The sequence below is a fragment of the Chlamydotis macqueenii genome, chromosome 4 (genome assembly GCF_036417535.1).
Source record: "Chlamydotis macqueenii isolate bChlMac1 chromosome 4, bChlMac1.mat, whole genome shotgun sequence".
NCBI lineage: Eukaryota > Metazoa > Chordata > Aves > Otidiformes > Otididae > Chlamydotis > Chlamydotis macqueenii.
Window position 1 is genome coordinate 65,487,845 of NC_141559.1, and position 72,089 is coordinate 65,559,933.

A 72,089-nucleotide genomic window follows, 5' to 3' on the forward strand; every position below is an offset into this window, starting at 1 on the left:
GTGACAGCATCAAAATTTACTGACAGCTAAATGGACCCAAACCAGTTTTTTTTTTTTTTTTTTTCACTTGTTGAGGAGCTGCTTAGCAACTGTAAAGATATTTCCTGGCCAGAACCTAATTCATCTTCTAAAGTAAATTAAAAAAAAATGCACTTAAAAGCTAAAAATATAAGGTAAGGTAAAACTTGTGCTCAAACATAAAAAGAAAACCTCTATTTTCAATGATCTCTAAAGTTCCAACAAGGTCTAACCAAACTCTTTTCCAGAATCAGGAAAGTAAATGGATTATTTTGCCAATAGGAATAAAGTAGTAACATACAGAGCTCTTATAGCAATATAATAATTATTTGTACAGTTATGTACAGCCTACAGCTAACAAATAATGAATAATAAATTTTAATTTATCTGGAATCTCTTCTACAGAAAATTATCCTAAGACTGTATGCAGCTGTAGTAATTTTGTTTAAAAGTATTTGTGTAGCCAGGCTTACATCATTAATTAGCATGTGAGCTTCCACCTTCAGCTAGCAGCAGAAATGCCAGCGCGATCAGTAGCAGGTGCCTGTGTGTGATATATGTGATGCCATGACAGAATTTGGCAAGCAATACTTAGGAAACTGCATAATGGATTAATATACTTTAGCCTAGGTCTTCGGATACTGTAAACTGACCTTCCCTGCACAGAGTGTGTAGGGTGAGACCCGGCAGAGATTGACAACTGGCAGGGCTGTCAGTGGGGAGATGCCTCAAGTCAGTACATCCATCATGCAGCTGGCCAGAGCACGTGTGTGGGAGACCCCGAGACCGGCTCAGTGTGCCCTCCGAGGGTGGCAGAGGGGCACCTCGACTTCCCATCCAAGGGTTTATAGTTCAGATTTCACTGGGTTAGGGAAGGTCCCCTACTCCCTCCTCCTCAGCTTTTAAAGACAACTTATGCCCTGTCTACATACCTCTTTGGCATTGTTGGAGAAACGTTGGCACATCTGAGGTGGAGTCTGCCCAAGTCCATTTTACTCTGTAGTCCTAGGATTATTGCATGAAAATGTACCTCCTTTTTGGACAGCAGAAGCTGACAGAAAACACATCTCTCTTTATTCACAGTAACAGCTAGTGTGACCTGCACATATTTCACTGTCAGCAAGAATCAACCTCACAGGCCACTTCCTAACACATTCCCTCTGTACAATCTCAGGGAAAAATCTCTAATTACAATATATTAATTTACTGAGATGCAATGTTTCAAGCAGTTAAATGAATGTTTTTGTGTTTTGTTGCAGCACCTGGACATTTATATTTAGTGATCTCTTACAGGTGATATTTCAGTTATTTGTTATTTAATGCCAAACTTAATGGTAGTGTCCCATTTTTGCTCTCCTGAGTGCATACAAGCTTTTCTCCACTAGTCTGTGAGGTCTGAGCAGGAAAACATGCTTGGATCTTTGCAGACAAGAGTGCCATCTTCTAACACAAAGTATAAGGTTTGATGCTACTTCCAGTCTTTCATTTCCCATTTCCTGTCCCTGTGCACAGTGAAGATGATAACCCACAGCAATATAAAAAAACTGGTTACGTAAGAAACAGAAGTTTCTCTGTCTCACATGTCATGTTCATTGTAGTGCAGGAAGTTCAAGATGGCCAACCTAAACTATTCTAAAGATGTAAGACAACTCCCAAGCATTATGAAATAGATTAAAAATGTGTGCAACCAGAAATACATACATTCCCATTTCAGACTATATAAAAAATATTTACATACGCATTTAATTTTCAATACACATTTAGTTATTGTAAATAATTTTTGGCTTATACTTGTAAATACATATATATATACACACACGTATACATACATATAAGATCCCTCATATTTGTCTTTCAGTTTTTCAATCTTTAGGCCACAGTTACTACCACTACACTATCTAAGACTTGTAGACCTAAAAATATACAGAAGTGAACCACCCAATAAACACTTCACCATTTGTTAATGCTCTGTGGTTCAATAGCTACAGAATTATGGAGGGAAGAGTCTTCTACCTGGAAGTAGCTGGATGTCCATAGATTTTCAAGCTTTGTAGAGTTTAAGGTGTTTTTTTTCCCCTATGTACAAAAAAAAATCAGACAGAAAAAGTTAGAAACCAAAACCCAAAACTCAAAAAATACCTACTTTGTTACTGTTATTTGTCCAGCTCTGTCTGGTACTATATTAGTATGAAAAAATATTCCTTTCCTGGAGAGAAAACCCATTAATATTTGTGAAATGCTTAGATATTGTGATGAGAAGGATTCTGTTAGTACTTAGACAGATGTATCTGCAACATCTGGCAGTAGTTTTCACAGCCCAGTCAGAGGTCTGGCCTTGATGACTCCGTTTAATTATCTCTTGGCTAAGTAATGTATGTCTTTCCCCTTATCTCTCATAATCCTACCGAGATCCCGTCTGGGAAAAATATTGCGGAAGTGAAAACTAAGCCCAGGGAGTTGATGAGATGAGGTAAATCTCAAGCTGCCATATTCATGAATACTCGAAGTTTTAGCACATTTTTACAAGCTTTGGCAGAAGGACATCATTAATGTTTCAGAAGTTCTCCTGATCTCTCTTTATTGCTCCTTGGCCAGTGTCCCTGTAGTTTTCCAGTGTAGCATTTTTTTTTTATACCTGGAAGGAATACAATACCTCATGCTGGTAGGACATTCTTTTTCTTCTTTAATGAGTTGCAAAATAAAGCAGAATGTAACTGTGTAGGTAGCCTTTAACTTGGACATCAAAGCAGTACAACAGTCAATCCTAGTAGTCATTCAGCTCTCTCGAGCATTAACTTTATCATATTTCTAAGTGTTCTGCTTTACTAATAAAGCATTTGTTACTACTAACTATAGGTAGAATATTATACCTTAGCTAAGTCTATCAAAGAGTAACATTTAGGTTCTGACACATGAGAGTCCTGAAGAAAGTTAATTACCATGACTCATTTCTTCCTGATTTCTACTGATTTGGTATTTCTCTTTACAATGTTATTTTTTACAATAGAGCAAATATCTCTCAAGAAACTCTCACCCAGTCTAACTAGTGCATTTGATTCCACTGAGAAGCATCCAAACTATAGAAAGATATTCCACAAAATACCACTGTATTAGATAGAACATATTTTTAAACCAAAAGGGAAATAAATTCTAGCACTTAAGGCACATACTTGATCTAAGCGATGTTCTATATAAAGAGTTTTCTAGCATGGGCATATTTTTCCTCAGTTATCTTCCCTATGATTTCCTGCAGCAGTTTTCTTTGAGCACCTGCTATTCATTTCTAGCCGTACAAAGTTTTGAAGGTAAAATGTTTTGCTGAATTTTTGTTAGAAAACATGAACATTGAAATTGATCATTACTTTTGGTAAATGGCAAATGGCACCTTGCATTTTCATGGAGAATGATCTGATACAATGTGACTGGCTTGACCTTTGTTCCAAGGATACTGGCTTGATTACTTTTTTAAATACAATACTGGTAGTCCAAAAATAATGATCCTTCATGAAAAATATTGTTTGTGGGCAGCATTTAAGCACAGAAATTTGAAAAGTTAGATAAAAACCTTTTCTAAAATATGTTGTATTTTAAGGAAGTAGCCTAAAATTGCATTGCTGGAAAAAGGACAATGTGATTTTGGCTAAATGAAGCAAGATGGAATTATTGCTGATCAGAGCACCATTTATTCCCGAAACACAGTGGATTTTGCTAAAGGAAAATAAAGTCAGGTCTATTCTTCTATGAAGACTTGACCATTTCTTTGCTACTGAGGACTAAATGTCTTAAATACTAAGTTGCAAAACATTAATCTTACAATTATTGAGATCTTGATCTGACTGAATCTGAATTCTGTAGATGTTTGAGACCAGTCATGCTACCCTTGCCATTTAGAGTTCTCTCCTTGTTTTCCATGGGTCATTAGCAGAAGATTTATCCACAAGTGAACCTTAGTGAGAGTTCAGTAAGGAGTGGAGGGCTATGTTCTTTTCTGGTATGAAGTAAAACTGAGTCATTTTACATCCTTTTACACCTGCCAGCACTTCTAAAATGTGCAGTGTCATCAGAAGCTGGTGAATGTGTAATTCAAGAGATAAAAACAGGATTCTATTAAGACAGAAAAGACCTCATTTTAACTCGATATGGCCTGCCGCCTATAGTCTCATGCTGTACATATTGCACTTGAAGAGCCATCTGTGTCAAAGGGCTTCCCTAGGAAAAATCAAGCCCTTAAAGCCTAATGCCTACAGAATGAAAAACTTCTTAATGATCTGCTAGATCAGTGACTAAAGAAATGACATAATGGCTTTTTTAATATATGGATTCAGTGAAGGCACAGGAGATCACATACCATAGTAAATCAAATCAAGAATATTTAAATACTGTTTAGTTCATAGATCAGTGATCTGGTAAACTGTAATGGAGCTTTCTGAGCCATTATGATTTAATGGAAAAAATGCAAGTTAAGAACCACAGTGAAGCTGCAATGGTCTACTGTGTCAAACCCTGTCTGGAGCACTTTTAATTAACTATTCGTCTGCTCATTAGTCAGGATTAATGCAGAAGGATCTATTAAGATCTACAGTCTCAAAGAATGTCATGCCAGGAGTCTGTAAAGCCTGAAGATATATTACTCAGTCATAGTACCACATTATAGACTGAGAGAAAAAATGGCATCCTTAAAAAATAAAGCCGGCTCTGAGTAATGCTTGTGCAAGTAAATATCTTAAATCTTTTTTAAACTGCTATTTTTCCCAGTTCTGTAATTAATCAGAAGACCATAATCTAATTTTTTTTTTCCCCAAGTCTCCTAACACAATCCTGTTTATCAGTTTCTGTAACATCATTTAAGAAATCCCAGTTATGCCATCCTGAAATAGTGCTTTATCATATTTTGTCCTCATAACCCTGAAAAGAAGAGTTCTAAAGTCAAATTATTCAAGGAGCTGAGTTTTTTGATACAAACACTGGGAGCTTGGTCTGTTCAAAGGGGAACCTTATTGCTGTCTTCAGCCACTTGTAATGGGAGGTGTAGAGAAGGTGGAGCCAGACTTGTCTTGTAGGTGCACTGTGGCACAAGAGGCAATAGACACAAGCTTCAGCAAGGTAAATTGCAATTAAACATTGTGCCTTGAAGTTTTCAGATTTCATATTAATGTAAAAAAATGTCTAAAATATTTAACAGACAAATCATAAATATTTGGAAGTATTTGCAAGAGGATATTTCTCTTCCATCTAAAAGGTCCTTGCTGAGCAACTGAGCTTTCATGTCTTAAATATTTTTTCTTTAACTACTGCATATGAATGTATAAGTACTTTTATGAATGTTTCTCCTCCCCATGCCACTCCAGAGGCCTTGAAACTATGGTACTTTATTTTATGGTCTCAGATATTCCAGAAAATGTAATACATAACAATATTCTTAAGAGGAGGCCTGTGCATGTGTTCTATCTGGTGTTCTTTCAAGAAAAAGCTTGTGTGACATGGAAAAAAATGATTAGAGTGCTCTCTGCAATAATCTGTGATGTACCTGAAACACAGGCTGTCTGAGAAGCCCTGTGTTTGTACTTTGAGACAAACTTTGAGAAGATTTGCATGTTAAGGTAAGTCAACAAGTTCTGGGTGTACATTAGTGTGGCAAAAAGGCATGGCTGATATTTTATTGCTTTTGCCAAAGGCAGAAAAATGTGTTAATATGTTACAAGAGGGGGGAGACAGAGAAGAACCATATTCAAATTGAAATTTCACTGTCTGTAGTGTGGATTTGGTCAATTCATGATCATCTGCATTTGGAGAACTTGATTCAAAACTTCAATCATCTTTTGATCTCAGCAGATTTTGGATCAACTCATTCTTAACTGAGCAGTAATCGTGAGGCATGTAAGCTTATTTATGCACTCTTTTTGAAGATAGAATAAAAAATTAGAAACAGTAAGGAGAGAAAGTGATGTCATTTCAGTATGTCACCTGTCCAGATTTACCAACAGTTACTGATATAACTGCAGACTTTGAATACACTACTCAATATTCTGTTGAATCAAGTGGAAGAGTACCTGTTGCAGTAAAGGTATGTCATTATGTATTTGCAAATGTTCTAACTATATTTGGAAATGATATCTAGGTAAATAGCATTGTAAAGCATATGATGAATTAAAGTCTTGATAAGTTATCTCGTACCTTTGAACACAATAAAACTTGTTCTACTTTTCTCACACCGTTGAATGGCCTTACTTGCCATACTAGAAAGTGCTTCTGTTTTCTTTTTTCCCCAGAAGGACACATATCAGCTTTCTCTTTCAGATCTGACTTTATAATCCTTCTTAAATTGAATATGTTCTTGTATTTAAATAAAACTCCCCAAATCTGATATCTGATACTAGTTCAAAGTTAGGCAATCAGCTAAGAATAACTGAAAATAATTACTCAAAGAGCAAGAAAAAAATCAATAACATGACAAATCAGATTGAAATTTCTGCAGAAAAGAGCAACTGATCAAACCTTGCAATCAATATTTTGATTTTTTTTTTTCCTCAAACAGCAGAGATTTTAAAAAGCTCATACCATGGTGATACACCTGCGATCTCAGCCTCACCTGCAGACCTCTAAGAACATATTCCTTCACAATTCTATAGAGTCAATGAAATACAGAGTTTTTCAAGAGAACAGCTAACGAATCCTGGTGCAGGAACTACGCCTAAAGTTTGATACTTGTGTTGTCTGGTGAGGTGCATGACAAAAAGGAGGTCTTCACTTCTTCACTTCTTCACTTCACTTCTACCTTGTTCAGAGAGGGTGCAATCCCAAATCTGGCAAGGTTCCCTGTGAACGAGGTACTTCTTTTTCCTACGGAGATTAGTAAGGTGGGTAGTAGATAGCTGTACTCAGCGTTTCAGAGGAAGCACACATGCTTTTTCAACGTGATTAAATACAGTGGTCAAGACTTCACAGGTCAAAGATCTTTTTATTAGCTAAACCATTAGCATTTGATAATTCATATTAACTGAAGTATAGTATAATTCTTGCACAGATCAGGTGAACTCTACTTTTAATATATTTTAGCAAAATATGACAAGCTCTAGCAATTAAAACATGGCAAGATGATTGTGATCTCATCGTTAAGCTTTAACTCTTGTTTTCTCAGACATGCTGCCCAATCTTTGGTAAGTTTGCTGATTGCAGAGAGGCCTCCTTGTCCACCTTTAAACAAGGATGCTAGTAGAGAATTTCTCCCATTTGGTATCTACTTTGTTTTGTTTTAAATAATACATACATAGGAACTGTCCTTTGACACGTGTTTGTGTGGCGGTGAGTGTGATGGTGTATCTGGGACTTTCTGAAATGTTAATAAGATATAACTTCAGGAGCCTGGGTCACAGTTTAAGATCAAATGACAGTGTGGAAACTACATGCACTCAGATACCAAAACACTTCAATGACAGATACAAGGCAATCAATGACTTAGGTGGCCTCTCTGCTCCCTGTGTGAATCATGGAATCATAGAATAGCCCAGGTTGGAACGGATCTCAAAAGATCATCTGGTCCACCCTTTTGTGGGAAAGGAAGCCAAGATGACCTTCTCTAGCACTCTGTCCAAACGCATCTTGAAAATCTGCAGTGATGGGGACTCTGCCACATCCCAGAGGAGGTTGTTCCAGTGAATGATTGTTCTACTGTAAAAAAATTCTTTCTTATGTTGAGATGAAAAGTCACCTGGTGCAATTTGTACCTGTTACCCTTTGTCTTCTCCCTGTGGCTCTTTGTGAAAAGAGAGCCTCTGTACTCTTTGTAGTACTTCAATACTGTGATGAAGTCCCTCCTGAGCCTTCTCTTCTCCAGGAAGAAAAGACCTAACTCCTTCAGACTTCCCTCACAGGGCAGGTTCTCCAGCCCTTTGATCATCGTCATGGCCCTGATGCGGTCTGAGAGGAAAGCCATAGGGACAGTTTGACAGCTGGGGCCATGTGGTGGGTGCTCTCAGGACCAAACTGGAGGATTCCCAGGCTCTCTGCCTACTGTCAGTCATTGGAGCAGGTGGAGAACACCCTGTTCTTGGTTGGCTTTGTTAAAATTCCCGCCGCACCTGACAGCTGGCTGCCGCTGTCGCTTTTGCTCACCACCTACCGCTCTCGAGGGAGCTGTCACCACTTTCACAGGGTTTGGCAGCTTGTTTACACTTAAGGAACTCCTCTGTGCTTGTAACTAAGCTGTGGCCTTATCCTGTAGGTCTAGCTGAAGCTCATATGCCAACACCATTGTCAACTGGGCCTAATTTATGGTAACTGCTAGGCACTGCTCCAAGAGTGCCTCCATAATCTCATGGCACAGTTTATGTACAACCAGCTTCAGAACTTGAACTTCTTACCTATTGCCTACCAGAATGGGGGTAAATTTTGGCCACCTCAGAGAGGAATGCCAACACAAAGGCCTGAGGAAACAGCCAAGGGGAAGCCAGGGACTTTTGTGGTTAGAGGCAAAGTGGACTCCCTAACATCAGAGCCAACGATAGAAGGAGAGAAAATTTTGTTTTTTCTAATGCAAAACTGTAAAGTACTTACACAGCTGTGAGCTTAGTGAAGAGGAAGAGATAGTCCAAAAGACAGGCAGAATATTTCATATAAAATGGTCTCACTACTAAGGAAGTGAGAGGCGAGAGAAATTTTTTTGAAAGGAGAGGAAAAAGCTAGACGTTTATTCTGTTCATCAAAGGGAAAGAAGAAGCAAATGAATCAGAAATCAAAGATTGAATATCATTGGTCTTGCTGACAAAGCAATCAGCAATCCCCTCACAGCAAGAACAGGGGTTTGTTGAACAAAGCGAAGGAATTTAAAAGTCTTGATCAAAATAGGGTCTTTCCATTTATAAAATTAGACATAATTTTAGAACAGCATTTTGATTTAGGAGCTGTAAAGAATTTCTGCATTAAAAATATATAAATCCCACTTTTGTGATGTACAATTAATAATGACTTTGTCCAAACCCTCTCCAGCCTCCTTTGTAATTCTCTTAAGAAAGCATTAAATGAGGGCATTTTCACTTTAGTTGAAAATCAATGACACTTCAATGAAGCATGCATTTCCAAAATATTATGCAACTGAGAGGCATGCAGTTCGGCAGCTAAGTCAAGGGGCCAGGACTTCCTAAGTAATACTGCTGATTTAGTAGTGGAAATCTTGACAAAAATCACAATCAACAGCCTCAAAATTTATAGGTGCCATTACTAGTCCCCTGGAAGTCTCAGGGTAAACCCCTGGGGCTCCTCACTTCAAACTGAAGAAGGCAATGCTCAATCAATGCAAAATAAAGCAGAATGATATTTAAGGTTTATTTTTCTAGGATATTTTGTGAAAACATGAGCTCTTTTTCTCCAGCTTTCTTTTGTATGGATGGGACGAAAGACAGCAAGAGGGCAATGCAGAGAATAAGCAAAAATGCAGAGCTTTATATGTGACCATACCTCTGGTTGACCATAGAAGCACAGCCTGGCACTTCCATCTAGCACAAACATCCTGCTCCTGTTTCTGTTCAGTCTATAGAGATTGTAATCTCTCTGTATCTTCAGTGTCTATTTGTACCACCATTAGAGGTGGCTGAAACTGCTTTCAGGTAGGGTATTAGAAATAATGAATAGGGGTGTACCTGTACTGAAAAAAAAAGAGATCCAAAAGGGAAAAAAAGGGTAATATAAATATCAGAGTTAGCAATTGCTGGATCCATGACTTCCATCATAGTCCTATGACTTCCATCATAGGCAGGAAAGAAACAGAAACAGTAAAAACAGAAACCAGAAACTTGTGTTCCATGACAGCACAAAGTGGATATTCAAATAAGTTGTCACCAGTCTTTTCCTCTTCCAGCTCTTCCTTGTTGTCTACCAGCTCTGTCCTATGGAAGCACATGGACTAATTTATTTCTTCTACTACTCTTCAAATTTTGGCTGTAGTTATGAAAAAAAAGAGAAGTTTTCAGCTGAGACTGCTGCCATGAAGTGGCAAATTATCTAGTGGCTAAAGCCAAGTTTCTGTTAAATATATCATGTTATCTTAGGTACCAGTTATATAATCCCTTATCAGCAAAACTTCTTGTATCTGAGTGTGTGTGTGCACGTGTGTGTGTTTAACAATAAGAAATTCACATTAAAAGGGCCAAAAAGGATCTTCTAATGAGAAAGGATGTGCCTGCTTTTGGAGAAATTAACTGCTCCACTGAATTGCAAAGATAAAGCAGAAGAAATTATCCAATAATTTGTCTGTTGTAATTAGAGATGGGTCTGAGCTGCTAAATTCTTAGCCAGATCCAAATTATGGGGGCATCTGGAACTGGGGTTATAGTTTTGGCTCTTAAACTTTCAGTCAGGTTAATGTGAAGAGCAGATAAAAGCTAAGGGACAGCATATAAACAACTGCCAGGGACTTTAAAGGCAGTTACTCAAATCCTATGGCAGAAGATTAGGAGTCAATTACTGTACCTTAGTGCATCCTATTCAAGATATTTTCCCTTTGGCCATAACACTGAAAACTGTCCTATGACACTGAGACAACAGTAATTATTTACTTCCCTCCTGTGGTGGGAGAGCTGAGACCCACAGGTTTTTAAAACTAAATTTTAACACAGACACCTGAAAAGCTTACATTTTTCAAAAAAAATGAAGCTTTCACTCCCAAACATCGTATTTTAAAACTTTTCTTTACCTATCACAAATGGTTGGTGATGCTCAGAGGAAGGGAGAGAAGAGGTAGTGTAACCCTGGGCAGTACTCAAAGCTTGTCGTGAATCCTCCTAATCAGTTGGCAACACCTTTAGCAGTCAAAGAACAGGACTGAACTACTGAAGAGTGAAGTATGGCATGTAAGTGTATGGAGACCTTGCGTGATGCAGCCTCTATCATGTATTTCAGGTGTAGAAGGTATAACTGTGTGCCTGCCACCACTGACCCTGCAGACCAGGAGACATATGGGAACATACCACACCTCTCCTCCTGACTCACGTGCTCCATTTCAGAGGAAAGCAGGGCTTGCTGAAACTTGCATTCAGGTCTCTTATCAATGTGCTGTGACGATGTAGCCAAAGTAAACCGCAGTGCAGGCACAGTTTTTTATGACTGAGCCTGAATTTCTGCCTAACAGACCATAAAAATTTATCAGTAGGTTCTGCTCAGTCACACCCGCAACAAGGGCTGACCACGTACAGTGGCGCAAGTAATCCTCTCCTGGTGTTTGTCATTATTACCAAGGCAATAACTGGAAGGCACAAGGAAATAGAAGACACTGCATGCAGATAACCTGCTAGGCAAGAAAAACGCAGCAGCAGTGCTGCAGATGACTGAGGCAAGTATACGTCTATCTGAGAAGGAGCCTGGGAAGCAGAAATCCTCACCAGTGTACACGCAGTGATTTGACAGAGGGTCTCAGTGGAATGGAAGTATTCGGGTGAGAGGTTCCCCCTCACTCTAGCAGTAAACAGAAGGGATATTGAGAAAGATGCTTTGCAAGTGGAAAGTTATCAACAGGTGAGAAATACCAGTCCAGCAGTGCCAGCAAATTGGTACTGGCCTTCCAGGAAAGCTGCTGCCACCATCAAAGCATCTGGCCTGAGCCAGTCCCACACAAACAACAGAAGGTATAATTGTGTTGCTGATTCTGGTTACCACAAGTTCAAAAAGAGTGAATAAAGCACACTATAAACATGAACATATTCCTGCTAATTAAGTAAAAACTAAAACAAAAACCAAAACAATTATCAAGCAAATGAAGGAAGCTAAAATCAGCCCAAACTCTATAAAATCTGCAGAAAAAAGCAGCTAAAAACATGACTAAAGCAGACCTCAAAGCACAGCAGCCATCTGTGCCAGCCATGATCTAGTAATAATGCAAGTCCTAATAGCAACATGAATAATAAAAGTAAAAGTCTCATGAGTTGCTACAGTTTTTTTTTCCAGCAACAATAATAGATTTTTCTCTGTGGTCTCTGCTCTTTATGCACAAATCATTATAAGAGTGCTTTACATTTGCAAGGAGGATCCTTCTTTTTAGATGTAACTTGGGGGCATATTTGCATTCAGTGGGTTAAATCCAGCTCTGGGACCACAGTGCTGTGCTGCAAAGATTTCCAGGAAGAATTCCACCCCCCCTGCAGCCGTGGAGCCCAAACTCACTGTTGTACCTTCTCTGTCAGGGGTTCAGATCATAGCTGTTTCTAAGAAGATGTTAAGCTAAGAGATGCCGTGGGTGTACATGGCTTCTTCGCTCCATCAAAGGAAGAAAGTCTCTCCTTCCTTTTCTTTGCATTCCTGAATGCTTCAGAGATCCTCTCACTCTTCTTTGGTGAACTAAAAAGTTCAAGAAACAAGCAATTGCAATGGAAGCAGCAGGACAGCTATTGCTTGATGGGGGAGTTTCAGTGGCTCCTGGCCTTATTGATAGTAGTTGGAGCAAGAGCAGTAAAATGGAAAGGCTGTCTCAGCTGGAGTCTTCTGAGAAGTCTGGGTTTTCAGAAGAACGATAAAAATTGGGTGAGGATTCAGGAAGAATGCTACAGAAAATGCTTCAGAGTGAAAAACACTGCCCACTTAGAGAGAATTACAGTACTCATTTTATTCATCTTAGCAAAGAAGAAGCCAAAGGACAAGTTGATTAGCAATGCCCGGGGCAGATACATGATACAGGAAGACCTTTTAAATGTAGAGATAAAGGTATATAAAAAAAACGATTCTCAGGAAGTAGAAGCTGGCAGTAGTCAAGACATCTCTGTTTTGTCTCTGTGTTATCAGCCTCGTAGAAGTTTGTAGAAGTGGAAATCGGAGATCTCATAGAAGGGCTTTGATAATGGTAAAGGCTGACCAAGTCCAGTGGAGCCTAAATAGCACTTTAAAATGCCCCAACCATGATAATAATATGATCAGAGCTTTGTGAAACTTGCATTACATTTATTCCAGGTCTTAATGAAGGAAGTGCTGCAAGAGATTGACTACTTATTTAGAAAGGACTTTTCCACGATTTTCCTTTCCATCCTGTGTAAGTGATCTGTCATAGCACCAGTTTTCTCACTTCTCTGTGAGGAGGCAAGGGATGACAGAAAATGCCTATTTCCAGGAAAGGAGAAACATGAACATTCAGCAAGGACATATAGTGGAAGAGGGAAAATAAAATTTATAATAAAGATCACAACTATTCAGGAGAAAAGGATTTTGAAAGTTGGTTGGGTTTTTTTTTTTTGAAACAATGTCCTATGCTTTCTTTGTTTCTGCAGACAGAAATTCCATTAAACAAATCTCACATTTGACATCTATAATATGTTTAACTTGTGTGCCTTTTGAGAATGCAGATGTCTGGGCCTGCTTGGTGCAGAAGTGAGCTGCTCTTCCGCGTGCAGTTTCTACCTAGACCCCCCACTTTGGGAGAAGTACTTTTAATTTGAGGCAGCAGCTTCCCAACAGAGATTGCCCAAGAATGAATTCCTTGTGCCCTCGTTACGCTTGTTCCCAGCTGGAGAGTCTTTCAGTAGATACACTGTGCCTTCACAATTCTTTGCTAGGTGAATTTTCTGCCACCATGTTAAATGTTGTGCAATGTCCCCTGTGTAACATTGACTGAAATGTAGAAACGATCAAGTAATCTGAAAGGGTATGGCGAGGTTTTAATTTCCTGAAATAGACCTGCTGTTCAGGCAGTATTGCTTTCTCTATAATAGGAAGTTCAGGAATATCAATTTCTAAATTTGTCTATTCAAATTAGCCTATTACCATTAATGCCAACACCATTGAAAAACCATGAGTCAGCCCCCCCCAAACCATGAGAATTTAATAGTGTAGAAACATTGTCCCTTTTTCTTTGTCATCTGATTTTTAAGCCACTTGGAGACAGGTTTTCAAGATCTTCTTCACAAAGGTAAGATTAGAAATTTATTATTTTTTACCCTCTCCAAGAGAAGAAAGGTTTTCTTGTCATCGTATGGGTTCAGGAGTTGAGCCAATGTAAAACTACAGGAGCTGACAACACCATCTGATGTTTTTTTCAGCTGCTTCTGTCACTAAGACTTGCTGCACACCATCATGACCAAGTTAATTGGTTAGACCTGTCCAAGTGCCGGTGCACAGACGCTTAAGTGCACTGTCATCAGCTCATATAAAAATAGAGCTGGAAAGAGCTTCCTCTGGTCCACCTCTTTGGTTATGGGTGAGATCTGCTAAATCTGTGCCATTCTTGCTCAGCCTGTTCTTAAAGATCACTGACAGTGGAAGCTCAATCATCTTCTTGCTGCCTTATATTTAGAAAATCATTCCTAAATTGTAACTTGAGTCTTTGGTGTTGTAATTTAAAATAATTATCTTCTTAGCCTGTGAGATATCATGGAGAATTTATTGTTCCATTCCACTGTGCAACAGCCTTGTCCTGACATTTTTTCTTAAATTTAGTAACTCAGTCTTTCAATCTTTTCTGTTAGATTGTGTTTTCTAGGGCTCTGCTCATTCTGGTTGTTTGCTCTGACAGTCTCCTCAGGTGGTTCACTTCTTGCTGAAGCATAGCACCCAAATCTGGATGTGTTATTTTAACTAAGCCTAACTGGAATTATGTAGGTAGGAAGGACCATTCCACGTCTCTTACTGTTAAACTTCTGTTTATGCATCCTAATATGGTATTAACCTTTTTCGTATCAGCTTGGTATTGCTGCTTGTCTTCAGCATGTGAACCCCTGTGCCCTCATGAAGAGCTTCTGAACTGATCAGCTGCTCTAGTTCTTATATTATGCAGCTGCTCATTCCTACCTATCATTAATACTTCACACTTAGAATCATAGAATCATAGAATAGTTTGGGTTGGAAGGGACCTTTGAAGGTCATCTAGTCCTACCCCCCTGCAAGAAGCAGGAACACCTCCAACCAGATCAGGTTGCTCAGAGCCCTGTCCAACCTGGCCTTGAATTTTTCCAGGACTGGGGCATCTGCCACCTTTCTGGGCAACATGTTCCAGTGCTTCACCACCCTCACTGTAAAAAATTTCTTCCTTATGTTTAGTCTAAATCTACCTCCTTCTATTTTAAAATGATTTCCCCTTGTCCTAGCACAACAGACCCTGATGAAGAGTTTCTCCCCATCTTTCCTGTAGGTCCCCTTTAAACTTATTAAATACCTCCATGTATTTTTCAGACTATTTCTTCAATTTGTGAAAACCATCTTGATTTCTAATTCTGTCCCTAAATGTGTGTATAATCTCTCCCGTCTTTGCATCAGCTACAAACTTAATAAGCATATTCTATATTCCATTGTTTGAATTTTTAGTGACTGAATAGAACAAAATCCAGAACAGATTGTTGCAGAACCTCATCTGATAACTGCTTTCTGGATAAAGTTCCCTAACCCAAGTTGTCACTGTTACGGCCTGGAGCCGTAGCAGGTTTGTGATTCCCTCAGACTAAATTAAGGTGAACCGACACCAAATGATCAATTTAGGATTTTATTTAACATTTGGAGGAATGACTTAACTTTGGAAACTTGGAAACCATAAAGGGGGTTGATAGCCGGGGCTCTTATCGGGATATTTTTCAGAAGGAAAAGGAAAACAGAAAAGAGAAAGAGGAAAAGAGGGAAAGAGGTATCACCACCCTTGGATCCAGTGACAACGAGGACTGGCAGGTGGGCGCGCGGATCCTCCGGTGGGGTAGTGGGCGTGTGGCTTCTGGTGGCGGGCCGCAGTGGCGGGTGGCCATGATGGTCTTCTGGTGGGAGGCTCGCCCCCGCGGCTCCCTCTTTTATAGTCTTATCCCCGCCTCCAGTTCTGCCCCTTGAAGAGTCTGGTTCCAGAAAGTTCTGAGTCCTTTGCTCAGGCAGGAAGCAGGCGCTAAATGTGAGGAGTGGTCGGAAGCCCCCTCCTCAGATGACCACTGTGTGACCCCTGGCCATATTTGGCAAGTCGTTAACAGGGGCCTGGGGAGCTGCACATCCCCCATGCGGCCTCCACCTCCCCTGTGCAGACTGCACCAGGTGTCACAGCCACAACAACGTTTGAGACATTAACTCTTTCAGTCCCTGACAGTCACCCGACATCATAGTTTCATTTAGAATATGTGTCTTTAGCAAAGCAACAACAAAAGCCTTTCTAAATCAAAACCTACCACTCCTATTTTTTTCCATATGCACTAGGAAAAGCACTTTTCAAGATTAATGAACTAATCCTGTTTTAAGAATGTAGGTCACTACCATATTCATTTTCAAAGTTTAATAAATATTTATGGCCATCTGTAATTACCTTCAGAAGATTCTTGTATATTTCCACAGAAAGTGCCTTTGCTGTATCCCAAATACATATGGCTAGCTATTACTGCTGTCAGTCTCTTCTCTGGCACCTAATTCTAAGATAACCCCAAGAAATAACATCAACTATTTGAGCCTTTTCTGTCTTTCTGGCTCCTACCAGAATGTCTACAAGTAAGCTCATGTACATTCACTTCAACGTTTCAAACCTGTTTAAAGGAGGTGAGCAAGTTTAACCCTGGAACACAGTATTGCACAACTGATCAAAGCAGTCGCAGATGATCAACAGATTCAGAACAGCAAGCTAACATTTGAACATGATTCTCAAACAATGCTGTCAAATAATTAAAAACAATGATGATATTTAAGAGGCTCTTGTTCCTTTAGAGCGTACCCTTGTTAAATTATTCTTCTTGAAAGTTTTGTTGAGCTTCACTTGTATAATATCGCATAGAGTCTCACTTTTCTTGAGGGCTTATACACGCACAGAGCTGATCCACGATTTCATGTGTGGCCTCTAAAACCTGCAGTAGGCTTTGTGCAGGAGTTGGTAGTGTCGTGAGGCTCCATGTAAGTAAAAAGTTCCTGGCTGCCTATTTGAGTGTAGTTTCAGGGATTCTGTTTATAATTTACTTGTGGATCTGATCTGGTGAATGATCTGTAGTCTATCACTTGGGTAGACTGTTCATTTTGTGGGAACCACATTGAGGCAGTCCAACAGAAAATTATGTTAAAGACATTCTGCAGTGAGGGCTTGTAATTTGTACACAAGTCTGGGGAAGAGTACTGAATCAAAAAAACTTAATTTTGACAGTCCTGATATATAGTCTATTTTGGTTAACCAAAAGGAACACATACATTTTCTACATTAGAGAAATTTCCATTATTTTTCTCTCAGCCATGAAAATCGATTTTGATGTGATTACACTCAGAGGCTGCTTGATGTGCTTCTGACAGTACAAAATGGATAGAAACGGTGGGTGGTGTTGAATTGAGGATACTGTGGTTAGCTGAACTCTGTCACAGACTGAAAATGGTAAGATTAAAGCACACACCATTAATGTATTGAGCAGGAGAGTGAGCCTTAGCAAAAATGGTGATTATGATATTTTAAGGTTGAAGATTGAGAAAGATTCAAAGAGCTTTCATCATCTTCTGTTTACTGTAATCACTGACATTTGTTGGACTGGAAGGAGATCACCAAAACTCATGAGATGAAAGCAACCCTTAACAGTAAGCAATAGGGCTATGCCTAAACATAGGTGGATATGTGTAAAAAGAGGAGCCACAGTATTTGGAATTGTGCAAAACAACGAAGGTTTAGTTCTGTTCACATTTATTACATTGGTCTCATGAGCGGCTTCATGGACACTACTTCCCTTTTTTGAAATTAGAATTTGACCCCATATTTCCATATTCCAGATAAAGTGTTATTGTTAATGAAATGCTTACTGTTAGCCTATTATTTAGGGAGATTCTCTTTTACCTTAAGAATTTTCATTGCTTAAAAAACTCACCTCAGAACAAATAGAAAGAAAAGAAATGAGTAATAGGTGAATGTCATAAAGCCTGAGGCTTCAAATTATTTAATCATTCAGATGTGTGGATCCTCTTCTGAAAATGTTTAGACTTGGCAAGACTTGAACTTGCTAGCTGGCTACTGAGGCACAGTGGTTGCAAGACCGTATTTTCCTCCAGAAGGACTAAAGGTCTGTTGTTACACACTTCAGTGGATACTTTGCTTATAGATAGGTACAAAATAGAAGAAATAAACATAATATATTTTCAACAAGGTTATAAAACCAAGTTGTTATCCCAGCTACATAGGAAACTTCTATCATCTGAAAGATGTTTTAGCAGTTCCTATGTTATGTCTTGGGAGCAGAGGATTTGGAAAAGGACATTCATGAAGTTTCCCAGACTTTTTGCTGTCAGAAATATCATGATGACTGCTTGTTTTCTGTTACTCTTTCTGTCCAGGGCGTCAACAGGTAACTATGAGTCTATTATAAAATGTATTTTTAAGCCTTTATCTCACATTTTACAAGCATCAAAAATATTCTATTTTGCTGTGGATTTAAATTATAGGAATAAGCTGGTTCTGCATTCATTCATTCTCAGTAGCATTCTAATGGAGTTAAATAAAGACCCAATCAATAGGGTTATATACATAATAAATCAGGTCCTATGGAAATGCTATAAAATGTACACAATTAAATAGCAATTTATATCCATCTTAGTTACTAGCTACTTTGAAGAATTGAAAAGAGAATTATTGTCTGGATTGAGTAAAGCTCCAAGCATGTGTTAAGCTTGCAGTTCCCATTGACAGTGAGGTCTAGCACACTAATGAATGTTTTTCTAACTCAACTCTTTAATCTCTCTGAACCTCAGTTTTTGCCATACAAATAATAGTTCTTTATCTCAGAATACTGCTGTGCAGATATAACTGTTAATTTTGCAAAAAAAATTGAGACATAACAGTTATGGAAGCGATATATGTGCATGCAAATATTTCTCTCTGCCAGTAGCAGTCATCCTTCGTTTACACTTCTCTCTGTACTCAAACAGTTGTATTTGGCTTTGTAGCTTTCATCACCCGGCTGCTTCAGTTCATGGTAAGTATTTCTCAGATATTCATGAAGTATGCATTTGAAACTAGGGTCTCACTGTCTTCAAAGGGAAGTGATGAGTCCTTCTCATGGCTCAGGGTAGAGGAACTAGCGTGTACTCTTTCTGCAGAGTAACAAACCCATATTTCTGGTCAGTATAATTGGTGAAACTAAGTGTGGCAATCTTTTTCTTTTAACATGGAACAATGAAAAGTTAGAACCTGGTTTTCTTTCCCAAACATCTCCCAGTCCTCATGCTCATTTCATAGTTTCTCTAAACACTAGGAATTACATAACCTAAAACAACTAGACAGCTTAGGAGAACTAATGTCCCATCCAAAGGTGCTTAAGGGCCAAATGCACCTATAATATTGAAGTAATTAGTAGTGTGGAGATTTTGAAAGCTACACTGTGAGCTGAGAATCCTCTAATTTCATTTCAGCTGTATGAAGGTTTGAGTCTGGTCTAAGGTTGTCATATGCATGACTTCAGTGTTAATGAAGACATTCATAAACATCGTCAGCGTGACACAATCCACCTACTCTAGTCTTCTCTTTTACAATGGATGAACTGTTTCTTGGAGATACTTATCGCTCTTCACTGACTGCAGATGAAACCTAGACACTTAGTTAAGGCTAGATTAAATGACAAAATTAAACTGTCCATTGAAGAACTAAAATTAGGAGATGAATGTCACTTCTACATTCTTAAAAACAAACCCAGCTTTGAATGTCTTGGTTGTTTCTGAAAATGGAATTTCATTACTTTTGAAATTGTTATTCTCTCTATGCTTTTACAGTGTGAACGATGGAAAAGTATTAGACAGTAGCTATATCTTAATAAAAAGTGCTTAACAAGCAAGAAGTATTTATATAGTATCCTATTAATCTAAATTAAACTCAGTTAAGTCCTTCTGGGATACTTACATGGTATATTCTATTCTTAATGTGTTCACATTTCTCCCTTTACTGTTAGACTGAAGTATGTGTATGTATCAAGAGAAAATTACTTCCATGGGGTTTCATTTTAAAACCAGACATGCAAATCCTATTATTAGGTCAAATTTTGAAGTCCTTACTAAGTATTTCCTGAGTCATCACTCCATCAAGATTTTCACAGACCACTGTTTACTTTTAATCGTTTGATCTGTGGTTTCTAGAAGTTTCACATCTAATTCTCCTGGTATGCAAACGTATCTCTTAATATAAAGTTTTATTTGCAAGGCAATTTAGACTGCTTAGGGGTATTTTATTTTTATTTTGTTTTGTTTGCTCTCTATGGTTCTGTAGATATAACTGCACTGCTTAACTGCGCAATATTTCCCTCTGGCTTTGTAATATCTATAATCCAGTGACTTCCTTTATGTTTCCTGGAAAATTTCCTCAACTTTTAAAGATGGGCTGAACTAATTGCTCAATTATAGGTATTTCTTCAGCTTGGTAATTGAAGAAGCAGATCTTGTATTTTAATATCTTTATATACCTTCCACTGATAGGTCCCTTGTACCCATATCAGGTTGCAGTCATTGCCAGACGAGAGAAGGTATGGGTGAGGTGAGAATCATGCAGCTATGATTCTTCTCAATGATCCCCTTCTGGTTATCTTCTACTTTAGTATGGTTCACAGTAAGAAATAAGAGAAAAAAAGAATGCTATACCCTAATTTCTTATTCCCAGCTATGGTATCCAGTTCACTGAAGCTTTGCTCTTATTACTATTTCGCGAAGTGAGCAGTAAGGGATGTGGAGGTTGTAAGGCCTCTTCTCAGACCTTTCCACTTTTTATACGTGCTCTCTCTACCTGTCCCACAGCATTGGCTTTTGTTCTTTCATATTATAATAGAGTTGACATAGTCAATCTGTAATTAATGTGATCCTTTCTCTCTCTCTGCTACCATCTCTCTAGTGACCCTAATAGCTGAGAAGTGAAAAGAGGTTTTGTGTGAAAAATGGGGAGTTCAGCTCAATCTCTGCTATGTTTACATTTCTAGCAGTATATTCAAGAAGAGTTTACCAGAGAGGTACTGACTATTTTTTCTAAAAGTCCCAGCCAAGTATATCCTTTCTTTCACTTCCAAATGCTATGTTTTGTCACATGCCACCTTACTGCTCACTGTCTTTCCTTTTGGCATGACTGTAATGCAAATATATAATGAAGAAATTCAAGCTATTGACCTGAACACCCAAAGTCCCTGATGATCTTGCCTTTTCCCGCATCTTCATTTTTACTTTCTGTGCTTCTTTTCCTTCCTATCGTTCACTTAATATTTTCACTTTAATGCTCCCTTTGTCTCCTTTACCTCTCTGATTGCCTCTGTCATGTTTTATTCATTTGCTCTCTTGGTGTTTCTTCCAATCTCTCTTTTAAAATACACTTCTCTGAACAGTCCTTCCTGTCTTTTCCCACATAGTTACTAATTCCCATAACGGTGATCTAGTGTACCTGACACAGCAGTATTTGATGTGGTAAAAAGCCAACATAGGAGCCACTAGCCTTCTTCTTGCCTCACTTAGAGCCTGTGACATATCCTGCAATGCCACAGCTTGAGGGAGAACGACTGTTACTTCTTTGATTTAGATTAGCCCATTGGCTGTTCTTATTCATGCTATGCACAGACGCAGGTAAGGAAAGATTCAAGTTTACACAGAGGTTGTAAAGGCCTGGCAGTTAGGTGCTCAGCCTCCAGACAGCTTCTCTGCAGTCTTGCTGGAGAACACACATAACCCAAACAGAAATAGAATGGAGAAATCTCGTAGAAAACTCAGTCTATGTGTTAGTCACCATGGAGGGGGTACTTGGGATAAGATATGTTTTATTCAATGTCTTAAAACTCTGCATAAATTCATAGTTCTATTTGTAAATCCATTTTCTTACTTGATTTTCATTCATTTAATTACAACTATTATTTTGGGCCAAATTCCAGAGTCCTAACTTGAAGTCAATGAGAGGTTAATTTGAGTATAGTCCAAATAAAAATTGAGAAGGTGTTTATCTTTTGGCACAGTAATAGTACCTTGCCTGGAATTCTGACCTTGCAATGTCTAAGATATACAGCCCTGAAATAGCATTCAAGAGGAGATTTGGTCAGGGCACAACTGAAAGCAGATGGCATATATAACAGAAATCATTGAAAACTAAAAGCCCTGCTGAGAGCGATATATGACATGCTGAAGGAAATCTGCCTTTGACACATTGTACTGTAATTTAAAAAATTTAAGATCTCTGTATGAATTGGAAAAAAAATACACTCCAGGTCTTGCTGGTCTCTGGTTTGTATTTGCATTGAAGAGCAAAGCAGAAGCTATGCTGCCAGCTCCTGTAAATAACACACCTCCTCATATGTTCACCTCATTCCATTATGGTCACAGGAAGGGGGAAGAGCAGTTCCTATCCACTTCTCAAGATGGAAGACTGTCATGGTTTTGTTTAGTGAGGGGGGGCCTAAGGAACTACAACGAAGACTGATGGAAAAGAGAGTCCACTGAGAAAAGACAGAAGAAGAGGAAGGATGTGGTGTCCAAGAGGTGCGTTTGTGACTCCTTCCCTTGCTCATAAGAATTAGACCAACTGCTGAGCCTGATATGTGGTCTAGCTAACAGGACACTGTCTGCCTTTTTTCCTTCACAAGCAGAAGATTTTACCTTCCTCAGTGGTATAAACACCACTCAGACTTTACTAGTCCTAGAAACTATATATAGGAATAAGAAACCTGGCCTTGTCTTTGACAACCCTGAGCAAAGTCACTCAACTGCTTTTTCTTGCCTGTTTGTATAGTAATGCAAAACAGTGTTTTAATCTTGATTTTATAATTATGTCTGAGACCTATGTAAGCTAACATATTTATGTGATGTACGATATGCTATGATTTTTTTTTGTAAGACAAATCATATTTATGAATGCAGTTCTGTAAGCAGAAAAAATTCAAAGAGCATTTGTAAAATGTTAGTTACTCAGATGTAAATGTTAATCTATGGTATCTACATGAAGCTAATCAACCCAAGCATTCTGTCAAAGCCCACACGACAGGTTCACTCATCCTTGACAGCTTAATTGACACTATTAATCTCATGAGGAGAGTAACTTTCACAATAATGTATGGTACATACAAATGCAAAGAATTTCTATACACCAGCTATCTTTCACTGAGATATTTCAGAAATTATGTTTATCTTGTGTAACAACATTTTTCATGATCTCATATTTTGTGGGCAACCATCAGTGATGCATACTGGGTTACCATGCGGCAAAATAGTAGTCCTTTGGAAAAAAAGAGATCAGAAACTAATGAAAACTTCTAGCATAATGCATCCACCCAAGAGGGCTGAGTTGAAGTTGCAACCTTAACTGTGACATTTCCTAACTTTATAAGATCTAAATTTGCAACCGTAGTAATCCTCTTTCCCCGTTGGTTTAGTTAACATCCATATTTGGTGGTGCACAGGAGATCATTTGTAGAGCAAAAATGCAACAAATCTCTGCATTCCCTTTACTTTAAAATAGTAAAAGATGAAAGAGTCACTCAAAAGGTTTTTTTTAGGATCTAACACTGCCTTGTTAATATTGTGCTGTATTTGTCCTTGCAGGACAGTGACAGAGCATAGGATCTGTATAAACTATAGTAGAGCAGAACAGAGTCAAGTACAGCTTTGACCTTTTCTGAAGATGACTTCTCAATGGTAAGAAGCTTTCTTTTTTTTTTAATTGGTCATATAATTGTAAGGATAGCTGCTTTTATGGTCTTTTGCATTAGTTTGTAGAGAAAGTACCTTTTTTTTTTTTTGCAGTTGGAATCTGTATATTTCATATGTGATCATGACTAATGTGAATTTTGGAAAAATCTGCAGAGGGAGAAGATAATGCTTGCTTTGATAGTGTTCACACCATAGTTTTCTATTTATGTGGAGTCCCCTAGGGCTATTAAAAACAGACTGCATATTATAATATCTATTAATATTATGGGATAGGTATAGAATACCTACCTCTTAGGTATGCTTCTATAGTACTGGAGTATTGCATCTCCATGTAAAACATGAATTCCTTGAGCAAGAACTGTTATTGTATGCTTCTGTACAAGAAAGCATAAAGATGTCCACAACAAATTCAGACTTCTTACTCTAATACAAGCATAAACAATAATGGGAACAGTGTGATTTAACCTCAATTCCCTTATCTTTTTTTTTTTTCTGTTATGTTCCTTGACAAAGAAGTAGATCAAAGTGGTTTGTTTAAGAAACTACTCAGGAAAGTTAAAATACTGGCTTGGATAAAAAGAATCCCAGTAGTCATTGAAAGACACCCAGCTACACCAGTGTGTAGCAGCAATACCTGGAGTTGCAGTCCTGTGAGCAAAAGCCATTAAAACTTACCCCTACTCTTGTATCCCCACATGAACTGGCACCAGCATTCATCTGATACCACAGTGAGGTGGGTCAGAGAATGAAGCTAACAGAAAACTAATCCAGCAAGAAAAGTTTCTCCCCAAATCAGCTTGGCACAGAATCAGGCAGGCACCAGGGCCGATGCAAAGGACCAGGAAACTCTGAGCTAAGAATGAGGGAAGGCTGAAGAAGTATCAGCTTACTTTGGCTAATGTTGTTGTGATACTGCACCTTGACTTGTAAAGTAAAAATGGAGATCAGATTTCTGGTTTCAGCAGCAAAATACCTTCTGTAGCCCCAGAATCATAGAATTATAGAATCACATGGTTGGATGGGACCTATAAGATCATCTAGTCCAACCGTCTTCCCACTACCATTGCTGCCACAGCTACTAAACCATATCTTGTAGCTTCTCATCAAGCCGCCTCTTGAACACTGCCAGGGACGGCGACTCCACCACCTCCCTGGGCAGGCCATTCCAGTGCCTGACCACTCTTCGGGAGAAAAAGTTTTTCCTCACGTCCAATCTAAACCTCTTCTGGTACAACTTGTGGCCATTTCCTCGGGTCCTGCTTGTTGCCTGGGAGAAGAGGGCAAACCCCTGCTCATCACAACCTGATGAACCTGGTTTAGAAGAAGCACTAAACCAGAGTTCTTTTTCTCTATGGGCAGGAGCAAAATGCCAAGTTTAGATATGATCGGGGAACATGGGGAGAGGTTATCTGTTGTTTCAAATATCTTTTTCTAGCTGCAGTACATGTGTTGGCAAACAAATAATCTTCAGTTTTGAGGAGGATCACTGCATCAGTGATCACTAGGACTTTCTGTGCGTGGAAACCCTGCCCATGGGGCTGCCGGCTGGTATGGGCACACAGTACGACCTGGCTCTAGGGGCTGTGGCTTCACCAAAAAGCTGACTGTGTCACGGGTGTCTCCTTGCCCCTCTCCTCAGCCAGAAAAAGAAGTAGAGACTGAGTCATGTTACTTACAAGAGAGCTACTGGAAGACTACAGAAGGACCCCAAAAGTTATAAACTTGGTTTGTAAAAAGATTTTACACATTTTTTTTTAACTGCAAGCAAATACGGCACACAGCAAAACATTCCCTCTAAGAGGGAGTGTTGGAGGTTCATTATCACTCACTCTTTCTCACATTTAAAACATTTCCATTTCTATTTTGATTTACTCCCTTTTTCTCTTTCAATTTCTCCTGACATCTCGCAAAAATATAGAATAAACATCCAGTCTTCAATGGTGACTTAGAGCAGACAAATAGACTGTACAAAGTTAGGAAAATATAACCTTCTATCACATTAATTTTAATTATTGGCCATGGAAATATTTGTTTTCACCAAAGAGCTTTGACTTATGAAAAATAAATGAAGAAATTTTTAATTGCAAACAGAAATACGTCTGTATTGGGTTGGTTTCAATGTTAGTTATCACCACTATTTTTATTTAATAGCACATTTTCATTGTTAAGTATTATTTCCCGTACTTCTGAGGTGCTTGGAAATCCAGATGTTATTGTGTTTATAGAGAGTAGAAAGATATATCTGTGTTGATTTCAATGGGGTCCTTTTTTTTTCCTTTTGCATGCTTATGCAAGGTGAATAGCAATGGGCATTTTATTTCATTACCAAACAGCTGCATTTGCGTTCATTTGGTTGCAAAGCTGTTTACTTTTGAAATTACTTTATTAATTGAAAAACTTGTAAATATTAGTAATGTCTCCTCCTACTGTAATTGCTACCACATTTTTATCCACATTCCCCTTACATTTGTTGCATACCAACCCTGTTCAACTACTTCAGTAAGAGGGAATAAGATAGGATAAGGAGGGAATAAGATGAAAAACCAGTATTAGTTAGCCTCATCTAACCCTTGAATCTCAAATACTAATAGAAATATTACTGAACTGAGACCCTGACGATGTTTTCAGATGGGACTGCTTTACCCATACAGGGACATAGACTAGACAAGGTGCACCACGACTCTCATTTAAAAAGGCTTCACCTGACAAATCCAATTGGGATCCTATCACTGTGACAGAACTAAAATAACACACAAGACACTTTTTTTCCTAACTATGTTCTTTAACTTGTTAAGTGCATTTTCCACCAACCCCAAATTTGAAACTATTATTATTATTATTATTATTATGTTTAGAAAATAAGAGATGGTTCTGATGCATAAGGCACTTTTTTTTTTTTTTTAATTTAGTGGAAGAAAAACATCTGAAATCCTGAATAAAGTACAGATCCCATTCTGCAAACCCTCAATTCTTACCAGGAGTTCTGCTTGGAGAGCTTGCAGGATCAGTTCAGAGAATACGTGAGGAAGATAAGACGGAAAAGAAGAGAGAAAGAGAGCGAGATTGAAAGGGATTTTGTGGAGACAGAGATATATTAAACCAAACTATGCTTTCTATTTTCAGTAGTCTAAGCAAAGTTCAGCTCTGACTTCAGAAAAAGGATTCAAAAGAAAACATGCAGCCAGGATTAGTGTTTGCTAGCACGCTTCACTATTAAATTCAGTTAATGTGCTGTTTCAAAAGTCAGCTCAGAAAGAACTTTTTTTTGAATAAAAGAACATGCCTTGTTTCATCCTCTCTCCTGTCTTGCACACAAATATATACTGATGTGTTCGCAGAGCCCAACAGATTTCACAGTGGTTAGATGAGATACAATGTTAACCCCAAAATCTTTTGGTCAACCTAATGAGTCTGTTTTCTCTTAAACATAACAAAGCTGACCAGTAATCTTTTAAAACCCAAACTTCTCTGTAAAGCAGAAAAGGAAACAAAACAAACAGTCTTTATAAATAAATTAAAATTCTAACTAAAAAGCTAATTATAAGGGTATTTGTTTTGTTTCAGGTAAGGCACATCTATTATCATAAAGATAATTAACTCAGTCTGACAGATCTAATAAAAGGACAAGTTTAGCATTGGCTTAGCCAGAAGCCCAAGGCAAGCAATTTTTATAATTACTAGTTATTGTATTGGGCTCAGAGAAAATGGTCTGTGATATTTAAACAGCAATGTTAATTTGCAGTTAGACCCATTTTTTCCCTCTTTCCCAGGCAAGATCTATTTAGCTGGAATGAGTAAAGAAACTTGAATAACTAAAAAAAAAAGGGTCTCTCTTTACAGAAAAACTTGGTATCTTTATGCCTGGATAATTAATATCCTCACAAGGTAAGTGCTCTGGTAATCACAAAACAATTAAACAGCTTAACACAGTTTTAAGACAGGGAAAACACTGAGTTTTCAGCCTGAAATGATGTCTGTAGTCTGCATTTATTTGGGGGGACTGTATCTGTTAATGCACAGACCTGCTGTGTGTACCTGTACCTGCACTGCTCATGCCCTCAGCGTGCCCCTGCTGCTGAGCAGGTGAAGAAAGGGCTGGAGAGCGGGGAGGAAAGCACTTGGCCGCTGTGAGGAAGCGGTTCCCATTCACAAAGAGAAAGGGAACAAAATAATATTTGGGAATATATGCATAAGAAGCAAATTGCTCCTGCTGGCATGGTGTAGTAGCCCTTTAACTAATGCTTACCTCGACATTTCACAGCACATTCTCTGCAAGAAAAACAAATCAACATTTTAAAAGGAGAAAGTTATTTTTTAACTGCTTCTGTAATGAAGGTTTTAGAAATAAGTAATAACTAGAGGGAGAAAATACATTCTTGATATACTAGGAAAAAGCACTTAGAGTACTTGCCATTCAAGAATGAATTTCATTATGTACTACATGCACGTAACGCTAACCCAGTGTGTTTTGCCAAGGTAGGACCGGATCTGGGGAGCACTTTGAGGTCATGGAGGCCTAGGCTTCCCAATTTTCGAAGTGCTGTGGGGCTGATATAGAGATGTTGTACACTGTCCCAAATCCTTTGAAGACAGCTGGACTCCTACAGCACTGCATGAGTTTCCCATGAAAAAGAGAGCAAAGGGAGCATGGAGTCTTTGTTCACAAGATGGTGGAAAGGACAAATCTGAGACACTCATGAATCAAAGGGACCAGACGCATGTTGGAGCACAGAAAGAAACAGCCCTTGTTTGCTGCCTCGCTCGCCACTCTCCCTCGGTCCCAGCCTGACAGCAAGAGCAGCAGCCCAGATGCATGCTCTGGCTGTAGAATCAGGGTGCCCTTCCCCACCCACTAGCTCACAGCCTTTTTCATGGCAGGATGTTTTTAAGCTAGTTCTCCAGTTTTCAGCGCCAAGAATTTATGTTTTCATCTTCCATTCCATATTATATAAAAATTTTTATTCAGTCATCAGCCCTGCTAACTTTATTGGTTATCTTTTTTTTGGCTATTCTTACATCTGATGGGATTGGCAATTCACTGTTCCTAGTGCATGCTCTCCGTGTAATGGTGTGGGTGGAAATACTGCTCGCTAGCCCTTTTGCTGCCTGCTTGTCTGAGACTGAAGACACTGTCCTGGCTTTTTGTGCGTCATTCTTAATGGGTTTGATGTGTTTTTAAACAGCTTGGCCAAGATATTTTTTTTTAATGGGAGGCTAAATTTAGAATCGTAAATGCCTATTTGAGTTCTGAAATTAGCATACACTCTATCTTATGTTTGGCTATTGGCTGCATATTAATAATTCAGTTTTTGTCTTCAAGAAAATGTACTTTTTCACTAGATAAGAAAAATGAGATTTTTATCTATTTTGACTGAAGATTTTGATTATTTTTTTAAAAATTGTTTTTTTCAGCCTTCTCATGCTTTGAGGATATATGAATTTATTTATTCAAAAGGTCCTCTGTTCACTAAGATCCCAATGTGACTTTGTGTGTCTGAGAGGTCCTACCAACATCATCAAGATTACTCACCATCTGAGAGGCTATATGCGTGCTTTGCTAGAGGAGAGCTCGAGGGTCTGATCCTTGAAGACAGTAAGCACCATTTGGGCTACTGACTCAACACCACCTGCAAGGATTTGTCCCTTTTCAGAGTCATGGCCCAAGAAGACCAGCAAATATTCATCTCTGGCTAATGTGGAGGAGGGAAGGTTCAAGGCTGATTCTACTACCTGTAACCTAAAATAGAATCTCTGAGCTCCTGAATGCTTACAGATATCAACCTTATCTCATCAGTTCCAGAAAAGTGTTACTACTTCTGTTAGACAGAAACAAGCAGACAAAAAATCACTTTTTGGTCTATATTTATGGCCCTTGAAGCCAGAAAACAGGCAGATCCTCACTCAGAATTTTGAAATTTGGGCAGGGAAAAAAAAATCCTTCTTCTGAATTGTTGTATGCTTAAAAAAACCAGCAGCGTGATACTTCGCAGTTCCCATCTATCCTGAGTTTGGGAAATTTTTAAGCTGATTTCTCTGGAGCCTTAGGATTTTATTCAGAGTGCTATACTGCTAAACTTCTACCACTGTTTCTGGGGGCTCCTAACAGTAATATTCAATTTTCTTGGTGGAGGAAATGGTTGGTGGCAACTCTACAGCTTTCATTTGCTTCTATAAATTAAAAAAAACCCAACATGTTTGGGGCAATTCAGATCATATTTTAGGAAGTTAAAGTGGGACAACTTTTGGCCTAAATGGATTGATGGAGCTCTTTAAATGGTCTCTTACTATAGCATGTTATTAATCACTGCAGCAGACAATAAATACATTGTTTCCTTGCTGACAATAGCATGTTTTCCTTTGCTTGTGAATTTATCCCTGAAAGGTTTCTCCCGGGAGTATGTTTGTTCTTTCTTTCTTTCCTTCTTAGGCAAAATGTCTTTAAACTACAGATGTGCTAATCTGTAGGAGACTCCAGAACTCATTGATCTGTGGACAGCGTAAGTATTAATCTACCTGGGTTGGGAGACTAAAAGAATGAACGATTAATTAAATAGCCTTGAGGTTATTTTTCAAAACAGCATTGTAAGCAGTGATGGACAAACCTCAAAAGGTTTTTATACTGGGTTCAGTTCCGATAAACTCCCTACATTTCATAGACTGATCTGATCATTGGAAGCCTATGTAAGAGAGAAAAATACTTTGAGGCAATGTTTTAAGTTAGACCAATCAGCCCAGTGGGAAAAAATGAGAAAATGTTTAGAAAATGCATTTTGATCTTGAGCCTGAGAGTCAATAAACATTCTAAATACATTTAAATGAATCTATAAGAGAAAGCATGGGCATTTAGACTGTTTTCGAAGTATTATTCAGGGGGAAATGCAGAATTTATTGTCACATTTTATTATTTCCAAAATGACTTTGTGTTTTGTAAGATATCAACACAATACAGTTTATTCTTTTCATAGCTTTTATTGCTTGTTGCTCCCACTGAATGAAAAGACCTTCCTAAAGTGACATGCAAGATGATACATGTTGTTACTACCAAATCCCTCAGGATTATTTCTTCTGTGACATCAACAAAATAAAAGCCTGGAGAGATGTCCAAGTATAGATTTTGTACATCAGCTCCCATGATATGCATAAATTGACCCGTAAGCTGCATACATTCATGTATCTCCTTCTCCTTGCTCTTTGTTCTTTGCTTATTGTATATTCTGACAATGCAGTAAACTGCTGGATGATGCAAACTTATTCTACCAGGCTTTAAGCTGAGCAAGAGCAGTGTAAAACCATACTACAATGCAGAGCCCGATTTAATTTATGCTGTCTCTAACCACGGCTTGGCACTCTGTTAACAGTAGCTGCCTATCTGTTCTATTGCTTTTGATAATCTCAAAAGGCAGGAAAGACAACAAGGATGCACAAAAATTTGTCTTTTCCAGCATATCATGGAGACATAAATTCTGCTCTTTGAGGCTGCATATCATCATCCTATCAAACAATGGAGCTCCTTCCTGGATAGTGTCTCTGGATGTGATGGCAGCAGAAATAACGTGACATTGCTTGAACAAATGGGTGGATAAAACAATTGCAGTGATTTTTGTCAGGGTTAAAGAGGGCCCATACGCACTTCTGTCATGCAGTTTCTGCTGCAGCTTGGCACTGTTCTAGCTCAAACATTAATAGATCCCTCTTAGATCTAACAGCCAGATGGTCAGCAGTTGTGAACTACTTACTGAACCACTCTTGAAGTTATGCCAAGATATCTGTATACGCATATTCTTTCTGTAAGCCAGTGCTCTAAGGTCACAGGAAGAACAAGGTCAGAAGTGATTCGTCTCATGTTTTTGGGGGTGTGTGTTGGCTTGACTGGCCGTGCACAGTTGCTGAGCTGCAAACAGAAGAGGCAGAGATAATAATTCATAACAAGTCAATAATTCATTGAATTTGCCAATCTTTTTATGTTTGCAAATTGTCCATGAACAGACCCTGATTTTCCTGAATGCATTTGTTACTGAGAGTTATTTGCTGACACAGGAAACAGAAACCACAGAAATGCTGGCTGGGGCTTACCCTTCCTTCTTAAAGCCTGAGCAGAATAGCCATCAGCTAGGCACTTACCATGAGGGCCTGTGAAAGAAAAATGGAGCGTAAAGTCAAAATATAGGCAGCTGAGAGACAGCGATAACCATCATAAAAGGGTTTGCAGCCTCTTGACCTCAGCGATATTACCAGCTACATGCCATAACTTGATCTTTGGCATTAAACACTCTGCTGAGTAGGTGTTTGCTTTGTTACCCTCTTCCTGGCTGTTTTTTTTTTCCAGCTGCCTTAACCCTTGGGCTGCTGCCACGCTCCTCCTGCCTCACCTTTTCATCCCTTCCTCTTGACACTTCTCCCAACTCTTAAGATAAGTTTTGGTTACAATTCCCCTTGAAACAATGCTTGAAGCTCCTTCCCAGATATTTTATGAGTAATTTGAAAGTAAAAATACACTCAAGATAGTATTTGTTCAACCATTTTTATAAACTCTTTTCACTCACTCTATAATTTTTGCCTGCTTCTGCTGCTTTTATCTGGAAATGTGCATAGGTACAGTCATGCCCTGAAGCACTTACTGTCTGAAGACAGAAAAGGATGGAAGACAACAGGGAAGATAATTTCTGTCCTTCCTTTTTGGCATGCCTGCAGTTCATTCTAGAATTTCAGGCCTGTGCCTTAAACATGGAACATCCTGGGTGGCCTCAGACACCTATTGGGGCCAGTTTGCTGAATACCTGTAATGATGTCCCTACCTCAGTGGAATACATAGGACAGTGCTACTCTCTGGCTGTCTCTGCTCATTAGAGACTTGCTATTGCCATAGTTACAAATTCCAAACTCACTTTCAATTTTTATTTCTCACTCCTTTTTTTTTTTTTCACAGCTGAGAACACAGTCAAAATTTCCACTCCCCCTTCTCCTTTTTTTTGAATGTTGCACTGGAAATTGTTTTGAGCAGCTCCATTTCCAGCACATATTCCTGGCCTAGCATAAAACTAATGAATAGCCCATTTGTGAGAAGTGTAGGCAGAAGGAATGTGATTGCAGGCAAATTTGACTAGAAATTGAAACAAACGCTCACAGAGAGTATTTTGCAGTGTTCAGTCACACTGGGTAGCTCTTAATTGAGGGGACGAAGTGTCTCTAGTTAAATGCAATATCTAAGTAACTGAGCTGTACCATACACGTTGCAGTTTCGTGCTTACCATATTGCTTCCTCATCTGAGCAGTGGGGCTGTGTGAAAAGCAGCTTCACAGGTGCAATGCAGGGTGGCCTAACCGGCGCAAGGAGCTTCTGAAGTCTCCTGCCCCACTTCTTCACCCCCTCTTTGGCAAAAATCCTAAAAAAAAAGAAGGGATACTGTTGTGGGAGTTTCTTCTGGTTTTGCCTTTTTAGAAAGGATTTAGGAGTTACAATGGATGACAAGAATAATGCAAGTCAGTGTTGTTATGTTATGTAAACGAAGGAGTATCATACCAAGATATCATCACGGAACGGTTGAATTTTGCCCTCAGAAAAGGTCTTTTCAGTAGGGCTGGTTCTTAGATTGGGATGGGGTTTGCACAGCAAAAGCATGATCCCACTTCCTCACTTCAATCACTGAGGCTGCCTTGGAGCAATCACTGCCTCCTGGTCACCTCCACCTGGTTGGTGCGAGTGAGCAGAGAGGGCTACGAAGACCAAATGTTCTTATACTCCCTCCAGCAAGCCTTCAGGACTTTTCCAGTTCTCAGTGTGGGGCCTGTGATTCCGCCACAGATTTGTTGCTATTTGATGCTTGATACTAATTAAGACAAAGTTTTTTTCCTTTTCTTTTGCCTGACAATGAGTCTACCACGGTGAAGAAATGTGAAAAAGGCCACTGAAGCAATGGAAATGAGTTCCTGCACTTAGGGGAGTGTGTGGTAGTAACTACAGGCAGTATACTGTAGCTATGTGGCTTTGCTTCTTTTACACTTTTGAAAAAGAGCTGGACTCATCCTAATGCTAGCTACTCATGTTCTCAGAAGGCAGAGCCAGTGGAGTGAGACATGCTGCTCCTGTGCCTCAAGTTATCTTATCAGCTTCCACTCCTGATCCCTGGGATGCAAGGGAATTTCTAGCATAAATTTCTTAAGCACTCCCACAAGCCACTGAGTCAGCTTAAACACAGAAATTATTAAGCTTCTTAATTTAGACACTTTATTTCTTAAGTCTGAATCTCTCTCCAGAAAGTGGGGGAGAAAAGTCAAACATTTATTAAAATAGTCACTTATCTGAATGAGTTCAGCTTCACTGTAAATAACTTTTTTCCTTTCCCATGAATGTTTGCCCATCCTCTGGTCTCTTCATCTTTGGAAAAACTTTCCTGGAATTTGAAATTCTAGGAAAGATAAAAGAATGTATGCAAATGAATAAAGTCTGGATTTCTAGTAAAATACCTATCTTCCATGAGGACAGGCAGGATGATCCCACAGGTGATTCATGACTCCTGTGCCCTAACCTTGCCTCAGCACGTGTGACATTAGGCTACTCTACATCACCTCAGCTTGCTGGGCAAAACACAATTCAAACACAATTGCAGCAGTGTCAGGGAATATGGTATTCTTGGTCTGAAACTGGTATAGATGGCATTGAAGTTTTATTACTGTGAACATTAAAAAAATTAATGCATTACATTTGTCACATTAAAAATATCTCTATTACCTTCCAGAATCCTTTCCTTGAGTTTATGCTCACATGTGTAGCACTGCATATTACACTTCCAACAGCTCTGTGGATGTGTTTTGCTGCTCAGGCCTAGTACAATATTTTGTTTGCCTTGCTCTTGCACCTTATCTTTTACCGATTCCTTTCTTTCTTATTTGTTGTGCTTATTGTTCTTCATTTAATCCTTACCTGCTTAGATAGTCATCTGACCTAGTTTTATTATATGGATTAAAGTAAATCCTGTAATGTAAGTATTCTTGCTTTTCTGCATTCTGCCCCGTCATCTGTGTTTTGCTGGGGTTGTGGTTACTGGGGCTGGCTTTGGTTAAGGGAGCTTCTGTGTCTCTGAGACTTGCCCCCAAAGTGACTGGGATCATGCCGTAAGCAGCTTTGTTCTCTGAGTTCTCGGGTACCCATTATCTCATGGCTTCAAAAGCAGACTTAATTCTTCAGCCTCTGAAGATAACTTTGTCTTTAATTATTCAGCCAGAAACTCCCGCTGAGGTGAATAGGGGGGAGGCAGTGGAAAGGTTCTTGTACATTTTAAATCGGAAATGCTTGTTTAGCAGATAGTTTTCCGTTTTGCAATGTTAACTCACTCTGGGTAAATACATACTTTGGATGGGAAAGAAGCAATCTCTCAACATTCTTGGGTTAAAAAGCCAGCAGAGATTTGTTCTGGTGCTGTGAATCCCTCTGCCAGTTTAGCAAGACTGGCAATGTGTAAGAACATTAATAAATAAAAGCAAACATGAACATCAAGGAAGAGAATTGATTCTTCCTTTTCTTTTCCACTGTGCTGATTCCTCCAAATTATCGCTGAGGGAGATCAACAGAGAGTTGTATTAACATCCCAGCCCTAGAAAAGGTGTTAGGTGGTAGAGTGCCTGCGGTTGGCCTTTTATCTGTGCTTTTCTTTGTTTATGAAGCTCACAGCTTACTTTTCCCTAGCAGTTGATAATCAAGTACTAGTATGATGCTGACTGCTCAGTGCTGCGGCTGATTTTCATGCCCTGTCTTGCCCCAAGACTTGCTCACTGATCCATGCATTCCTGTGTAGGAATGCACCTGGATTTCATCTCTCATTTTCACACTTGCATAGTTTTTCCTTTTGGATGATTATGCTGTTATAATTGCTATGTGACATACAGTCTGAGAGGTCTATCCTGATGTGAAAGTTCATACAAATCGCATTTTCAGGTATGAATTTCTATTTCCACTATGCAAGGGCGTAGTAGTGAGATTTAACTATTGTTAATACAGGATTTAAACAAAACCTTGTAGAAGGCAGTGAGTAGGAGTTCTTCATTTGAAATAAGTCTGCAAACCATCTTTATAGAAACAGCTAGCCAAAATGCAACAAGAAGAGGTTTTATAGGTACGTAGGGGACAAAAGAAAGTCCAGGGAAAATGTAGGCCCCCTCCAGAAGGGAACTGGTGTCCTAGTTACCCAGGACATGGAGAAGGCTGAGGTTCTCAATGACTTTTTTGCCTCAGTCTTCACCGGCAAGAGTTCCTGTCCCACCACCCAAGCTGTAGAAGGTGCAAGCAGGGACTGTGAGGATGAAGAACTGCCCGTTGTACTCGAAGAGCAGGTTCGGGATCATCTGAGGAACCTAAAGGTGCACAAGTCCATGGGACCTGATGAGATTCATCCGCGGGTCCTGAGGGAACTGGCGGATGAAGTTGCCAAGCCACTGGCTATCATATTTGAGAAGTCGTGGCGGTCTGGTGAGGTCCCCGATGACTGGAAGAGAGGGAACATAACCCCAATTTTTAAAAAGGGGAATAAGGAAGACCCAGGTAACTACAGGCCGGTCAGCCTCAGCTCTGTGCCTGGCAAGGTCATGGAGCAGATTCTCCTGGAAACCATGCTAAGGCACATGGAGAGCAAGGAGGTGGTTGGTGACAGCCAACATGGCTTCACCAAGGGCAGATCGTGCCTGACCAATTTGGTGGCCTTCTATGACGGGGTGATGGCATCGGTGGACAAGGGACGAGCAACTGACATCATCTACCTGGACTTGTGCAAAGCTTTTGACACTGTCCCGCATGACATCCTTCTCTCTAAACTAGAGAGACATGGGTTTGATGGACGGACCACTCGGTGGATAAGGAGTTGGCTGGATGGCCGCACTCAGAGAGTGGTGGTCAACGGCTCAATGTCCATGTGGAGACCGGTCACGAGTGGCATCCCTCAGGGGTCTGTGCTGGGCCCGTCCCTGTTCAACATCTTTGTCGGCGACATGGACAGTGGCATACAGTGCACCCTTAGCAAGTTCGCCAATGACATCAAGCTGCATGGTGCCGTCGACACGCTGGAAGGGAGGGATGCCATCCAGAGGGACCTTGACAGGCTGGAGAGGTGGGCCCGTGCCAACCTCATGAAGTTCAACCAGGCCAAGTGCAAGGTCCTGCACCTGGGTCATGGCAATCCCAGGCACAAATACAGGCTGGGTGGGGAATGGATCGAGAGTAGCCCTGAGGAGAAGGACTTGGGAGTGCTGGTGGATGAGAAGCTTAACATGAGCAGGCAATGTGCCCTTGTGGCCCGGAAGGCCAACCGCATCCTGGGCTGCATCAAGAGGAGTGTGGCCAGCAGGTCGAGGGAGGTGATTCTGCCCCTCTACTCTGCCCTGGTGAGACCCCACCTGGAGTACTGTGTCCAGTTCTGGAGCCCCCAACACAAGAAGGACATGGACCAGTTGGAGAAGGTCCAGAGGAGGGCCACAAAGATGATAAAAGGGCTGGAGCACCTCTCTTATGAGGACAGGCTGAGAGAGTTGGGGCTGTTCAGCCTGGAGAAGAGGAGGCTCCGGGGAGACCTGATAGCGGTCTTCCAGTACCTCAAGGGGGCCTACAAGAAAGATGGGGAGAGGCTGTTTAGTAGGGCCTGTTGCGATAGGACGAGAGGTAATGGTTTTAAAATAGAGGGGGGTAGATTTAGATTAGAAATTAGGAAAAAATTTTTTACGATGTGAGTTATAGAACACTTCCAGGTGGTGGAAGCCCCATCCCTGGAAACGTTCAAGGCCAGGGTGGATGAGGCTCTGAGCAACCTGACCTAGTCAGGGATGTCCCTGCTCCTTGCAGGGGGGTTGGACTAGATGACCTTTGAAGGTCCCTTCCAACCCTAACCATTCTATGATTCTATGATTCTAAAACTATAGGAACCTCTACCAAAGAACATCTGTGATTCACGTAGCTAAAGAGATTTTTTTCATATTTCCAATTAACAGTCAAAAAGATTGGGGAAATGAGAACGGTAACTGTATTTGTCTTTATAAGTAAAGGAAAGAATGAAACCAGGGACTATTTACATATAACTAGTAGACTCAATCGCAGCTTGAAACAGGTCATGGCAATAAGAGTTGCTCAATAAAGTCCTGTCTGAAAGTAAAGCCATAATTAAATAAATTACCCGTGGTTCCTTAGAATCTATTGTGTTCAGAGAAGGTACTTTGCAGGTTCTCTGCACCTAGGATCATCTTAAAAAAGACCCAACAACATCTTGCCTCCCCATCTATTTCTTCTCTATGGAAATTATATGCTGCTACATGTAAAAAATTGATATCTGCCTGGGTCATTACAGGATAGACAGATACTTCAGGTATGCATTACAGTTAGTATTCACAAAATGATCATGAGACTTCAAGATTTGATGCCCTTCTTTTACAGCCAGAGACCTTGGAAACATGAAAATCTCAGCTGCTACTACAAAATTCAATATATTCCTAACGTTAGCAGTTCTAGAGGTAAGCAATGATGTAAAGGTAGTTTAAAAATCTAGGATTCAGAAAATATAGAAAAGAAAGTACTCATCCTTTTCTTACTCCTCTCTCAAGAGTTTCAAAGGTTGGGTTTAGTAAACCTTCCTGTTTCGGGAACCACGTTCTAACTCCAATCATTACTTGTTGCTTCTTTAACTCAGAATCCAATACTCATCTATTGACAGTTTAATTGCTGCGCATTTTTGACTGTTGGGGCAGTTTTCGTATAAGATGTGGGCATGTGGTTTTGTGAATACTCCTAAAGCTAGTGGAGGTTTTATGTTTTCCATAGGCTGCACTGAAAATGTGCCCCTAAATGTTCCTTGTGTACGTCTCTTCCTCAGGGACTCCCGAAAATGACATGCTGTGTGCCTGCTTGAACTGTGATCGCCCTGAACACTGCACCGCAGCTTTGTGTTGTTGCGGCCCTGGCTACTCCCCTTGCTATCCAGAGCTGCTTTGCTGCTGGGCTTTTAATTCTCAGTCTCCTCGTGCTTGTGAATGGAGTGTATATACAGATGCACTGTCACAGTCAATGCAGTTCTACCAGACAAAGTGTGCCATTGTAACACAGGACAGGTGGCAGGTACAGAAACCTATGAATGCAAGATTTATTCTGTGTACACATCCACACAGAGAAAAAAAGAGGGAGACTGGGCAGTACCTTTCCCTCAGACAAACCCGCGAGGATAAAAAACCCCTACTTTCTGTCCAGGGATCTTTTTTTTTTTTTTTTTAAACTGAATACCTGAGGTTAAAATAAACAACAGATGTCTAAAATAATCAGCTCTAGTGTAAACAGTACAAATGGACAACATGTATGTCTTTGAAGAATAAATGTACAACTAATATTCCAGATCTCCTGAGTTTTTTAATCTGGACCCTGAAGCTGAATTGTTGCATGACTGTAAGCAAACCACCATGGGACAGATTCAGCCCACTCTCTGGCTGGCCATGCCAGGGAGTTATCATCTGGGTGTGAGTGCAGGTAGCTGAGGATAGAGTCAGGCAAGCAAGTCCATCTTTTATCACAGGGTAAAGGTACTCTGCTGCTGCGGATTAGAGTCCCAAGGGCTTCCAGTCTTTATAGAACTAATAAAGGACTGGTGTATCAGCCTTATTGCTTGCATGCTTTTTATTTCTATATATATATTTTTGATGCTTTGAATTAAAATTAAACCCATGAATAATATAAGTATGGTACTTTAAAATAGCTTCATGTCCTAGCATTGCATTTGTGTTGTCCTACTACCTAAGGCTACCAAGATTATTTTATTATTAAAAAAAAATTTCAGAGGATACTAAGAAATCTTAGCTTTGTGGTTAAAGAGGAAAGTCTTTCCATGGGAAAGCTTGCTTTCCCTCACAGAGGGCTTGAATCTCCAGTGTTTTCAAGTTACAATACTCCTGCCTGAATGCTTACTATTTCAAAAACAATTTTACTTGAATTAATACGCATGCCAATCTCAATATTACTGTAATCAGCTTTTTTAATTTCAGAAAGGATATTTTCATTTGTGGTTAAAGAAATTTATTGATACCTAAACAGTTCTACTGATGCTAGAAGAGTCCCCAATCTAAAGTGCATGTCTAAATACTTATGCAATTTTTGCTTAAGCAAATATTTTTTCACAGTTACGCAACATTTAATCTAACCAACATTTACTCAGATCAATATATTTTAATTGAAACTAATGGCAGATAGCTTAAACCAACAGATTTTTGAGTGAACTAAGTACATTAAATCAATAAATTGCTAAAAATCGCTATATCTTTTACAAAAGATATTTTTGTTCTTAGCTAAATTCATTTTATTGAAACATATGCATATTAACAGTAACCAAAATACTGATATTTAAACACTGCCAATGGCACCAGTCCATTTAGAAGACTCTAGGCAAACTTACACAAATAAGCCATGTAACACAAAGAGCTGATTTGATGAAAGTGAAGAAAAAGAGGGGTGCAGGTTGATTCCTTCTGTCTGCTCCAAACTGTTCATCTGATCTTGGGTAAAGTACATAGAGGACTGCTTTAGGCCTGGGCTCCTCCCAGCTGACATCAGGAAGGTAAGCGAGGCGCTACTCTGCTCAATCATGCTCTCTGTGCAATTGCCTGATGGAGGTGACTGTACATCAATTATTCTGGGAGATTACAGCCAATGTGGCCGTTTCAACAAAGGCTAGAGTTTTGTGAAACCTGTCACTAGTGTCTGTAATTGCAAAGTCTATCAATGTAAAAGAGAGTTCAGCACCTCGATATCCATGGAAATCAGCACACCTCTTGTCTGTCCATAGCTCAGGTTCTTGTATGTGGAACAAAGACAACAGCACTTCTCTCAAGTTTGTCTTCTTTTGCTGTAAGCTTTGGGCTGAGGACCATCTCCAACTATCTATGGAGACAACACATCACAGCAGGGCGTCGGTCACAGCTATTGTAATGGCAAGCTGACTGTGAATATAGAATTGGAAGACTTGGTGCCTTAAGTAAGAAATTGATGGCATTTACGCATCTGACACTTCCATATTTTCAGCAGGAGACACACAAAAGCAGAGACACTGCTGTGCATGGGAACTACAGCACAAAGACAACTGGGTGGGGTGGAGGCTGGCACATGGTCATCTGTTTTGATATTTAGTCACAATTACAGCATAATTAGCCTACTAATTGCATGCCCAAGTTTAGTTGATGAATTTGTATGTGTAATTATGGCTTATTGAAATGCACTATGTTTGCAATGCTTGCCTCTGTTTCCATGTGACAGAGAAATTTTTTTTTTCCACCCCCTTTATGTTGATTGCACATGGAGAAATGTAAAAGATGACCATAACCCACACAGGCAAGTATGTCAGACCATTGTGAAAATAGCAGCCAAACTGTAACCATCAGTCTTGCAACCAGATCTAAGGGGGTTCCCGGCTTTGGGTGCAGCTCTGATGTCTTCCATGAAATCTTTCAGTGCCAGGGGCCACCCTCGCTTACAGAACTGCATTATGTGATGCAGTTCTCCTGCTAATGTATCACCTGTTGGAAATGGCCTTTCAAAAAGCAGCCTCCATCTTCTGCAAAGGCATTTTCCAGTTCCAGATGAAGAAACTTCTACAACTGCCCCAAAAACTTTGCAAAACTGTTCCCTGGTCTTTTCCACATGAAGAGAGTTAGCAGAACTCTTTAAACCAGCACCATTTCTTAAGCAGGAGCAATGCCTTTCTTACAACCTACAGCGAAAATTCTTCTTTCTTTTCTTGCCTTTAGTGGCTGAGAACCATGAGCTAAGCACTAAGGAAAGGATTTATCCTTTAAGAAGAATCTCAGATGGTGCTTTAAACAATGTAAAGCTTTGTTTTTATTTGATAAACCTTCTTAAAAAAAAAAAAAAAGTTCTTTCAAGTTCTGAAGTAGTTGCCAGGACTTCCTGTCCCATGAGAATGTAAGGTGGCAGCCACATGACATATGGGCCAGATTTTATGAATCCTGCAAGAGGTTAGAGAGTGTGTCTCACTTTCAGAGAGATGCCACCGTATTTATAAGATATTCTGTACCAAGGGAGAATCACACTGAAACATGCAACCTTTACATTCTGTAGTAGTTTGCTTTATTTAAAATTAGACATGTTCCTGAGCAGAACTCCAGATTGGAACATTTTCTCTTCAAACTTTGGGGAAAACCAGATAGTGCAGTGATTTTTTTTTTTTGTCTCTATATTCCTTTAAAAATAAAAATTAATTGGACAAAAACTTGGAGCTGACAACTGGGAAGCAATAGACTCTAAGTTCCTTGAAAACTAAGTAGATGGACCATACTATTCATTTTCTATGTATCTATTCCTCGTAATTTATGATTCCCACAGACCAAGATGTGAAAATTCAGGCCAAAATGCTGAAATAAAGAGCAGAGAAAGTAAACAACATTGACATTTCAGAGCAAAACCCTTTCAAGCTCAGTTATCTCTGCTGTAAAGGAAACTACTGATGTAAGGAAAACTTCTGGAAAGAAACAACAAACAAAAGTGTACCTTTTTGGAGGAGCATGAAGCTGTTGATTCTCAGCTCTGTTCTTGGCTCAGCAGAGATCTGAAAAGCTAATAACTGGAGAAAGAGAAGAAAAAAAAATTTAAAAAGTCACACACCAAAAGCAAGCAACAAATCTGAAACCAAAACCAACCTTTCCCAGATTTCATAGGACATCGCAGTTGTGGGTTTTTATCTGAATGTGGTTGGCTCCTTCTCTGCACTGTGGCCAGTAGCACTTCAAATCTGAGAAAACACATCTTCTCATTCAAATACTGTGAAATAGATGAAAGTATCTGAACCAGGAGAAAGGGCATTTGCCATTTAGCCTGTCCTATTATACTGTTAAGATCTCTGCACACTTTGGAGTCCTCATTATTTATCCAGGCCTTAGACTGTATCCTTTAAATAAGTGCAATATCTATTTAAAAAACAAGTTCCTTCACAACTTAACAGTCAAGTGCCATTACCTATTTAACAAATAAGTTAATTGAGATGTTGCATACAGCACAATCCCCTTGTATGTTCAATTAATTCCTCACAACTGGCCCAGACCTGCTGCCCTCCAAATACTTGCATAGAGATTTAGAAAAGGTAGGATACTTAGCAAGAAGATGAAAAGGAGGGAGAGATGACTAGTCTCTTTCTAGCTAGACTTTGTAAAATGCTGATTGTACTGGACATTTTTATGCATTGCATTGTATAGGATACACTGTCAGTCTGAGCATGTGGGTACCTCATTCATGCACATGCAATTTGCCATTTTGTCAGTTTTAGTAGCTAATTGTAGCAGTATGATGTGGATATTTGTACAAAACACCGAGATACAAAATATAATTTCAGAGTTTATTAATTATTACTAATAGATTGGGAGTGGTCTGGTTGATCTGATTTTGTGGTTTTAAGGTATCTTTTTTTTTAAGGCATCTATTTTTTTTTAAGGCAATCTGTAAGATATACACTCACAACCCCACATGTAACATATTCTGTCTTGTCGGTTAGTCCTAAGCAAGGGTTGAAAAGAGAAAAAACTTGCTAGCACAGAGCATCAGCACTTTTTAATTACACTATTCGGTGGTACAAGGTAGGCTGGTGAGATGACCTACAGGAGGAAGTCAGCACTTTTTGAATGAGTACCAGCATATTTTTACATTTGCTTCCTTCAGCCTTCTGTTCTCTTTCAAATGGATCAAGTTCCCTTTCTTTGGATCTTTAGTTCTGTCCATTAGTACATCCCCAAAGAGTTTTTTGTCAAACAAAGCAAAACACTTTGAAGACAATTTTAAGTTCTTTTGAGAGTTATAGCAAATACTTTGTTTATGTATAGAGATTATTTACTGAGTTAGCACTCCCAAAAGGCAAATCTGGGTAGATACCAGAAAAATGCTTTAGATAATTGCTACTTGGTTTGATCTCCTGGTATTTTGTGGTATTTTATGCTGTCTTAATGGCATCACCTGAGATTCTTTGGACACAAAAATGTTTTAAACCATGTTACTAATAAATTGTAAGGGAGTGATTTTAAAATTCCCGTAGTAAGAAGCAATGCTGAAAATGTTCTCCTGTCCAGGTTGTTGCTCTTGACAACATAATAACAAATGGCTATACGAATCTTACAGTCATAAGAAAGGTTGGGGAAAGAGATCATGATTATTGTAAGCCTAAATCCTACAATGAACAAATGTTTCCATTTAATCTTTCACACTTACTACTTGAAAATTAAAAGATTGTTTGCTATGTGATGCTTAGAAATATTTTCTTAGTTTATGTTCTCAGATGTTTGCTAAGAATTAATTCTTTCTCTAAATACCACTACCTTTAAGAACCCTGAGAAGAACTCTTGGTTAATCTTCTTTGGTCCCTCTATTTGAAGGACACCTTTTAAAGGCGTTTTGTTGGTAAATCTCTTTTTTTGTCTTGGATTTATAAGATGCCGATGAGAATAAAATGGCATTGAAAAGCTCAAAGATCCAATAACAACTAACTCACTTTTATTATGAACAGATAAATATCAACCAAGAAAATGTCAAAAACCACAACTTCAGCAATTAAAAAAATGTGTAATTTTCACCTGGTCATGACACAAAAATACTGTCAGCATCTGAAAGAGTCAAGAAAGCTGCAGGATATTTTGAGATCCGATGGCCAAGGAAGGCTACTCTTCTGAGATGTTTTTAATAAGCACAGTGCTGGGATAACACATTAGACTATTTAGACACCAAACTGATGCTATGAATGATTTTTCATTACTCCATGCTCTACACGCCTCTTTTGGAACAAATGCTGACCACACAGCTTGGTATAATTGAGAGGCTGAGCTCTTTTTCCATTTGATATTTTCCCTGCTGTTTCAATGGTAATATTCACATACAATAGACTGAGAAAATAATACTCTCAGAAAGATCCTTTGCTGTCTAAATTCATTGTACTGCTTTGGAGCTAGTTAGTTAATTATTAAAACAATACCTAAAAATAATCAACTTCCAGAAGAACTGGCAGGCCAAGTTCTGTTCTCATTCATCCCCCGGCAGCACCACAGTGCGTTGCAGTGTATGAGAGTGGATTACAGACAACAGTGTCAAATTATTACTTTTCAATAGTGGATAATTCATGTGTGAGTTGAAGGAAATAGCCTAACTGCTTTGCAGATAGCCATTACACTCCTCACCCTGTCTTTATCTTGTCCTTTACCTGCCAGCTTCAAGCTTAGTATTTACTATAGGAAGACCCAGGTATCCTTGCAGGATCTCTTTCATCTCTCATTGCAGATAGGATCTGGCAAAGGAGGAGTACTACATTATTTTAACACAAAGACAACTGTCACATTATTTCCCCAGTGGCCAATCACCCTGCAGGGGACAACTTCATCTATATTGTACCTGCTTAACATACTTCATTAACTCTGTCAATTACCAGCTACCTCAGCACCTTTTCTGTTGGCATTACACAATTTATTCTTTCCATGTCCCAAAGAGTACCATCTTAGAAGCCCCCTTCATAATGCAGGTAAGGAGATATTAATCTTAAAAATGTGTATTAGGAACAATTAAAATAGATTTTCAAGATGGTTTATAGCTTGTTTTTCAATGGTGTTCAGCACCTACTACTATCGTTGAACCTTGAATACATGGGAGAGCTGCCTCTAAAAAGCAGATGAATATTAGAGGTGACTGTATTTTTCTTTGACAGAGACTTTCCAGAGAAGTTCTCACTGCCAAGTATAGCAGCTAACTTTTCTAGTTTAACTTACTCTTTTAAGCTAAACCTTATGGCTAAATAAACAGATACTTTAGTCACTTCATTGAGGCTTGCTAGGCCAGGAGCTAAGGAGTATATTTACCCTGGGCTGCTTCTTCAGGCAAATGGAGCTTGCCCTTCCAAAGGGAAATTCAGTCTACCTGAGCCAAGCTATACCCACTGACTGTGTGAGACTCTGCTCCCCACCACAGAGCATCAATTAAGTGGCTTTTCATTAAGTGCAGCACTTAGACTATCCTTGTGAGAAGCAGGACTCCTGGTTTTATGGAGACAGCTTAAGAGAGGTGGGTTTCGGGTGGCTGGAATGGCAGGCAGAAAGGTGGGGTTGGGTGAGGAGCTGAAATTTAGGGGTATAAGTAAGGTGACATTAAGTTTTGATCTCTAAACCCAGGAACAGATATGGTAAAGGGGAAAGGGAACTTGAGAGTACCATGGCAGCAAAGATGTGTGGGGGCTCCAGAGAGAGGAGGAGTAAAACATAGAAGATGATTTAGTTGAGGTAGCACTCATCAGTGTATGTAATTATCTGCTTGAATATTAAGCTCTGCTTATGCTAATTATCTTCAGTGACTGAGCCCAGATCACAGGAGAAAGGAGCTTAGTGGGGGGCAATGTTGAGTATAAAGGGCCCCACTCACAACTGTGCACAATTCCCCACTTGTGAGGAAAGAACAGAATTTTTGTGAGGAAAGAACAGATTTACAGGATTTCTCCCTGCTTCCCTCCCTGATGCTCTTCTGTGGGGTTTTTTTTTTCTTTTCTTTTTTTTCTACCTGGAATATGACAGACTTCTTCAAAGGACACTTTTGAAACTAAGAAAACCTGTATTTTCACAGAAAAAAATCAAAGAGTAAATGACCTAATGCCTGTTACAAAGACACCTGATTAAAGCAAATTCAACATACAGTTTAGAACAGACTAGCATCAAAGGTTCTGAAAGGGAACAGATGAACCAAGAAAATTGAAAGTCAATGGAAATCATAAATACCTCGTGATTACGTGGAGTTTTCCTAGTCACTTTTCAAAAGGAGCAAGGCACATCTGATCTCTCTGCCCCTGCCTTAGGCTGAAAGGCAAATCCTTCAAAAAAGGGAGGCATGACTTGAGGTTACCCGTTCCAGTTGTGGAGCCTGTTGTGAAGTTGCAGGTTTCTGCATGATTCAGCTTTCCAAATTAATGTTTTGGTTTTTTTTTTTTTTGTGAGGGAATCATTTACTGCTTCTCGTTTTCTCTTCCTGAGTGTTTTTTTCTACCTTAATGAGGATGTTTCCTCCAACTGTAGCTGCTCCATACTTCTGCAGGTACTGATCGGGTACAGACCAGAGCTCTCCAACTCCAATCAACTGGAAAGCAAACACATTACCTGTAATCTCTTCCCATGCTACGGCATTGTAAAATATGAGGTTTCAGTACATCAAGTAGCTTTAAGGTACCGCAACTGTATATTAAGAAACAGCAGATACCTACTGCTGTATGCTACATTTGTACCTTCACTATCCCTCCAGACATCCCTGGGGGCATTACAGTGTTCCAAGTGCAGTTGGACCGTAAGTATAGCCCAAATACAGAGGGAAGAAGGGATCTCCATAGTGAGGATTGTCTCTGCAATAAATGAACATTTTTTTTGAACACATCCTTAATACTGCTGTCTGGGCTAAGATTCCTTTTACTATTAGAAGGACAGTCATTTAAAGTGAGCTAATTGCAGTAAAAATAAAAGCTTGTGATTCTCTGATGTGTCCGTAACTTGAATTTTTGAATTAATTCAGGGGAGGCTTAGGGAGCTGCAATACACCATACTACTTCCACTTCTGTAAATGCTGTTTGTTTATAGCCAGGTGTAGTACTTTTTTTTTTTTTCGCTGTTTTTTTTTTCTCCTCTTAAATAAAAATGAACACTGTGCAAACACTGTCTAGATCCTTTTTAATCTGTCAGCACATTCTTTACATCTGTGCATAAATATTATTATCACAAATTCAGAGTGTTACTGCAAAAATTATCAGAGTCCTCAAAACGTACTCTCTGCAGCTTCCCTTGGAATACAACTTTAATGCGTTAATGTGAAAACAAGCAAGCTTCAGGAGGAAAAAAAACACTTTTCATTTTCACAGAAGGTTAACCAGGGTTTCCTTCACTACCACGTGTATACACAGGATAAGTATTTTGTATTTAGTACAGTATCATCTTCTGACATACAGTTGGCCTTGATAATATTTCCTATTGTGTTCACTTAAAATGAAAAGACAACAGTCTAAGGGAGAAGGACACAGGACATGGCATATTTTCAGAGATTTTTAAAGATTACTTTTTGAGAATGGAACCTCTAGCTGAGTATTTGTGTGTCTGGAGGAAAAAAAATACAGTCATCTTTTTCATGTTTATAGGGATGACCTTTTATGTTATAGTACAATACTTTGAAGCACAGTTATTTTTAATTGCTTTATATGCCCATTGAGACCATTCTGCATGTCACTTTGTTATATACAGCACCGAGTCACATATGTTTGGTCAATGAATCTTTTGGTGCCTTGATATTTATGTTCAAGTCTGAGCAGGAGTTGTGGAAACATTGTGTTCTGGGTTTTGCTGTTGGTGTTTTTTTGTTGTTTGGGTTTTTTTTCACTGTCACTCTAGCTATATACCTAATGAGGTGACAGAAAGAATTAAAAATGACAGATTGTTTTGGCTGCAGCAGGGCTGTCTGAGCTATATTTTCCTATAATACAGCTCAATAAACCCAGCTTGTGGAAAGCCCTCTGTGCGTGATTCATTGCTGCAGTGAGGGTCCTTCTGGAGGATTAAAGAAGAGCGGGCAGTGGGCTGGGCAGCGGGGAGTGGGGGCTGCTGTCGACCAGCCTGGCGACTGTGTGCCAGCACTGCTCTGGGGATGCATAGAGCTGGCCTGGCCACGCAGTGCTGCTCCTGAAAACATCTAGTTAGGAGTTGTGTGGGTTGGCTAACGTACACGTACTTCTGACCAAACACCTTGTAAAACTGTAGCACCCCATCCATAATGCTTGGGGAAGTGTGGCAGCATCTTCTGCAGACAGCCCCTCCCAGCCCGGAGGCGGTGGAGACGCGGTGGTGTAAAGCAGCCATCGTGGCGATTTGAGTCAGCGTCCGTGCCTGTAATCATAACCGTCTTCGTATCCACGTGCCGTTTTGGTGCCGTGTGTCTGGTGGAACAATAAAACGTATTAGAAGAGATTCCTCAGGACAGAATGGTTAACTACAGGTGTTAGACTGATAGCCGGTATAATTAAGAAAAAATATCTGTCATTTCACAGACTGTGCAGAATAAATTCCAGATATCTGTGCGTAATCTTTCAAAGTGCCTTTATCTCCAGAGCCAGCAAGGGTGACCACAGAATACCCTGAACCCAATTATGTACTTTCCGATTATCATATTTTTATTTCTCAAGACACGAGGCTAATAAGAAAGATCAAAAAATGTTTGAACCAGAGTAATTTCAAATGTCAAGAACTAGTTATTCTTACAACAAGCTCCCAGGTCTTGACAAGGTAAGCTGTTCTCTGTTTGGTTTGATTCCTCCTGGGGAGTGGAAGGGAGAGACCAGAGGATTTAAAGTGACTTTGTACTGTGGAATCAACACATGCTCTTCAGACCTGCATTTAACCCTGGCTTTGAGGTGGTTTGTTTCTTCTCCTTTTTTTTTGAAAAAAAAAAAAAAAAAAAAAAAATTTCGAGTGGGGGGGCGGGTGTCATGTGATGGTTTTTGTTTTTCTTCTTTTTTATTTCTTTTTTCCTTCCTCCCCCCTGAGAGGAAGCTGCAGAGGAATTGCAGCCTATCACCATCAGGGAGTTTCTGTTAAGTTCTTTGGATCAGAACAATTTAATGAGGTAAGAGTCTGCAGGAAGGAAGAATCCAAAAGACAGAATCCACGTCAGAAATGTACTTTAAGAGGAAAAGTAATTTTGCCAACAATATGAGCAATAAAAAGGGGAGAGCAAAGAAGTGGATTGCTCTGCAGTAGAGGATAAAACAAATTTCTGCTTTCCACATGACTATTTGAAAAATGATTCAGAGGCTACCTGTTTTTATTCTTTTAACATTTCCTCATATTCAAGGAGAAGTAAACATATGGATATTAAGGAAAATCATGCCATTCCCCACAGATGTTGTTCTGCACATATAATTTCCTACAGGGGAGGAAACAGCTTGAGCCTGAAGGCTTCTAGTTTTTGACTACAAGCCATAAAGGTTGCTGTTGTGTCTGCTTTCTTGAGATGCTGAGCAGCCATAAATACAGATGAAGTTAGGGAAGCCATAAGTATTAATGCTATGTTTTCAGAGAAAGAGGTGGTTCAGCGCTTCATTCTCCAACTGGCTCACCAAGGGAGGAACCGGGAAGGTGCTGAGTGCTCCACCCTCCCAATCAGGGGCAAAGTACTGCCCATGTCAGGAAGAGGAAGGAACTAATTAGAGGTAAAAACACTGTAAGAAGAAAGGTAGCCTTGCTCCTTTTAGGACCCTGGTGAAAAAAAAGAAAGTGAGAATAATTTCATCTGGATCTTTTCCCAAGGTTGGCAATTGCACTTCCAAGTTATTTGGGTCTTGGACAAACTCACTGATTTTGAAAAGTAAAAACCAAGATGGAAAAATACTGCAAGTAATCATGCAAAGTAGAATTCTGAGGGTAGCTTCAAGAGAACAAAACAAAACTGTTTTCACTGAGATCAATCATGTTAGTTTTCTGGCAGGTTTTTTTTTTTAGTCCTAATTATCAGTGGCAAGCAGGAATCACAGATTAGACACTATTGAAGCTATTTTAAGTTTAGCTTATTGAAACCTGCTCTTTTCAATGAAGCTGCTCAGAACAAACTTAGCTTTTAGATTCTCTGGTATATTGCTCATAGTATCCTGAAAGGAAAGGAGCAGATGCAGATAATTCCTCCCGGGACCAAGATCATTGCAAGGAGTTCAGAGACTCACATGCACACATTAAATTAGTCAAGCATTTGAAGGTGGGGTAGAGGGGATCTCTTTCTTGATTAAGCAAAAAATATGCTGCTCAGGGTTTTTTTCCCAAAACTCTTTGGATTTGGGAGTCCTTTTCTCATTGTGATGGGATGACAGGCTAAAGGCTCCTTCTGTTCTAATGTCATTTGAAACTGGGCATGGTTTTAGGGAATTACCTCCCTGGGCATTTAGATTAAAGTTTCATCAGGAACAGCAAATGCTGCATCAGGGTGAGGAGGGATTTTGGACTTTGCCTCCTGGCAAGGTGGCATCCCAGGTAAAATTTTTCATGACAGCTGACCATGGTCTTTCTGTCAGGCATTTTGTGTGGGAGGGAGGAGTAGAAAGATCAGAAAAAGAGAGATGTATTCTTTGAAGGTTACTTGTTTTAATCTAAATTTAGATTACTCTAGGTTTAATAAGAAGGGCCTGGGATAGAAAAGATGTTAGAAGGGGAGAAGAGAAAGACAGGCAGAGAGAAAAATGTGCTGAGGCATGTTGGAGAAGAGCAGAAAATATGAGGATGGCAACTAGACCTGATCCAAAATAGAAAGCAAGCATAGCAAGTTGTGGAGTGGTATAAAAAAGAATGCAAGGAGAGCAGATAGAAAAAAGAATCTGAATTACCAGAAATTTTGTATGCTTCTGTGCACACCTAAGTGTGTGTATCTGTTTAATCTCTTCACATCCATAAAATGCCCATATTTATCTAAAAAAATGCCAACATACACTTTTAAGAAGCTACAGTAAACTAAATGTTAACCTTCATCTGTTCTTGTGCTCTAAGAAAGTCTTTGTCTCTGTTAGCAGTTATGATGGACAAATAAAAGTGGATCTGTAGAATGAACCAGTGTGTATTAAAGACATGTTGGTAGCATTATATGCATTTCAGGCATTTCTGTTCATGAAAAGTTGTAGTCCAGCACTGAACGGCCATTCCCAGCTGGAGTGTGTGATATGTACTTGCAAGGTGTATATCTCTCTCTTTAGCTTCTTACGAAGCAAACTAGTTTGAGTGATCCAGGTCCATTGAATGCTGTAAACCAGTAAGGCATAGGCAGTGGGAATGATAGGAAGACTCAAATGCTAATGTAGATTTTCTGCAAGAAGTTAAATAAACATTCTGTATCCTTCCCATGGTACAGCTTGTATACCTGTCAGTAAACCCCAAATCTGATGGTTTTGTACACAGCTATTTTATGTCACATCTTGAAACTCATTCAAGATCTACATTATGCTTGTATAGCAAACTAAGACTCCAAAAGGTTTGTGCATTATTAATGAGATAGTGGAAGTGCTCTAGAATCAGCTTTCATCTAAATAAAGGTGATGATGTTTATCTGTACCCTTTGTATTCATTGTTGTCTTGAGTGCACAGTGCTTCCTGTTGGTATGTATGCTATTGATTTGCTGACTAATCTCTTTATCCGATCAGTATTGATTGTAGCTCTCAGTCTAGAACCTTTAGACATAGTGATATTGTGGCTAAATAAAACAAAGATGCAAAATAATTAACAAGTTCTGATACCGGTATTTCTTTTCCTGCAAATAGTTTAAGCAAGCATTATATTTGACAAGTAGAAGCAGTATTTTTAGAGAAAAGTGTAAATAGAAGATGAATATACAATCTTTAGTTCCTTAATATAAATTACTCAAGAAGAAATAGTAAGTTACCTTGGGGAAATCAACAGCTTCTTCAATTGGATTGCTTCTGTCACTGCATGGACACAGTCTTGTTTGATGTCCTCCTATCATTTGTCTTGTATGGAGTCTTTTATCTAAATCCAAAGCAATGCAGTCATCACTGCTGCAATTCAATAATGGCTCCACAGGCGCTGTCATCCACAGTTTGCTATTCATCTTGTAAAGCCTTTGAGTTTTCAAAGTATCCACTAAGGTTGGTATTTCAATGCTGTGGACAGATCACTTAAGGTTCTTTTGTATGTTCAAAACAGGTCTAAATTGAGCATGAGCAGATATTGAAATGCCCAATTTATTGTGCCTAAGTGCCAAAGGAGACGATGGAAGTGTCAAAATATAATTAGATGATCAGACCCACCTCCCAGCTGAAAATGTGTGACTTTGTGGGCTTGAATGACACTTTGACTCAACACTGGCATTGCCTGTGGGGAATGAGCCCCTTGAAATAAAGGGGAAAAAAAAGACAAAGAGACAGAAAAAGATTGGAATTAGCCACCAGCAGCCTCAGGAAGTGAAAAAGTATTATGTGATAACAACACAAAGTATAAGGGACAGAGAGAACTTGTATAATTTCTACTGAAGTATAAGATACACTTTATTCCATTTGATATAGACTTAGAAAGCAGGGGTCATTTGGACTTCAAAATTTGTGGCAATCCTGAAGGAACTCACATTTATCATGAGTCAAAGCCTGGATGTAGGCAGCTGTTTAACAAGCTTCTGAGATTTACAGTAGGCTGCTGGGATTTGGATGGGGGTTTTAGGGGGTTGGTTTTGGGTATTTTTTTTTTTCAGACTCCATTTTACCTGGCCTAGTCGGAACATGTGTTTTGCTGTTAGCCTTTAGTTTGTTTGTTTTAAGCAAAACTGTAGCCATCTTTGGATACTAATCTGGGATAATTTAGTACACAACAATCATATAATCATAGAATTTGGGTTGGAAGGGACCTTTAAAAGCCCTAGTTCAACCCCCCTGCAAGAAGCAGGGACATCTCCAACCAGATCAGGTTGCTCAGAGCCCCGTCCAGCCTGGCCTTGAATGTTTCCAGGGATGGGGCATCCACCACCGCTCTGGGAAACCTGTTTCAGTGTTCCACCACCCTCATTGTAAAAAATGTCTTCCTTATCTCTAGTCTAAATCTACCCTCTTTTAGTTTAAAACCATTACCCCTTGTCCTATTGCTACAGGCCTTGCTAAGGAGATGAAGTGTATTCTTTAAGAGTAAGAGTTAGCTTGGGTGAGGAAGCAGTATTCTTGTCTGAGCTCGGCTTTGGCCAGAATGCTACATTTATATATAGCCCTTTCTTACGAGAAGTACCATGGTTTGCTAGTTTACTCTACACAGATTGGAATTTTACCTGAAGAAAATAGTCTCTGTGGGAATACTTCACGCTGAAAGTATTGAGGGAAGAAACCTTCCGCTGTCAGAACCAATGCCACTTCCATCAACATCAAATCCATCTTTATTGAAAAGCAAAGCAAAGTATTTCACTTTTTAAAATTTCCTAAATCCTGCTCTATGAATTTATGAGATTTCCTTAGATTCAGGGCTCTTCTGCACAACAACTGTATGTGCCTTCCTTGTTGCCTTTTTCGGAACAAGGAACATAAATCACTTACTGTGCAGTTTCTCAGGGTACATGATAGCGTTAAGTGGTCTGCATGAGTATGGGAACACAGTTGTGCAAAAGTTTGCCTGGTCCCTACCCTCTGGTAGAGAAGAAGTGCAGGTGGATGACTTGGAGGCAATGTCCTGAGCTACTGACCAGTTCTGCCCTCGAGAGTCCTAGTGCTGCCACAGAGAAATCTGTGTGCTGGTGCCAGCCTCCTGTATTGATCTGCAGAGGCCCTGGGAGGCTCTGTAGATGCAGCTTAAAGTGGGAAGGATTTCTTAACACAATCAAAATACAGCCCTGCTCTCCCTCTGTATTTTGCTGTCTCCCTTCCCTGAGCTAAATCGTACCAATTTCCCTGCCTAGAGCTCATTGCAGTGGCAGAGCTATGACTCACCTGGTAGTTTCTGAGACAGCCAGGCATTCCCCTCTAGATCTCTTCATCCCCTTCAGCCTATTTTTAAATGCTTGGCCTCTGTTCTTAAGTGCTGGTATTGAACAAAATGTAAATATAGTGCAACCTCTGGTTTTAACCTTGGCCTTGATCCTCCTCTTACTCTAGTTAAATGTAATAAAAAAGAAAGGTAACATCAAGATGTATATTCTTTTTAAAAAAGATGTTTATAATTCTTTAAAATACATGAGTCAGCTAAGCATTTAAAAGTAAAATATAGATATAAAATTATTCAGACAGGGTGATATAATATAGAATTTAAATTGAGCATATTTTAGCAGCACTGGGAAACCTTACCCCAGAGCTAATAATGTAATAGATCTATCTCACCAACAACTTGGAACTTGCAACAGAGTTTTATCCACAAAGGAGAGTTCTCTGGCCTACTTTATTAAATACCTTAGAGGACTTTGCCTGTAAGATTACATTTGAACAATGCAATTTATTAAAATCTCTGTTCTTACTTTTCCTGCTGAAATTTAGGCCATTTTCTATGGAAAAAAAAAGTATAAACAAATCCAACAGGCTAAAGAAACATAATTCAACAAATGTTCCATCAAACAGGTACATAGGGAAAACATCCTATAGTTTATTTTTCACCATTGCTTATATACTCATATGATATGTCTGCCTCTTTTGCTATGCTGCATCAGGCAAGTTGTGTTCCTGATTAAGAGTATTTATTCAAATCTGAAGCAGAGCTCTGAATATAATTGAAAAATTACCCATTACAGACAGTCCTAATAAATAAAAAAGAAGCAAATTGAAACACTGTTGTTATTTCTTATAAACAGAAATAATTTCAATTTTGTTTAACAATGTTAATGTGCTGAGTGCGATTACAAATCATTGCAGAAGGATACAGACAAAGGTTGAAGCTACATCATTGTATAATTCACTTGGAATGGGCATGCATATTTTGGAGACTGTTATTTAGCGATAGTTTACATTAACATACCACTGTTGGAGGTGTAAATATTAAAATCTATTCACTAAATAGGATTTTACATGAAGTAAAAATAACAGAACTCAATATAGTTAATTGGTAGCTATTTCTGAGGTTTCTGCTTAGATTGAGTTATATATTCTAGCATTTACCTTGGAGTTTTTATGTAATTCTGTTTGATCTGAGAATTTAAGTTCATTCAATTTAGTGGGAGATGTTAGATATTCAACAATAATAATTGCAATTTAAAACTAGGCCATTTATGTAAGTAGTAGGGTGTAGAGCTGGCAAGTAACTCTAGGCAGCCATTTTTGCTGAGGGGTGTAAAGAATATCACAAAACCACTTTATTTCTGGACACTTGCCCTTCTCAGGTGCTGCCTACCTGCCAAGTTCAAGAAAACCAAATTGACACGTGTAGAAGTCTAATCCTGGAGAATGAAAGGAGGACATTTACACCACTTACGAAGCAATGCCAAAGTCCAGATGCAGACAACTGAACTGTCACAACAAAAATATCTAATTAACCTGTAACTCATTCCCTGTATATGGAGAGGTACTAATGTGATAAAGGATTCTACCATGCAAAAGGAATGAAATAGATGAAATTTTCATGAGCCTATTGTCATAGGCAATCCAATTTAGAAAGAAAGAGGAAGGTATTTGATCTGACATTAATAACATTCATTTACCAGTAACTGATGGGAAAATAACACCCCAAAACCAAAGCAAACCAGAACATCTAGGAACTCAAGACATGAAGAAATAATAGAAGGTAAGGGCATGTGTTTGTGTGCACGTGTGTGGGCAATGGGTTCCGAGAGATAGGATTAATTATGAAGTGGGCAACATACAGGCAAAAAGTGAGCTTAGCTTAGAACCCCACATAAATGCCTATCCCAAGGAAAGCCAGGGAAGAATACTTAACTTGGAAATAATTTGAAAATGCTGTAATTCCTTGTATGTGTTAGATGGTGAATGTAATTTTTAAGAATATAATATTACAAAACTATATAGACAAGTATGATCAAATGAGAAACTATAGGGGAGGTAGAGGATTAAAGACAAAAAGTAAGGCTTTTTACTTTAATTGTGAAACTCTTCCTTGTTTGGCCAATGCTAGACAGATTAAAAAAAAAAAGGTCAACAGGGACAGACTGGATTGTCCGTAAGTGTTTTAGAGGTGTTTAACTAAAACCTTGAAGAAGGGTGTTGATGTGGCCCCTCCCGTGAGCAAGGGCTGTTGGGATGTGCCCGCAGGAGGAACCTGCCCTCGGGGCTGGAAGAGCCTGCCAAGGAAATGTTATGGGCAGTTGCTTCAGCTGGGGAAAGAATGGAACTACAGTCTGGGGGCTTTGGAAGGAAAAATGTGAGTTCCCTAAGAGGTAACTCAGAATATTTCACAAGTACCTCAAAACAAAAGGAAGGTCTTTATGAAATCCAAAAGAATTTGGACACCTTACATTAAGTTTGGAATAAATTTTTTTTTTTTTTACACAGTTTTACAGAGGAAAACCTTTGGCATTATTGGAACGCTTAAAAGTTTCAATGTGTTTTACTCAAGAATGTAATGAAAAATAATTTTAAAATTATGTGATTTATATTTTATTTTGCTGAGAATGCAGTTTTAGCATGAGGGAAAATAAGAAAGATCTAAAACAGTCTGTATAAAAAACCAAAGCAAAGCAGCAACAAAACTGCCCGCTCTGCAACTAGGCTACAGTATTTTAATCTTTGGTAAAACTTAAGTACAAAGCAAATATCCAAAACTATAGTTCTGGTGGCATTTTTTTTTGTCATCTGTTAATGCATTTGTACATTGAAAGTTTTGAAATAGGTCCTCTGTTTTGCCACAAGCTGCTTAGCACTGTGGGAGTGCAAAAATGCCTCATTTGTGAAACAGCAGTCCATTCATAAAGGGTTTGTGATGCACAATGCCACAGAAACACAAAAGCCCCAAGAGTTACTGATTTTCTAATGAATGCCATAGAGGCATGATTTCACAATGCTTCCTCACGCCTTAAAATGCCCGTGACATCACTGGTGACATCAGCAGTTTCCTATTGCCCTTGTCTAAAGCTTCCATTGCGTGTACAGGTGCGCACATCTAGGCTGACGCTCTGGCTTTATCATTGCGTACAATACACACACATTACCTCTCAGCCCCAGCTGTAATATTTACACAACAGATTGGATTAGAACATTTGCAGGGAGCCTGTTATGAATACCTCTTCAGATAATTTTTGTGGAAAAACTTTTGTTTGCTGATTAGCTGGATAATAGCCTGCAGTTTGGTGGTTTTGGGTGAGTTTATTTGGAGACTGAAAGGGTGGTGGTGGGGCGGGGATTCCTATACCTATATGAGGTGTCCATGTGGTGGAATATTCCTTCAACACTCCGAAGTGCCAAGGCAGAAGCCAGCTCCAGGATAGGCGCTGCACAACCATGCTAGCACAGTGCTGAGCTTAGGACAAAAGGTCCTACTAAGGATGTTGTAAGGTAAAGAAAGCAGACCTTTTCCTTCTGAATGTAAAGCATAACTTTTTAAATATTACAAGCCAAAGTAGAGAGCAGAAATGACAGACCTGCCCTTCAGTAGTGTTGTAAATTTTATACATGACTGAACCTGGAGAGCTCCTTGCAGTTCTTTCTATTTCTTGCCAGTGTTATTTCTTGCTTCTTAAAGATCTGCTCCTAGTCTCAGGTCTCACATTTAATTGTATGTAATTATAATTAGAATGCAAGATCCTCATCTTCCTGTGTGTTCATGAAGCCAGGAACACCTCTGATCACAGCCAACTCCTACAACAGGATAATTACGTTTTTAAGGAAATGGATAAAGGAAAAAACCTATTCCCAGGACAAAACCTTGTGCAGTCTTGAGTAAATGATAAATTGAGGGCTAATATCAGGGGAAATAATGCCAAATTTTAACAGGACTGGTGAAGCACAAACAGTTTAATCCAGGAAGGCTACATGTAACAAAAAGAAAAAACAAAACAAAACAAAACCTGTGTTTGAGACAAGGGTGCTGATTTGTTGGCAGGGTGAAATTCACCTCTGTGCAGAGGATCCTGCCCAAAGCCTCTACAAATCCCTTCTTTCAAAAGCCACTGCAAGGTCTAAGCAGTGCCAAGCCTTTATGTTTCCTTATGCACGTCTCTGTGAGAAAACTATGGAGGTTTGCAACTGGCTTCAGTGGTAGCAGAATAGTGATATTTTAAAAACATTTTTTTTTTTTCCTGGCAAATTCTCTCTGTAAAATGTAGCAACTGGTTCAAATCATCTTATTTTTTTCATCCTCATATAGATTGTGCAGGGGAACCATGCTGAGAATCATGTTTCCAGCACACAAAAAATTAAAAAATACTTGAGGTGCTTTCTGGGAGTTTATTTTAGTTATCAGGCAGCTTTAGGTTATTTGATCAACTACACCTGAATCTTGTCTTGATGTGAAAATTTAAACAAATATTTTTGTCAGCAGAGAAGAATGCCTCCAGTAACAAAAGATATCTTTGATGCATGCTTCTGACTCTTTTCCTCTATGCTCCAAATTTTTGTGTCAGATCCACACAGCCAGAAGATGTGGATATCCTTGCTTCAGATTTTCAGCTAGCTACAGTATGTAAAATAATGCCATGCCAAGATTATCTGTACTGAAGATACAGTAAGATGAAAGCTGGTTCTGTAAAGAGATTTCCTAGGAAATGGCACTCTGCAAACTTTAACAGATCTCTAGAACACCCTGTGTCAAACACGATGTGATTATTTTTTGCCCTCGCCCCCCCCATAATATGGCTAATGTTAACTGCTTGAGTGTTAATTTTAGTTTCTTTTCTTCTCTTTCATCAACTGAATGTCAAGATGATGTCTATATTTCATGCACATAAAGTAAATGGAGAAAGTTTCTCTGTGGATACCTTTTCTACTTTTTAATAAATTCTTTCTTTTGCCTGAAGAGAATTAGAAGCTGGCTTTTGACCTCCATTAATTTTTTTAATTTAATAGTTCTCTGCATGCATTAATAAATATTATTAACCATACTTTGTACTGCAGCATTTCCATTCTCTCTTTCTCCAATACTTTCTCACTTGCTGCAGCAGGTGCCCAGTTAAGAACAGATTAGGAAAAGCAGAGGGAATAAATAGAGAAAATCTGGACCCATATCCCATCTCTTCCCCAAATACAAAGACAGTGAGTCTTAGTATGTCTCCATCTACCAGGCTGCTTTATAACTGACTACTTCTCCAAGCAAAGCTATAATTATAAACTAAAGGCTATTTGATAGCTTTCTGAAGCCAAATGACACTACTTAAAATCCTGTAAGTTAAAAAGGAGCGGAAGTGTTTTCTGACTGCGATATCCTGGGTGGCTATTGCACGTGCAGGTTTTCAGCCAGACTGCACTCGCTTCATTCATCTTGGTATCTGCAGGGCTGCTTCTAGAGCCAGGTAAATCCCCTTTGGAACAGCATCCTTCAAATCTAATCTTTAATATCACTGTTCTTTCAGCAGATCTTCCAGTTTACCCCAACAATAAGTAATTCAGCTCCAAAGGAGAAAGAGACTCTTGGCTTATAACATCCTGAGGTCAAGTTGTAGTTGCCATCTCCAAATGGCAGCAGAAGCCATCAGACTCAGAATACTCCTATGGGCTTTGTGAAACAAGCAGTGTATGCAAGTCCAGTCTGTTCATTTTCTACTAAGGCAAATAATTTTTTTGTTTGTTTGTTAGAAGTGGGAAAAAAGTGACACCTATCCAGTGATATTTAGAGGCTATCCATTTACCAGTCCTCTGGCTAAGCATTTATCATGCAGGAACAATTGATCCCTCTAGTGGAACCAACAACGTACTGCAATTGTGTGTTTATGGTTATTCATCATTAGCCATGCACGTTGAGCCATAGATTTTTTGGAAGACCCATAACACAGTGACCTGCTTGCACAGCATCACAAGATGAAGTGATCTTTTCTAAAATGTTCTATTCTAAATCTTCAAAATGAAGGCCTCCTTTTTTTTTTTTTTCTGCTGATGTCCAGAAAAGATAAAAGAAGAGAAAAAATGTCAACCCTCGTACTTATAACTTCCTTTGTGCTTCTCAAGGCACAGTGTCTATTCTGCAACTGTCTCCTTTCAACACGTGTTCTTTTCTCTAGAGGCTGTATGAATATTGTACAATGCCGAGTACAGCTATGGGGACTTCACAAAGAACCTGGAAGAATAAGTAAAAAGGATTTGCCCCTAACCATGCAAAAAGACTAATGCTTCTTCTGGTATCATTTACATCAATGATTTCCATCTTTTTTTTTTTTTTTTGTGCATGCAGATCCCTCAATATTTTCAAGTGAAGGTAGCTGTATGACAAATTTGAAGCCTTTGGCAACAAGCTTGCCTTTTTTAGTCAGCTTTCCCAAGCCCCTTAGAAGCAGTCTGTGGATTTTCAAATCCCTTGTTTACATTTTACCATGTAGATTGTTTGGATTCAGATAGTTAATGACTGGGAAATAATTAAAAAGTATTTAATGGAATTTAACAATAATAAAGGATGACTTTTTTTTACAAAGGTCTTAGACAATGAGTTCAGAGTACTTTTCCACAGAAGAAATGGAAAATATAGAAATGAATAGAATGAAGTAAGGAAGTGCAAATCATGTGCAGCGTGCACACACACCCTTGCTTTTTTTTTTCAAAAAGCTCTTTCATTCGGTTCCTTCCTGGAACTTCTCCTTTGTTTATCTGTCACCACTGGCTTTGCGCACATCCTTCAGTGCTTGAACTGCTGCCTCATGCTTTTCATTCTGTCTTCTTGCACCATCTTATTTGGCATTTGGTAATGCTAGGAACACTAACAGTACTCGATAAAATGGTAAAAGATAAAAAAAAAAGAGGAGATAACTTTGTTCATGCCAGAGAATCTTGCATCAACACAAGCACACACATCCTTCTCCAAAAGGCAAAGTCTTGTTTTAATTGACTAGTAAAATAGTCCATAGGTTTCCAACGCAGTTTTGTTGGCTTGCTGAAGAGCACATCTTGATCAGGCATTCATGCTTTTTTGTTCCTATTGGTGCTCCTTAAGATTGTAACATTTTCAAAAGAAAATTAGATATGTCAAAAAAGGGCAGTGAATCTACTAGTCTGAGAAAGCTCAGGTGTAACGAATTATTTCCTGCCGGTACTAAAGCAGTTTAGTGCTCCACAAAACACAAAATAAAGGCAGTCAATGCCCATTAAAGTGGCTGTCTCAGTGAGGTTTGTGAACAGAAGTTTGTATTTCACTTCACTGAACTCAGAGCAGGACATGGTGAAGCTGGAGGCATCAGAAGCTCCCAGAATTCTTAATTTTTACAAAATTCTATAAACATAAAATGATTAATTAATTCAATGTTTACCTCCAAATGCCTACAATTCTCTGAAGATACATGCTTCTGGAGCACCTCTTCAGAAACAACAGCACATGTCATAGCTGGCTCTATAGACAGGGGCCATCTCAAGGCGGGAAAACTGGAAAAAGGAAATAAATCCAGTTACTTGTCAATTACCCTCAGAAAACTTTTGGGTTGCAGGACAATGAATGTGAAATAAGAATAAAGAGAATTTCCAAGTGACTTGAATGTAGAAAGGAATGTATTTTGGTGAACAGTAAGTAAACATCTTAAGAAGGGAATAGCACAAGTTCATTGATCCAGTAGGTCCAGTTCAATCCAGACTATTTCAACCCAGTGATCCATGTTGCTGTGTCTATTCCAGATGTTTGAGAACATGCACACACACACACATGTGAAAGAGTCCTTTAATAAGAAGCATATTATAAATAAATTCAAATCTAAATGTAGGTTTATATCTCCATCCACTTAACCATTTATATTTCCCCATCTTATTTTGTCTGTAAGTGTTGTTTATGCCAAAGAATATACACATGAAAGGTCTGTGATTTTCCCATTGACACTAAGGTCATTATGATCTCCATAGAAATGTCTGTCACATACTATTTTTCTACAAATCACCACATGATAGACTGTAATGATGCCTTTTAAGATGTCATGGTATGAGATGTTAACAAGTATTTTGGGAAATCTAAATGGCAGTGTCATTGGCAGGATACCCCAGAAAAGCAACTCTATACTGTCAGAGGATCCTCTCTGTCTTTCTGTTTCTTTCCTTCTTTATTTCTCTTCCTTCCTTCCGTTCCTTTCTCTCTTTCCTTTCTGTCTTTCCTTCCTTCTGTTCCTGTCTCTCTTTCCTTTCTCTCTTTCCTTCTTTCCATTCCTTTCTCTCTTTCCTTCTTTCCTTCTTTGCTAAGTCATAAACCTTATGGCTGCAGTTATTCACAAATAACTTTTGTTCCTGCAGGAGCATCTGCCAAAACAGAGCATTAATACTCACAGAAAATTTCAGTGCAGGGTGACTTCCCAGTACAGGTGCAGGTCTCTGATAGGGGAATCCTTTAAATGGAGATCTGTAAGTCTGGGGCAGACCATACTATTTGGAAGAAAAATAGCAATAAATAGAAAAGGAGAAGGTTTAAAATATATAATCTGTGGATTTCAGCCAGATGATTCATTGTCTCCATTTTTGCTTCTGTAATTCCCATAACTGCATCAAATATCTGAACAAAACTGCATTCTGGTTTTATACACATGAAAGGGATAGCCTCTCTAAGGAATACTTTTTGTTTCAAGAAATCACACTAAAGCTTAATATTAGTAGTTATTGAAATACTCCTGAGTCCAGTCAAATCACAGTGTGTGGTCGTTTAGCCCGGATCACCACACAGTTTCTCGCTCACCCTCCCCCTACCCAGCAGGACAGGGGAGAGAAATTGGGAAGAAAGGAAAACTCATGGGTCGAGATAAAAACAGTTTACTAAAATACTAAAAACTACAAATGTAGTAAATGATGTTTATGGCATGGAATACTCTCTTTGGCCAGTTTGGATCAATTATTCTGTCTGTCTTTCGCCCAGCTTCCTGCATCTGCAGGTTAACGAGACTTTAACGAGACTTGGAAAGCCAGACAGTGTCCTTGGTCTCATTAACAACAACTCCTATCATCAGAGTGTTTTTATCAACATTATTCACACATGAAATCCAAAACACACCAGCTACTGAGAAGAAAATTAACTCCATCCCTGCTGAAACCAGGACACAGTGCTAAATAATCCAATGTGTTATCTGTAAGAGGTAGCTCTGAACTGTAACAACTGTATATATATTCTACGGCTGTTGAGAAAAGATCCGACAACAGTCCAAGATCAAATCAGAGATAACATCACATCTGTATCAGGAAATAAAAGAAATACAAATCCTTGAAGGGCAGGTGTAAATTGGATAAATCCAAATTCTGTAAGACTAAGAGAATACAAGAGATATTCAAAGCCAAGAGCCAAAATCTAGGGCTCTGTATACTGGAAAAGTATTATGTATACCATAACTACATGTATGACAACATTAGGCTGAAAGATTTGACTTCAGTGTGTAGTCGAAGAGTTGATGTATTTAAAAAAGAAAAGCAAGAAGAAATTCAAGCATAACACTAAGTCAAACTTACAGGAGTGGGAACATAGACATTCTAGATACGGTTAGTTAGTTTTCTAAGTCATGTATGTGAAAATGAAACTAGGAAACCCATGGAGAAATCAAAGCCAATGTTTGACCTCACATGTAGCTGTAAATTTTAGGCATATGTGTCTATAATACTGTTGCTTGTGTCTTTAGAAGCAGCATATTTTTCTATAAATCAGAATAGTAAGCTAGAGAAGCCAGTAAGATGGAAGCCTGAAACTCAGAATAAAAATAAATCTGTTTTTTTTTTTAGCTTCTAACAGATTGAAATGCTGGCAGGGTAGAAAAAATGCAAGGGCCCTGCTGTGAGACTGAGGCAGGCTCCATAGATATCTGAGGAAGGTAAATGCTAGTATACTAATGAACCATTTGTGCCTGAAGGACTGATGTTGGAAAAGTTATAGTTGTTTATTATGTTTAGCAGAACTCTACAAAGCCTGAAAGGATTCAAATGGCACAAGAAGAGGAACTCGGCATCTTTATTTCATTCATGTACTCATAAATCCATAATTGAAACTAAACCAAATTACACACCTGAAAAGGCTTCATGAGCCTATTTCACCACTGAATGGGAGGATCAGTGGTACCTATCTTTTCTTTTGGGCAGATGTTAGTCTAATCTGTTCATGAAAAGTAACAGTGCTGGCAACTCCAACACTCCAATTTTATGAAACTTGGTTTCATAAAAAAGTTTTAAATTTATCTAGAATATTCAATTTATTGGAACAATTTCTCTTAGACCAGTTTATTATTAAACATTATTATTTATTATTATTTTTATTAAAAATATTATTAAAACATTATTAAACATTTCTATTATATTTTGGATTTTAAATAGAATCCAAAATCCAGAGTTAGTATGCTGGTAGTCTTTCTCCACTTGGTGCAATATAAATATAAATATAATTGTTATTGTTATTATTTTTCTACACTTCCAGTCACTAATGATAGAAATATTGACTGGTACTTGACTGAGGACAAACCATTGTGGAATTATAACAGAAATACAGCAATTAAGCTGTTGAGATTTCCTTAAAAATTCTTATCATCTTATCTAGATTCTATGAATACCTTTGTCACTGAAAATAACTAGAAGAGCCACCTAACAGAGCTGAAAACCTATGTTAAATCTACTGTATTCCTGGCATCTCTGGTAAGTAGCTCTTCTATTATGCTCAACGAGAGACTAGGTTTTTTCCTAATTTGCCTTTGAATACTCAGGTCCTTAAAGAATTCTATATTCTTACACCTCATGCCTCTTACTAAGTGCATTTCAGTTTGTTTCCTTGCTCTTCTCATTTTTGGCCCTAGACTTGTGCTGCACATTTATACTTATGCTTACTTTCTAATCTAAATGTAGATTAGGTTTGAAATTGCATGTTCAAATTTATATTTCAGTCAAATTGGTGTTGTAGCATGCTTGCTAGCCGTATTTGGGCTGTAATGTAATGTCTGAAGCATCTGTTGGTTCTCCTTGAGCATCATTCCCTGAGAGCAGGATCACTGGACACCTCACTGTCTCTTTTTTGAAATCTATTGGTTTTATTTGTGTTATCTCACCCCAAGCATTTTAAATTCTACCATTCCATGATACTGATAATCTCTTAACTCTCTGTTGGTTAGAGACCTTTTCAGAAAGCTCATCCATCCCATTATCTTCCTATTCTTCCGTGTAAAAAATTGTCTCACCAATGCATTCATGGACTTGCTGGACAGATTGTTTTCTGATATACTACTTCTGCAACAGACACTTGAGCAGTTAAATCACCTACAGCTTGCATGTTATAGTGTACTAAAAAGAACTCTTCTGTTTATGGGCCTGTACGAGAAGCAGCAATCCTTGTTTCTTGGTAGTGCATACAGTCATTCAAAAGGAAAATAAAAGAAAATTATTTCTGATTGATGTTAGTAGAGAAAATCAGTAAGTGTTCGCCTTTTACAATAAATACAGTCTAATAATATCCATGTCCAATTTGGCTTGAATGTCTTAATTTTGTAACATTGGTTAAAAATGATCGTCATGTCTTCTGTATTCTTGGATAGTGATTAAGCTTGCAAGCAAAAGGAGCCTAAATTCTAACAATGTTTGCCATTTATTAAAAGCCAAGGATATTACTGAAGTCCTGACATTTGTGATCCTTCAGTCCTTAAATTGCTAAAAATCACTCTAATAAGATTCATGACTTACATCAGTATTATAATTATTGGTGCTAATTTTCCTCAGACCTGCTATTGACAAAGTATATGGACCAAATTAACCTCTGCAATCAATTAAATTCTCTCACTCTGTTTCTCTAAAGATGGATGTGAACCACTGTGTAATGTAACTCATAAAAGGGCGCTCGTTTAAGGTAGAGCTTACAATTTAGGCACTGGATGACAGTTTTAGACTTGGAAAAATTGGAGTACATCCATGGATTCTGTTTAACTTTTTAAAGTGACAGTAATTGAGGAACATAATTGTAGCATTGAGTATACAGAGAAAAATAGAAGCATATGTGCACAGAAACAGAACAGTTGTTCTTGAAGGCTTAGATCTGCTAAAGCAGTTGCCTTGAACAAAAGTTAACAGCTATAGCTAGTAAGGCATTTTACAATGCTTCCGTCACTTAGTCCTAACTAGTGGCTGTGAGAAGATACTAACTGATGTCTTATCTGAGTGGAAACAAAATCAGGTAGAATAGAAGGCAGAAAGCCTCACCTTGTTTTGGCTCAATGTGCAGTATATCTATACAAACCAAGAATACATGTTTTTCCAAAGCGAAAGAAATATGAGGAAGGTTCTCAATGCATTTCCTCAAAGGAAAACATATTTTTAAATCCCACACACTTCCTTCTACATTACCCTAAGGAAGCCAGTCACCCCAAAGAAGTGCCTGTATAAAGGCACTTAAAATCTATCTTTTAATCTTTTTAGGCAAGTATATGCTTTGGTCATATATTCACTAATATTGGGATGTGTTACACCCATCCAATACTCTGTTGACTTGATTAACCCATTCTACACTGTTCAGTTATTTCACAGTAGTTTTTCCTCCAGAGGTTCTGCTTTTGTAATAGTAAGAAGTTTACAAGGTCTGACTTCTCTGTATGAAGGTTATATGGAGGATTCCCCAGGACAGTCCGTATTCTACATTCATTAAGAAATACTTAAAAAAACCCAACAAACAAACAAAGCAAAACCAGAACAAGCACTATGCACAACCTCTTTTGCACAGCTAGCAGCAATGAACTACTTAACTATAACTTTGATAAGTGCTTCTCCTGCAATTGTGCTTCAATCTATCTTTAAACTGTTAATGTAAGAATACATACATTCCCTTTTGATGACAGTATGAGAAATGGAATATATAAACCCGCTTTTAGCAGAAAATTTGCCACAAGGTTCTTAAGCCTTCATTGGATATTTTGTAAGTTCAAGCAGCTTGCGAACTGTGGCAGAAAAATCCCTTCAAAAGCATTTTCCTACCTCCAACCCAATTGTTTAATGCCAAAAGCACTTCTAATCAACTCCCTTTTTTACCCCCTTTTTCATACCTGAAGTCCAGAGAAAATGAGACCAACAGTAGAAAGAATTCATTATATACATATTAGTGTTCTGAAGTCAGGAAACAAGATTAATCATACCCAAAATACCCAGAAGAAAGTGTGTTTATAATCCCTGTACATTCTCATTAGCCACTTGAAGCCAGTCTATGGAAATCTGTAATTGGGGAAGAAATTCTATACAAAATCTTTGCCCCAGAATTGACTGAATCAGGGCTCTCGGGGAAAAACAACATGATTAGCTTTGGCAGTTAGGCTCAGCTGAAAGTCTGAGTAAGAAAACAGATTCTCTTAAAGAAGACTGCTGCTGTTGGCCTACTTCAGAGGACACCTCTAACTATAGTATGAATGTCCTTACAGAAATCAGTGAATCTTTAGCAGTGTAATTTTGAGTCCAAGGGGAAAGGCTCACAGGTTATTTTTTGCCTTACTGTTCCTAGGAAGGTTACAGTAATCATAGTCACCTACTAATGACTTTCTCCTTTAGCATAGACTGTACATGAGATAGATGTCAGTAACACCTAAACTTTGACTTTTTTCTGAATTTATTTTTAAGAAGGAAACATTCTCATTTTTCCCCCCTTTAGAATGCTAGTCCTTGTGGTTGCTCCTCTTGAAGCAATCTCTTCAGCTGACTAGACTGTAACTAGGAAAATTAAGAGGTGAAGACTGCACCAGCTGTATTTAACTACCATCCCTTAAGAGCTCTATCTCCATTCTCCGGCATCTCTCTGGTAAGTTCTGTACCTTTTATGCACAGCCCAATAAACCTGGGATGGTAGCTGAATATCATTGAGCACTCTATCTGTGATAGCTCTGTTAACCCAACAGAAAATGGAAAAACTGCTGAAGTTATCTAAATGTCATCAGCCGAAGTCCAGGAATTGTAACACGATTAGCCTCATCCTGCTCTTCTGTTCCACTTCCACAGTGGTGACAAAACACGTGAGGAGCTGTGGAGGAAGGACTGGAGAGGAGATCTAGGATGCTGAAGGACAAAGATGAGGGACTTTACCACAAGCTAGCAGTGGAAATGTTTCAAATATAGATTAATAATGGTGAAGTAAGATGTTTTTAAAGACTCCTACTGGGATAAGAAAGTTCTTTAGAGTGGGTAGAGTCAGAGTAAGGACAAAAATTGAAAAAGTGTCATCTCTGAACGTGGCCGAGCAAAAGCAAAGTCAGGGCACAGGGACAACTTTGAGAGTAAAACAGATGTCTGAAAAAGGGGAAAAAAAAAAAGTGAAAGGCACACCAAAGGAACAGAGAATACTTCCATTAGCCCTCTTATGATGTGGAAATATGAATTGCTACATTTTCTGGGCAGGCAAATATATGCAAACATATGCAAATTTTATGCAGATTGTATCTTCAGCTTTTTTGATGCCCAGTGTAGGCAGGTCTATAATACAGTTATCCAGAAGGAATCAGTGAATTCTTGCTGGCGAGGCAGAAGCATTTGGGTATGGATGGAGATCAAGTAGTTTTTCTTCCAATTTTACTTTAATGACTGAAGCAGAGCGAATAACTCTCTGAATTAGGCCATGTGCTAACTTGAAGTCATCTCTAAAGAGAATAGAGGAGCCATGTATCTATGCATTGAAATAAAGGGATCTATGTCTTCTGCTGGGAATTCCAAACTATGAGACAGTTGTTATAAATCACACTTCAGTTTTTGTGAATCATATAAGAACTCACCAGGGATGTACTTTGGGGAAAATCTATCCAGAGTAAAATAACTTATAAAGTTAGCTAAGTGATATTTTACATGCCTTTAAAATATTTTTTTTTTTACAAGCAGATAGTATATGCAGTCCAATGTAAACTGTTATTCTGTACTCTACACTGGATGGTACTAGGGACAAGGAATCCTAAATTAAAATTTTCAGTTTAAATATAGTAACTTGATGTCTCACGTTGGGCATGGCTTTTTGACAAGTCCTGAAAAGACAACTGAATGCCAGCATCTGTCCTCCAACAGACAAAGGGGCTCAAAGACAGGAGAGGGAAGAAGATGACAGTGACTACCATTTGGTGGAACATTCCCAAGCATTTTTTTGCAAACAGTTGCTCAAATGAATGAGCTGTAATTAACTATTCACATCCTTTTTGTGTTTGCTTTCCACAAATATTCCAGCATATCAGTTTATTGGCAGGAGTGATCAATGCAGCAATGACTTTGCATTTGTAATTATTACAATTTTTACTAGCAGGCAGATTCTGAGAGATATCCTCAACCAATTAGACAAAAAACATGTGACTGACATGTCCAATCAAAGGACTCCCTTTTGAATTTCTAGTATCAGATACTTTGATTAAACTGCCTTCCAATAACCTGCTTATGAAAAATATTTATAGAAATTATTTGACAAAAAAATTCAAATAATTGCATGTAAAAGTGACAAATAGAAAATTAAGCAAAAGGCCAGTCATCACAAATGAATTATCATTCATCCAGCTCTGTTGCTGATATATGACTTTCTCCAGTATTTCAGCAATATAATCAAGTTTTCAGAAACCTGAGCTGCCCAGCAAATGGATGACTCAGGGTAGTTCAATGACTGTATTTCATCACTACATCCAGAAAGTAAAGTTCAACCAACAGTCAAGTTCAGTTCTGATGCTATCAGGGGAGTCTTAGTTAAGCTGTAACATGCTATTTTACCTTGGCTGACTCTTCATCATCTTATCTTTATCCAACAGGTCCACCACCAACTGACAGAAGAAGTTAAGATGCTGGACTGAGAAGCAGTGGCTCCATGTGTGAAACAAGCTTTGCATTGCTGAATTTATAGGAACAGAAAACACTCGGTTTTCTGTTCTGCTTACAGAGAAATTTCTCAGAGAGGATGAAATGTGGTGCCCCATTTTGGAGTGTCCATTTTCCTAGCTAACGTTTGCACACCGCAGAGTTTTCTTTTGGAGCTGCAGTGCATCCTAGGAGCAGCTCCCTGTGCCAGTCCCATTTCAAACTCTATTCAACACCACACATGAAGGAAGTTTCAGCTAAACTCTGTAAACCCTGTATTTTTTTTAAAGATTTGTTTCACTCACTCTTATTATCAAGTCTGTAGTCCTCTCAGGTAGTTTTGTCACATCTACCTTCTCTTTATTATGGAAAAGCAGTACTCTCCTTATTGTTAAGGTTGCAACCAGCTTTTAAAGTCCTATTTCTGCCCTTCTTTAACTTTGGCTTGGAAATTGGTTTGGCCTGAAAATTTCCATGCTTTGAAGGAAAAGAAGGATAATTAATTTCCTTCAAAAAGTGTATAATCAAACTATTTTTGATTTAGAGGTCATCTAAAAATTACCCTGATTGTAAATTTACCTATTTAATGTTTTGCTACTCTAACTCAAAAGCTGCTTATTATAACCTCTTCAAACTTTTCCTGTACTTAGATCCATTTGATAATTCTTGGTCATCTTAACTAAAGAAGAAAAAAAAAATCCAAACCCTGCAATTTTGAAAAAGCATTAGATTTTTTTTTCCTGCAGATTGTCTTTTGCCATACTCTTGTCCCTTTATTTCAGTAGATTTCTTTTTTTTTTTTTTTTTTTCTGTTGGATTAAGTAGAAAAAGTGGTGGTTCATAAGTTAATTCTGGAAGAATAACTATGGTTCTTGAGAAGAAGTAGTCAGTAAGATATTTTCACCACACATGCAACTAAAAAAAACCCCAACAATCCTCTGAGGTTTTTTTTAATGGTTATTCGATAAATGAGAATCATGCAGACCCTGTAAAAGTCCAGTCAGGATTTTATTTCTTGTAAGATGGATCTGCATTAGTTGATCAGCTCAGGTCAGTAATGTGCTCCTGAAAAGACTCTTTTGGTGGTCCCCATTCACTAAACCTAGATGTGTCCTGTTCAGCACAGGAGCCCTCACAGGAGCTAGTCCTAAGGAAAGACCCCTGAGAAATGCAGTGTGAAAAAGGGATGCTCAATGCCTGCTGCTTCTCGTCATAGGTCTGTTCCAATTGCATCGTTTTACTTGTTCCCCTTGATGTAGCCAGAATAACTCTTTGAATATAATGAAGGAAAGCATTTCATTATGGGAAAGGTGAAAGCAGCTGCCACAAGAGCAGTAACATATGCAGAAGAAGGGGAACACAGGGAAGCTCCTCATAGTGAACCCAAGCTAGCAGTCAAAAAGAGCAGGCAATTAACAAGGAAAGCTAAAAGGCATGTAAAAAGAATTTCTGAGTGACAGTGTTGAGAAGGAATGTTTTAACTAAATCAGTAACAAATGAAATCCTACAAATGGCATAGATCCAGAACTTGACCAGGATTGCAAAATTGTCAATCACTATGCAGGAAAAACAGAAGTATTCATCATTAGCATGATGTATTCATCTCTTACAGTGATTAATTAAATACTTTCTATTCCGTTAGTAACTGGGTAGGATGTGAAACAAAAACCATTAAGCATTTTAGAATCTACTATGCCTGATAACTTGCACCCAGTAGTATTAAAGCATTGGCTTAGGAGCTCTCTGAATATTAATGTTGATTTTGAAAAAATCTTGATTTGTGAGGAAAAAAGTTCCAGAGGACTAGTAAAGAGTGTTACTATTTTTAAAAGAGTGAAATGAGATGATATGAGGAGCTACAGGGTACTTGGTCTAATATCAGCTTCTCTTAAAACCATGGAGGGGCTTGTATGGGACACAATCAGTAAAAAAATTAAGATTTACCATAAATAATGACAGTTGATACGGTTTTATGGAAAATAGGTCTTATCAAGAAAATTTGTTATCATTGTTTCATAAGATCATCTAAGTCTGGGTGATAAAGATTAAAGTGTTGACATAACATACTTAGATTGCTGTGATGAATTTTACCACTTTTACATTACATTACAGTTTTAAAAAATAGCACTGTACAGACTCAGTGTGGACCAGCGTGAAAAATTAATGAAATAGGTTTAAAATCTGCTAATGAATAAAGC

At 38.7% G+C, this 72,089-nt stretch overlaps 1 long non-coding RNA gene across 6 annotated transcripts; it reads left to right on the plus strand.

Annotated features, from left to right (window-relative positions):
* The first annotated feature begins 22,245 nt into the window (after positions 1–22,245).
* Positions 22,246–39,183, plus strand: LOC147601009 (uncharacterized). 6 transcript variants are annotated; one of them, XR_015258500.1, is made up of 7 exons: positions 22,246–22,398; positions 23,458–23,550; positions 26,475–27,450; positions 28,978–29,158; positions 29,993–30,062; positions 37,976–38,052; positions 38,412–38,752. It is a non-coding gene; the product is annotated as an uncharacterized LOC147601009 (long non-coding RNA). The 6 variants fall into 6 exon arrangements; XR_015258504.1 differs by lacking the exons at positions 37,976–38,052; positions 38,412–38,752 and adding an exon at positions 38,925–39,183; XR_015258501.1 differs by lacking the exon at positions 37,976–38,052.
* The last annotated feature ends 32,906 nt before the right edge of the window (positions 39,184–72,089 follow it).